Source organism: Mytilus galloprovincialis, chromosome 13, assembly GCF_965363235.1.
Source record: "Mytilus galloprovincialis chromosome 13, xbMytGall1.hap1.1, whole genome shotgun sequence".
Lineage (NCBI taxonomy): Eukaryota > Metazoa > Mollusca > Bivalvia > Mytilida > Mytilidae > Mytilus > Mytilus galloprovincialis.
In genome coordinates, this window is record NC_134850.1 from 55,445,866 (window position 1) to 55,517,954 (window position 72,089).

General features: G+C 32.0%; 1 protein-coding gene across 1 annotated transcript; it reads left to right on the forward strand.

Annotated features, from left to right (window-relative positions):
- The first annotated feature begins 27,211 nt into the window (after positions 1 to 27,211).
- Positions 27,212 to 47,952, forward strand: LOC143057176 (long-chain fatty acid transport protein 2-like). The gene is made up of 10 exons (XM_076230433.1): positions 27,212 to 27,631; positions 28,958 to 29,068; positions 29,703 to 29,912; positions 30,778 to 30,933; positions 34,319 to 34,443; positions 39,256 to 39,447; positions 40,590 to 40,689; positions 40,944 to 41,148; positions 46,187 to 46,284; positions 47,248 to 47,952. The coding sequence occupies exons 1-10, from the start codon at positions 27,226 to 27,228 to the stop codon at positions 47,556 to 47,558; spliced, it is 1,914 nt and encodes a 637-aa protein (XP_076086548.1). The 5' UTR covers positions 27,212 to 27,225; the 3' UTR covers positions 47,559 to 47,952.
- Positions 47,953 to 72,089: the final 24,137 nt, after the last annotated feature.

Here is a 72,089-nt window from a genome sequence, read left to right on the forward strand (position 1 = left end):
GACTTATAAAGGTCATTATTGTATGCCTTGGAGCATATTTCATTGAAACATGGTATCGTCCGGGTTGATTCTGAAAAAGAATGACATATGGTTCTGAAAGAAAATAACTCCACATATGTATATAAGACGACATGAACCTAAACTCCTAACCGGAAGGATTGTGTTTAATTTTCATATAACAAAGACATAATCTGTCGAGTTTTTTGTTCCTTGTTTTGATTGTTTTGGCTTTTTGGGGTTGTGTGTTATTGACGTACCATGATGTCAGATTATTTTGTGTTGTTTTGGTTGTTTGTTCTTTGACGTATTTTTGTGTTGCTCGATATCTCATTTTTTCGGGTTTTATGTGCTATTTACGTATATTGTGACTGGAATTCTTTTAATTTGAATATTTTATCACTAGCACCCATATTGCTATATGTTGATTTGTATATATTCTGGGCGAGCATGGTTTGAATTGTAAACGGTCGTAAAAACTGTGTTTATAGCTGTGAATAGTTTTTCAATTTAAAAAAAAAACCATCAGTTTCATTAAACAATGTAAACCACAAGCGCTCATATTATATGCGTGTATACATGTATGTCACTTGAAATATAAACAGCACAATTGTGGGTGCGCCTAAAACTGGTGTAAACCAGCGATGTGTTCACATAACCTATATAAAAATCCAGTTATAGCAGTCAACTGCTAGATCTTATTATATGAGAGGCTACACTCTCTTTTTTGAATTTTCACTGCATTGATTACATATTTGATTTGTACCCCACATAAATCATATGTTAAAACGAAAGGTTTACCTCACCGTAAAACATGATTTTATCCGCCTTAATCCTTTATTCGTGCTTATGTAGATTTATACGACTTCTTACAAGTTTGATTATTGAAATATTCATACAAAGAAAAATATTTTGAGGTTGAGTTCTTTAGAAACAATAAATTACGTTATATACAATATTCTGAAAAGATGCCTTCTTGATATTATATTATATAATGGCAATTATTTCAATAAACACACCTGCTAATTTTTAACTGATATGTATATATGTACCACACTGTAACAGTGTTTGCTTTAGATTAGATGAATTGTTTTTACAAAACAGATTAGATCCTACACCAAAATATCTTTTGAAATATGACTTTACTATAGTAACACAATTACGTTATAGATCAGGACGCTGTATTGAGATTAGAATAGGTATGTTTTCGTGGAATAAGACAATAACATAATTGCAACACCTTATGTACTGACGTTATGCAAAAGGCAACAAGGATGCACACGATAATCATTTCCGCTAAATCATTTTTAATTTAGTTGTTATCCTCTTTTAATCTATATTGTTTTTTGTTTTTTTGTATTAATTTCCTAGTCAGACTTAAGCTTGTATTATGCAAAACCAATTACAACATGTCTTATATATATGTTATACTACAGACATTTTAATGACGTCATAAAATGCAAAATAACCACATTTTTTACGATTTCGAAAAAAAAAAAGAACTTACCTTTCAAATACTGGTTATTCCTTCTCTTTATATGTACTCAATCTAACAGAGCAAGCGATTATTGAACACACTAAATCCTTTTTTTCCCATTAGATTGCATGATTACAAGTTTGACGTTTTCTAAAATCATACATATGAACATGTTTATAGTCATTCTGACTTTTCACTGAATGTCTATCGATTAAAAAGTCTGAATTTCCAGTAAAACTCGAGTGTATAATCAACTCCAATGTTGACATTCCAATCATGCACACTTATATCAAGAACATGACGTGACGTCATCTTTTAAAACGTGTGTACACAGAAGAGGCCACCCAAATTAATCAATAGCCGAGTCGAAAGTAAAAAAAAGTAAGCCCTTCATGACTACTTTCTTATACAAACATAATGTATATATAAATAAGAATACATGTATGTGGTATGAGTGCCAATGAGACAACTCTCCATCCAAGTCACAATGTTTTTAAAAAATAACAATTATAAGTCTAAGTACGGCTTTCAACATGAGCATTATAGATGTTTTATGACAATAAAATTGACTGATTGATTGCTTATATAAAAATCTGTTAAGTTTTAAGATCAGATGCATCTTTTTCTTTTTTATTGTTTTCACGTTGTATGAGACAATAAATTAATACAAATAAAGCTTTCGTCACAACACAAATTTCTTTTGCATCGCCTCGGAACAGGGACAACCGTGGGGCAACCCAAGGGTAACTATGACCATAAGGGTGTGGATGGGGGTTTACAGAAAAGAGAATAATTGGCAAGAATGAATCACAGAAAGAATACGGAGAGAAATGGGCAAAATATTTAAAACAGAGAATAATGGGGAATAAGAAAAAAAGAATAACTGCAAAAAAAAAAAAAAAAAAAAAAAAAAATTGGGTAATTTAATATACAAAAAAACACAATGAATACATTTCGAATTAAACAGTACTTCAGCAAGTAATTACAGAATAGCCAGCATTTGAGGCTTAATTAATCAGGGCTATGCAACATAAGCAGAGTTATAAACCAAAATCGACGAAAACAGACCTTTAAGAGAGCAACCATTTGAAATTCATGGGAAGGGGGCGTTGGTGGGGGGGGGGGGGGGGGGGAGGATATGCGAGTGTTCGAGTTGGGATGGGATGGGAGGGGTTGGGTGGGTGGATTTTTGTGAAAACAAAATAGTTTGCTTCTACGATTTTAGAAAAATTTCCGAAATTAAAAAAAAAATGTTTTTCCATCATAGTTTACTTGCTTCAAAGGTATAATTGAAATAAAAAAATTGTTTTTGCCTTGTTGCAAAAGAAAATACTTGTTTTTCGCCAAATGTGTCGCGGGGGTAAATCCATGTACCCCCCCCCCCCCCTCCCTTCTAGAAAATCAAATGGTTGCTCCCTAAAATCCACAACTCAGGCATCGTTACTTGTGCTACCTATCTCTTATAATTGTTAAGATAATAGCCAAATAAACTCGGGGTGGGGGGCGGGGGGGGGGGGGGGACTAAACGGTGCCTGACTCAATTAATTTATCATATATACAATATATCATACCATATTTCTTTTAATATACCACTTTTTACATTCGCTTGACTGTTTTTGCAGTTGGTCTGGTAGAGAAAGCTAAAAATATGCATGCAGAGATTCAGAGCTACTTAGAAAATTATACTGAAAGGTACAATTTACCCAGAGCAAATGATGTTCACCTTATATCTTTCTTGGAACCCTCAGTTGAGTCTAGTTACTCCGAAAACCAGATAGATGAGCTTGTGAACTTTCTTTGCTCAAAATATCCAAGCCTGCAAGATATTTCGTCAAGGGATATTTCATCTCTAATACATAACATTGTACAGTTCATAGTTAATTACAGACAATGAGGTAATATCCTTGTTAATGCGATCAATATTATAGACTCGTAAAAACCGCGGTTTGCTTGTTGTTGAAATTAAAGCTTTTGGTGTATACAAAGAGGAATAACTCTTGCTGAGGTATACGTAGATTGGGTTAAAGCATTAACTTTTACTTCATGTCGTTATTCACCGGCTGGTGATGCCTGAAGGCCCACTGCACACACGGGAGAGGGGTGGGGGTACAGGTGAACGCTTAAATTTGAACACCCCCTAATAATATTGCTCGAGACCAAAAATCCGATCCATTCATGTATTTTTGCATATAAATTATGACCCGTTCATATAATGGGGGTCTCGTCCCGATTTCCCGGTTTTAAAATTAGAAAATCCCGGAATCCAGGATATATTTTGTGAAAAATCCCGATCCCGATTAATGTTTCGAAAATTTGGGAGTGAAGGTTCAATGTGTGTGATTTAAACTTCTCAGGTATGACCGAGCATTGACGTCAAGCTGCATATAGGCATTTTTGTTCTAAAATATCGCAGCCAGTCAGGGAATTGGTCAAAATTCAGTTCAATATAAATATATATCAATATTCAACCACTGAATTACAGGCTCCTGATTTGGGACAGGCACATACATACATAATGTGGGGTTAAACATGTAAGCGGGATCCCAATCCTCCCCTAACCTGTGACAGTGGGTAACAGTACAACATAAGAACTAACTATAAAAATCAAACCAATACAAGAACATATAAGACAAGAATTGGAATCGTTTTGTAACGGGGATGAATTTGACATGAAAAGAACTACAAATGTCACTAGAAAGAATTATAAAGTAGTCGAAATGCTGGTTTACATTACCAAAATAAATTAAAATAATCCCGATTTAAAGGCAGAATAAATGTAAAGAATGATTACGAGTACAGCCGTGTGCAACCTTTCGTTTTAAAACATCATATCGAGCACGGCAACTGAGTCGATACGAGAATAAAAAAATCCTTTTCCAGTAAGCCTGTTAATGACAACAATTGTTTCAGAAAAAAGGTTAAATAAATAGTGTTCATAAAAAAACTCTTGTCAAAAGACACACAAATAAACATAAACTAAAGATATAATGCAAGTTGTCAATGTACTATTACAATAAAACAGGTATAAATAGTAAATTTAACTTGACAACCCTTACGATGTAAAATTTTAAAAATAGCTGACATCAATTTCGTCGACTGCATGAGAGATCGTAATGTGGCAAAAAATGGCATGCAACGGTTAACAAGACAATAACAATCAAAACCAAGGAGTAAACAAAGACTCATAAAACCAAAAGACATTTACAACAACAGAAAAAATAAATAAATAAGAAACAACAGGAACTCCACTAAAAACCGGGAGTGAAATCAGGTGCTCTGGAAAGGTAATCATTTCCTGCACCGAATACGTTACCCGTTGTGTTATTTCTTTGTTAAGTCCGGTAATGATGGAAGGTTATTATAATGACTCAGTAGAAGTAGTCCTCGCTTAACAAAATCAACAAAATCAAGGTAAGTTGAGCTAGCTCTAGAGTAATGTATTAATTGAGACACATATTTCCATATGCTGGAGCCGCTGGGATGTTGCTACATATAAATGGAAATTTGACTATAGGAAAATTAAAATCATTGCGTTTGTCATAAATGATCATAAATTTGGTATTCAACCTACCATTGGTAGTAATTTCGAGATAAAAAGTCTGACCCTGTGAAAATCAATAATGGGTCAAATTTTCTAGTGGTGATTGACAGGTATGAATTAATGTTGATCGAGGCTCTTGTGGGGAAAGAATTTAGAAAAGTAGAAAAGTTATAAAGCTTATTTTCAATTGAATTGCAAAAATCGGAAACTTACAACCTTTTCAGATAAACGTAATTAATTGTATTTGAGCTTTTGTTTAATAGAAATAACGTTCTTGCTTTTTTTATTGTCGACCCGAACGGCCTTGATTAAAAACATTTTCAGTGATTCCTGGTATTTAAAATAAGTCGTGATCGTTAAATTCTCTCCATCATTCATACATCTTAATTATTAAATTTCAATTCAACATTAAATATAATAGTGCATATAAACTGGGAACAGTATAACTAACAATATATATATGTTCCCGATATAATGTACCAGTTTATCTGCATTTAATTATTAATTATTAATAATTATTAATTTCTATCCATGTCTGTCACGGAATACAGAAAAACTAAATAGATATGTAAATCAAACGGAGTATAGGAACCACGCAAGTTTATATTTTCCCACTATTACTGTGGATTCCTTTATTTTCGTGGGTATCAATTTTCGTGGATAGCGAAAAAAAGACGTTTCGTGGTATACGTAAATTCGTGGATCGCTGATTACAACAACAAAAAATAGATACGTAATTCATGGATTTCTTTTTGATTTAGGAGATCATATAACATCCTTGGTTCGATCAATAATAAAACAAAACAAAAAAGAAGGAATTCATTGAAAAAGTTTTAAATTGTCAAAATCCTCGCTTAATTGGTCATTCTAGGTTAAAGTGTTCATTGATAACTTCGATTACAATAATGGGCAGAGACAACTAATTATTTGTTTGTTTTACAATTTATAAATTCTTGTCTGAATTCTATAAGGCATTCAAAACTTTATGTTTGAAAGCTAATTTCCCTAATCACGATATAATAAACAGTGATATAAGTATAAGTTGTGAAAATAAATGTTCCTGTCATAAACAATATTACCTACGGGCAATAATATCCCCGTACTTAATCCTATTGATTTTTAATCACAGGTAAACCAAACTATGACACGGTTATTAACAACTTGCAGTTATTTTCCATGAACAGTTTTAATCAATTTTAAAAAGTAAATTATCCCTGATATTCGATATATTTATTATAGATTTAATCAAAATACTTGTATCTTCTTTCAATCAAAATCACGTGTTATGTTACAATGTTTATCGCTAGTCAACACTATACTAAACTGCATAACATAACCGGAAATAAACATCCAACTCCGTACACATTTCTCGGAGTTATTCTTCGTTGAGTTCTTAAATTCGTGGTTCGCTGTGACACACGAAACCCACGAAAATTGGTATACCACGAATAAAAATGAATCCACAGTATTCCGATTTTCCGCGCAAACTTATAAAGAAATCATAAGTTTACTGTAAACTGTTTTTCATTTAATTTTTAAATTCCTAAGGATTTGCCGGAATTGTAAGTTTTTCCAAATTACAGGATATAGTTAAAAACAGTTACTTTTTTGTCAATCCCGTTAAATATTAGCATACAAATCCCCATTCCCCGTGCCTAAAAACATGCTTTTCCCATTTCCCAATGTATATCTATCCCAAATTCCCGACCTTTAAACAAGGCAATCCCGATTTCCCTGTGTTAAAATCGGCCAAGAAAGGTTTATTCCAATTATGGTCTCACAAGAAGCAAATTACAATTTTCAATCATAATTTAATATATATTTACAAGTTACACAGAACATTCACTGATACAACAAACAAACACCAATCACATAAATAGCCCCCCCCCCCCCCGACCCCTCTTTGCCTGCACACAGGCACAGTGTCCACTATTCTAACCACGTTTCGGTATTACATTATCTACATTTGTTTCGGCCAAGATTTGTGAACGATTAAATACTCAAAATTCGTTTAATGATAAATAAATATATAAATGATGTATTATGATGTGTAAACATGTCCTTTTGATATACAACTCTTGTTTTGTAGGCACTCCAAATGGATCTTTTGTAGAAAGTGAACTAGACAACAGTCAACAGCCGTGTTTTAGCGCACGTGTTGGAGATGGCCAGACAGGCAGTGTTTCATCAATGTTTCCTGAAAGGTAAAGAACACTAGTTATTAAGCGCGGTCCTCGTTGAAGCAACAATTTGCTAATTGCTTTCAAAAATATAACACGCACAACAATAATACTGTATGTACATTTAGATTTTCAAAGAATGAATGTAAAACACTTCTCGGTATTTGAAATGATTTTTGATAATTTTATGAAAACGTCAAAAAACATTTGTCTCAATATAGAATTATAAAACAGATTAACGATGAGTGATTTTTTTAGTAGCTTCACATCAATACCAAGATCAAGCACAGACTCTACGTCCTCCATAGCACTTATTAGTTTGACAGAAGAATTTGCAGTCGAAGAAGATACCAGTTCTTCCAGTATCGCTACAAAGCCAGACGGGAAAAGGAAAAGGGTTTCTCTTGGTGATTTGCAATTGCAAACGATGCAGTATGAGGTAATTTTTTTTAGCTTTCTTTTCAAAAGGTAATCTTTTAATCTATAATTCCGATATATTATATATTATTATATTCGAAAAAATATTTTATATATACATATATATATACTGTATACTCTATATGAGCCCCGAACACTATATTTAAATACAACAAATAACGATGGGGGCCTCGGTGGCAGAGGGGTCTATGTAGTTCGTCATGACTACTAATGATCACTAGCCTGTCAACACTGAGGTTGTGAGTTCAAATGTCACTGTGGCGGGGTGTGTATTACTCCCATCTTAATTGACAAGGATTGAGAAATAGAAAAAATGTGCTGAAAACGTCGTAAAACCCCAACCAAACAAACAGACAAACAACGATGTTTAATTTGATGTGAGCTGCCCGTAGCGTAATCTAATTGAGCTGGCTTGATTATTATTATTAACATACAGTGAAACCTGTATTAAGAGACCACCTAAGGGAGAGCAAAAAAGTGGTCTCATAAAACAGGTGGTCTTTAAATACAGGTTCAATTTAAATGAAATGCACTACTTGAGTATCTATAAATAGTGGCCACACAGGTGATTGCTTAATAAAGGTGGTCTCTTGAGCAGGTTTCACATATATATGATTGAAAAATAAAAAAATACTTTCATACTTCAGAAATATGATATGATTATAAAGTTTCTTATTGTCCTGTCATCCATCCTGGACCATTGTAGTTCATATGACCAACATCTTCTTGATTTTCACCAGATTCATCATCTTCCATTGGCTCCCGGAGCATGATAGCTATGTTATGTAGGATAGCACAAGCACCAATTATTCTACAAACTTTGGCGGGCTTCATGCAAACTTCTCCATGTAACACATGAAACCTTCGCTTCCACCAACCAAACACCCTTTCTATAGTGCAACGCGTGCGGGTATGTGCTCTATTATATGCCTCTTGGGAAGGTGTAGCCGGATGTAGATATGGTGTAAGTAGGAACTTTAAGCATGAATAGCCACTGTCACCAAGTAAAAAACCGTCATCTATGGAACGGTGTCTAGTTTGTAAATAGGTACTGACATCAGAGGCTCTGAACATGTGGCTGTCATGGGTACTTCCTGGTCACTGTGCATCAACGTTTATAAATTTTCCTGTTAAGATTAATTCAAAGGAGGCTTTTAATTATTTGCAATTCCATGATGGCGCATTACATAAGTTTAAGTTAATCAAACCACTACAATGAAACAGAATAAAAAAAGCGCGACATAGATGTAATGTCACGCCATAGGAATGAACCAATATACAAAACTATTATCAAAAGGAACTACTTTACTGGTCTGACACTTAAGGCTGACAAGGGATTTTTTTTCACTTCAATGTTTGTCTGCCAGAATAAAAAAGGGGGAGATAACAGGGTCTTTTCATTTTTTGTTATTTTTACATGCTGAGATTAAATCATGAAAGTGTCCGATATATTGTGATAAATTGTTAATCTCCTGTGACGCTGTTTCATCTCATATTGAACGCAAAAGAAAGGCATGATAAAGTTGGCATTTCAATGTTTCTTCACATTCCTATGTTAAGTTAGAATTTGCCTTTAAACATTTGACTTGACACATTTGTGGCTCTAGATAAGCGTATATTCAGATATTTGTTTTTTTTTTACATTTACCTTCATGGTCACATACGCCTTGCACATTGATGGAGTGCCAACCTTTTCTATTAACGTAGGCAGGTTCATCTTCCGATGGGGCTTGTATCTTTACGTGTGTCCCATCGATACACCCAATCACTCCTCGAAATAAACCTCCACGGAAGAAACCCTGCTTATTTCGATCCCCTTTTTCTTGACGTGCTGGCCATTTAATAAACTGGTCCTTCTTTGAGAGGAGAGCATTTGTTACATCATTTACTGCTCTACAGGCTGTGGCTTTATCCATACTCATCGTGTCTCCTATAACTTCCAAAAAGCTTCCAGAATCGTAAAATCGTAGTGCTAGCATTACCTTAATAAAAAAATGAACATTATATTTAAGTACAGTATTCATTTATACATATACATACAAATGTTAAAATATTTGCTTTCCCCCGTCACCATGAGTTTGAATCAGCAAATTTTGTGGAGTTATGGGACAATTTTTCAACATTTACCAAAGATGGGTCTTGTGGTTGCAACTCCTCTAAAGATTTCTTTGATATTTGGTAGGAGTCTGATATGTAGAGGTGCATATATACAACACTTTCATTCTGAATCAGCGAATTGTGTAGTCCTGAGAAATGCATGGGTTTAGAACCATTTTCATTATTTGTTCAAACTGCTTGGACATGTAGCTACTGGTATTCTGTATATTGTTCGGCAAGACAATGTAGCTTATCAGTACTAGTCATTCAGGAACGAGATACTCCATATATAAGACCAATACAGTGGCGGATCTAGAACATCGCTGCAGTGACTGGGTGAGGAGGAGGGGGCTGACAACCAAAACTTTTCAAGACTTTTTGAAGCATTTTTTCACATAAAACTTATTATAATTAATCTTTCATAAAAGGTTGATGTTGGTGGTGGTGGTGGGGGGGGGGGGGTGTAACAGCTGCAATTTATTATTACACATGTGTATTATACTTAAGCTCTAGGTCATTTTGAAATATATATAACATATTTGCCTTTGGTAAATAAAATTATCAAACTGAGAGACAAGTGCTTGTGGGTAGAAATTGAAAGATAAACTGAAAAGAATAAATAATTTGGGTAAACAACTTCTGATTACAAAAAAGGCAATGTGCATAATACCTTAAAACCATAAAAAAGTAGCCATTATGTTAAAAAAAAATAATAATGAGCGAAAAAAAAAGAATACAGAAATGAGAGCCCTATACATCATCATACATCCATACCCTTAAATGTGTCGGTTATTACATTTATTTAACAAGGCAGGCAGGCATATAAAACATAATTTTTATTTTAATGACATGTTGATAGATTTTGTTCTACATTATCAATATTTATGTATATAACATTTAGTGCATCAGGATCTTTTTCCCTTGCTTAGAAGGAACTGTACAATAAGGCATTGAAAGCATACTACAAGCTACGAAAAGACTTCTTGTCACTGAATCCGAATATTAAAAACAGCCTCCACGTATTTGATCGTACAATTAAACCCATTCTTTTATATAATTCGGAAATTTGGGTTTTTTTTTAATCCCTTCGAAACAATTAAATTCTCAGACTTCTACAGTTGATTAAGCTCTAGGTCACAGTGACAACAGTATAGTTTTCCGAAATATATAAGGCAGTGTAATATCATTGGGATAATAACTAAATTCAGAAACGAAACCACTTCGTTTCTCCTTAAATAAGTTTCATTTTCATTTCCTCCAAAAAAAATTAACGACCTATTAAATGACCCAGCTTGCGGACGTGATAGCAAGCATTGTTGTTTTTAAAAAAGGCACACATACATATCTAAACTGCTAGATGGAAACTTGGAAAAATATGAAACTGCTACAAGATTTTGTTTTATAATTACGCCGGAGTTGGATTATATATTTATAACTTCCATCGGGGAAAACATAATATCAAACTCGTGTGTCTTGTGTGACAATTGAGCTAGAAAAAATGGGGGTGATACATCCGCATTTTCATTGACGATCGAAGCCCATGAAACAGCTATTGTGATCTATTGTGTGTTGGTCTGTGGAATTATATTCTCGGATAGATTGTGGTGGGGGAGATGATTAAATCCATGTTTGTAGTCATTTTTCAATTATTTTTTGTAATGTTTACGTTTGAATGGAGACTTTCCTTACCCTCAAACTGAACGGTACACATATATAGAGAGAGATTTTCTTTGTTACTAAAAAAAAATTAATCTTTGTCTAACTCTTACAAAAAGATAATATTCTAAAGAGTATACCTGCATTTCAACTGAAATTGGCTGACTCCTTCTTGTGGTGTGGAACAAATCATTCCATAGCAAATCTGATATAAACTGGATTGATTCTCTTTTGAATCGAAACCTTGATCGTATCTGTCTATCACTAAGGGTGGCCAGCTCTATCCTATCGCGATATACTCGCTGTTTTCGCAGTGCAAAAACATTACCAAATAATAACTGGTTTGCCATCTTTGATTTAAACTGACTGTTAAATATTTAATGTTACCCCTCGGTCTTAGTTAAATCTGTAACTTAACTGGGGGAACTAACTGTCAGTTTACTGCTTGTTAACTTTTGTGCAACGCTTTTAATCCCTCGTTAAATTTAACGTCGCGTTAAAGCCGAGATAACGGTTAGTTAAATTTAATTAACGTTCGTGCAACCGGGTCCTGGTATTGTATTTCCTCTAACACATAAACTTGAAAAAGAATTCTTGGTTATGACAGAGAAACTATTCTCTAAAAAAGGGAGACTCCTTGTGTGTAGACAAACATTCCTTCGCATATTTTTACGATAGAGTTTTAGACTCTTTCAGGTTAAGGTTTTCTACAGGTAAGTTCATTATACCGTTCACAACTCCATGAGTGTTTAATCTATGGTCTTTTTTCGACACAGCAGTAAATAGTTATCAAATGTACCAGGCTTACAATTAATATTCCAGGAGCGCGTTTTGTCTACATAAAACTCATCAGTGACGCTCAGATCTGAAAAGTTAGAATGCAAAACAAGTACAAAGATGTAGAGCATTGATGAACCAAAATTCCAAACCAGTTGTGCCAAATACGTTTAAGGTTATCTATGACTGATCCTTAATATTTCGAATAATTTATACTTTTGCAAACAGTAAATTTATAAAAAAAATGACCATGTAATTGATATTCATGTCATCATCGAAGTGCTGACTGCTGCTGGGCTGGTGATACCCTGGGAGACGAAACTTTAACGAGCAGAGCATCGAATCAGTGTTGTAAATAGTTTTCAAATGTACCAGGCTTGTAATTTAATACGTGAGAGGCGTGTAAAAAACCTTTTCCAAAAAAGTGTGTTCATTTCCCTGTGTGTGATATTTAAATTGACAGTAGCGTCCAGTCAGAATTGGAACATTGAATCAATTGATGGCTTACGTCACGCTCTCTAAACCTGAAGAATCTTTGCAACAAGTTTTTGACAGCTCCGTAAGAGACATGTAAAAAAGGAAAAGTTTTATTCTTATCAAATATACCGGAATTTACCAGTGGCATTTACAAGTTCCAGCCTATCATCCAGATCGATGCAGGACCTGCTAACATGTATATATTGAGTAAATGGTTTTGTTTATCACACCATGATGAAAAAATGACACTTCAAAAAAATCTTTTAATGACTTAATAACAAAATAACAATACAAATTTGTAGTCATCTTCCATGCTATAACAATCACTTTAGGAATAATGGGCATGACTTTTCACAACAGCACGTAAATCTGCTTATAATGGACAACTAAAACAAACATGCTTCACTTGTTCAATGCAATATATTCCGATTATGTGTTATACTCGTTCACGCTCCACATATGTATTTCTGTTGAAAAGTGGAATCAAACATGAAGCTTACACAAGTTTACAGTAACAACTATTTATAAAAAATATTCAATTATTTATCGAAACCAATGAAAAGTAAATGTTTTTGAAAGAAATTATAAAATTCATACCGTTACATTTTTATATGAAAGGTGAAAACTTCAGACGTGGTAAAAGAGTTGAAAATACCGTGAGGAAAATAAAGTGCCACAAATCGTTGAAAAAAGGCAACGAACATTTACACAATAAAGAACTAGCAATTCGATCCCAACCGAAACTAGTGGTTGAACGCATGTGGAACGGTAGTCGACAAGTTACCTCTCCACTAGTAGCACGTGTTAGCCTAGTAATATCAGTTCGAATATCATACTTCCTATTGTCCAGTTTGTCACAAAGCGGTGACGTGTTATGAATTTACAGCCATATAACGAGACAATATCTTAAAGACTGCAGCAGTGATGTAATGAATAAAGTATTGAAGCGTGTTTAATTATATCATACGATGATGCTTTTATTCAAATCAGCTAGGATAAAGATCATTTACGCTTATCACAGATTTCATCCTATGGTATTTACGACAGATTATTATCTTTTCTTATACGTACTTTTAAATTTGGGATAAATGTCAACTACTGTTTTTGATATCCGATAATTTCATGTGGTAAAGTTTGTACTTGTTTGATTTCCTGCCTGCCAGACTTTATTAACTACTATATGTTTGCTCACCTTGTCGTTACCAATATGTCATATCTTACATACATACAATAAAAAAACAATATGATTATTTACAAGTTCAAATACCTTAATTATTTTTTAAAATAATTAGTTGAATGGAAATTTTAACATAATGTATTTCATTGGCAACACATTGCGACAAGATATTTGGATCTGAATTCAAAAGAGATTAAACGTACATCATACATCGCTCCAGATATGTATTTCTGTTGGAAAATTTGAATTAAACATGAAGCTTTCACAGGTTTACAGTTACAATTTTTTATAGAAATATACAATTATTTATTAAAACCATTGACAAGTAAATGATTTGGAAGAAGATCATCAAATTTAGATACAGTTACAATTGTGTTTATGAAAAGTGAAAAAAATCAGACGTCGTTAAAGAGGGCAAAACTACCGTGCCACACGTTTTTGGAAATAAGGAGGGGGGAACAACTACAAGAGGAAAACCAAAGAACATTTACACAACAAATAATTAGCAAATGAAACTAGAAGTACATGTAAGCTTAGTAATATCAGTTCGAATATCATATTTCCTGATGGCAGTCCTATTTGTCACAAAGCGGCGACGTGTTATAAATTTGCAACAATGTAAGGAGACAGTATCTTATGGCTTTCTTCTCTTAAAGACTGCAGGCAGCGGTGATGTAATGGATAAAGTATTGAAGCGTGTATAATTAAATCATACGATGATACTTTTATTCAAATCAGCTAGAATAAAGATAATTTACGGTTATCACAGCTTTTATTCTATGGTATTTTTGTCAGATTATTATCTTTTCTTATACGTACTTTGCGTCCGGGGATAAATGTAAACTACTGTTTTTGATATCCGATAATGTCATGTGGTACATTGTGTATTTGTTTGATTTTCTGCCTGTCAGACTATAATAACTACTATACATGCCATGTCGTTATCAAAATGGTTGTCTTATATTATATAGACAAAATAAAAGAACGATGATTATTTTAAAAGTGCAAATACCTTACATAACATTAAAAAGAACCGTTTGGATGGAAATCATTATAAAAAGTATTTCATTGGCAATCAACTTCGACAAGATATTTGGATCCAAATCCAGTAGAGATTTATTGTACAAAATGTCAGTCATTGGTGCAATTGAAGGTATTGCTATAATGTGCTTTGTTCAAAAAATGTCCTTAAAGCAGTATTCGGGTGAACACATAAGAAACATGTACACAGAGAAAGGAGGAAACATTTATGTATCATGGTTTTGGACTTTTTTGTTATTTTGAATTGTTTGTTCTTACACGTACCGTGGTTTCGATTTTTGTTTGCTAATTTTGGTTGTGTGTTTTTTGACGTGCTATGGTTTCGGACTTTTTGTTTTATTTTGAGTCTTTTTTTTTATTACGTACAATGGTTTCGGATTTTTTGTGTCATTTTGGGTTGGTTATTCTTTGACGTGATTTTTTCTGATATTTTGTGTTTTTGTATCTCAATGTCTCATGCTTTAGGATTTTATGTGCTCTTTAATATCTTGTTTCTGGACCTTTCATTTTTTTTATGTTGGAACTTAAGTCTCTAGCACCAATTACAAGAAATACATTTTACAAACATGCATGCAGTGCTTTCAATTGATATATTCTATCTGTTAATGTGGATTCATTTATTGTCGTGGGCACCAATTATCATGGATTAATGAAAACTTGCATATCCGTGGATATTTGATTTCGTGGTTTTGCCGAGCTCTTCGTACTGTCCTCTAGAAAATATGTCACTCGTTGAACATTTAATTTCGTGGATACCCTGTACCCACGAAATCCACGAAAATTAGTATCCACCGATTAATAATGAATCCACAGTAACTTGAATGTATGCCGGAAGAACATTGTATGGCTTGTAAATAGTCGTACAAACTGTTTTTATAGTGACGAATATTTGTTTTTTTAAACAAAATCAGTTTCATTATTCAGTGTTTAAACCAAAAGATTTCATATCATATGCGTATCAATACTATATATTAAAAGGAAGATAAGGTATAATTGACAATGAGACAACTCTTTACCAGATTCGAAATGACACAGAAATTATAATAACCATACGTACGGCCTACAACAATGAACAAAGCCCATACCGCATAGTTAGCTATAAAGGACACTGAAATGACAAATGTAAAAAATAAATCAAACGAGAAACCTAACGGCCTCATTTATGTACAAAAAATGAACGAAAAACAAATATGTAACACATCAACAAAAGACAACCACAAAATTACTAAAATCGCTTTCAATACCAACAGCCCATTTGTGAGTGCGCTTTAAACCAGGGAAAATGATGTGTCTACATAACCAAGTAAAAATTACCGTTATTACACTGCTAGATCCTATTATACAGGAAGTTGTACTCACTTTCTTTCCTTTTTGTATTCTCACTTTATTGCTCTCTTATGTAATTTTAAACTAACAAATCATATTTAAAACAACAGTTTTATCACACAATAAAACACAATTATACCCACCTAAACATTTCCCGGTACTTATGTATACGTAGGAGTATGGAAGTGTTTTCACCTTAAAATTTGTTCCTGTTATAATTTGTTGCAGAAATTTTCTCATAGTTGGAAAGTATTCATGGATTCTCTAAGACCGCTCTTGTCGCTCTCCTCAGACGGAGGCGTATACATATCTGTCATTGAAGGAATGCTTTGTGTTTTGAGATAAGTCTTATTTTTGTTCCAGATTTATACGAAGTTTTAACAGTTTGAATAATGCAATATTCATACACCGAATGATATTTTATAAATACATTCCAACCATGAGAAAATGTCTGCAACAAATTATAATACGAACAATGGTGACAAACTTTCATACTCCTAAATAAGTACCGGCAAATGTTTAGGTGGACATAATTGTGTTTTATGGCGTGATAAATAAACTCATAATAGATACCAGGACTCTCGTTTGAAAATATGAATTTTTTTGTTGAAAATTACATTAGAAATCAATTAGAAATCAATGTGCATAACAAATGAACTCCATATCCTGACTTATAAGGAAACAGAAGAAACAAAGCTTACGAATTCATGTTTATCTTCACCAGATGCGCATTTGACAAGTAAAGTCTGTTACGTGATGCTCGAAGCACAATATTCGAATTAGAGCTGTGCTCAAGGTAGCTACAGTCCTTTATTTATGAAAAATCCGACATTTATAAAGGAAAACTTCAATGACATTATATTAATTTGTATCTTTATTTAAATAAATCACAGTGACATTTTGTGTAGTTAGTGCAAAGTCTGAAGATTCTATATTAAAGAAAAACTCTTGATTAGCACACACACTTAATTGGATGTAATAAAACCAATATGGTCTCAAAAAATATGCACAAGGTCATTTAAGCGTATAATGCGTTGTAGCTAAAATCATATTTTATAATGAATTGCGTAAGTTGATTTTCCAGTTATTTACGAGATTTGACATCATTAGTAGACTCTCGTTTGAAAATATGATTTTTTTTTGGTTCAAAATTACATTAAAAATCAATGCAGTGAAGATTTTAAAACAAAACGTACATCCTCTAGTAAAATAGGATGTAGCAGTTGAGTATTATAATGGTATTATTTATTTGGTTATTTAAACACATCGCTGGTTTTCTCCTGTAGAAACGCGTGGAGACTACTGGAAATGTTAATAGTGATAAACAGCTTGGATGTGTGGTTCTCAAACTGTTGTTAAACAATGATGCATTATATTGATAGGTTTTATTCGTTTGTCAGTTATTCTTTGATAGGAGTTAGAGTGTCCAATAAGTAGAGTTTAAAATATGTACGTTTATGTTCTCATTAAATAATAAATACATTAAAAGATACTGAAGTTATTTGACACGTAGCAATGATGTATATTACTAGTAGTAAAACCTTTTTTCATTTTGTTTTGTAGCATATTTTGTTTTATTAATTGTTATCCTCAATTTATTTGCCATGGTTTATTAATTTCCTAGCCAGACTTGTATCTTGAATAACCAATTAAGATACTTTGTCTAATAATATGTTATACAATAGATGTGTACATAACAAATGAACTCCATATCCTGACTTATAAGGAAACAGAAGAAACAAAGTGAACATAAAAGATGAGAGAAGTTTCCGGTATTGATTGATATTCATGATATTGAAAATTTTAGAATTATTGAAGACACTAAAATATTTTAAATATGTAAACGGAGTTGTTCTCAGTTTCATAGATACAATGATCAATGACATTCAAATCGTATCTTAACTTTTATATTCCATAGAATCTGGATTAGTAAATTGTGGAATTCCTCCCTCATATAAACTTGAAAAAGTTTTACTCACAGGTAACGTGGAGATGATAAGGGACAACCTGTACATAACATACTCAAACAAGAAGATGACTCTTTGTATCTTGATAAATATTACGTCGCTTATTGTCATGATCATGAGTTACAGAGCCATACAGGTTAATTTTTTCTACCAGTTATTTTATTTCACCCTTTCACACCCAAAGGTGACTGGGGTAGACATTTTGTTCATTAGTGGTCTTCGCCATTGGCATTTCTGTGTTATTTGGTCTCTTGTGGAGAGTTGTCTCATTGGCAATCATATCACTTCATTTTGCTTTTTTATAATCAAAACGAAACTAAAGATTGCATATGAATAATACCATAATACTAATTCTATCAAATTGGATGAGATGAAATGCTTACGAAAAAACCTCCTCTCCCATTCATGTTTATCTTCACCAGATTCGCATTTGACAAGTTAAGTCTCTTACGTGATGCTCGAAGCACAATATTTGAATTAGAACTGTGTTCAAGGTAGCTACAGTCCTTAATTTATGAAAAATCCGACATTTATAAAGGAAAACTTCAATGACATTATATTAATTTGTATCTTTATTTAAATAAATCACAGTGACATTTTGTGTAGTTAGTGCAAAGTCTGAAGATTATATATTGAAGAAAAACTCTTGATTAGCACACACACATTTAATTGGATGTAATAAAACCAATATGGTCTCAAAAAATATGCACAAGGTCATTTAAGCGTATAATGCGTTGTAGCTAAAATCGTATTTTATAATGAATTGCGTAAGTTGATTTTCCAGTTATTTGCGAGATTTGACATCATTAGTAAAGAGTAGACTGACTAACTCCTAATGCGATAAGAGAAAATTCCTATATCTATACTGATTATTCCTGTGTGTATGTTTGAAGTTCTGCATACAGGTATATACATGTAAGGTTGTTCGATATGTTTGTAATAAAATATGTATTGGATTCAATGACTATTTGACTTTTTCATTTTTGAAACAAGCAATACACCAAACAATCAAAGGAAGGTAGAAAAGACAAAGTCACTAATAAACATATATTCTGCTGAACTGATTTTGAAAAAAGGTAAGACATGTACCAACAACGGGTAGCTTAATATCAAAAGGATGATTTGTCATTTCATGTTGTTAAATATCCATTTGTTGATGGTGACGTTCCACAATCATAATATTAGGGTGTTCATATACGTACCAACTTCTTCGATTCGCTTGTGTCACAGCGTTTGTAACGAAAGAATTCCCTATATTTCTACAAAAGTATTACATCAGGGTTTCGATAACACAAATAGTTAAAACATTAACTAAACGTTATCATCGGTAAATGGACATCATTCATAAATATAAATCAACATTCAGACATCTTATACCTTCATGTGTTTCACATCCAATCTTTTTATATACAAAGCATAAACATGTCGCCATTCACCTGGAAAGCTCATCGAACCTTTACGTAGACTTATTTACTAGGGATATAGTTACACCACTGATATCAGGTAATTAAAATTGGCATTTTTGGAATTACTATTGATTCACTTATAAGATAATGTTCTTCTCTATTTTATGATGGTATGATACTAAACCCCTAACGAGAGTGATTGTGCTTGATTTGCATATGATGAAGACATAATCTTTTGAAGTTTGAATGAAGATTGAGGTGGCATGTAAGTAGCTGATAGAAGTCATTTGTTAATACATTTACATGTATCATTTATCATTGTCATTCGTGTGCTTAGTTTCGTTTGTAACCTGTTCTCAAATCGGATTCAGATTGCTTAAAATAAGTTTTACTGTGCGTATTTTTGTTCTACACTGTCTAGAAGTATAGGTATATGGCGATGGTTTAGATCTTAGAAAATATGTTTAACCTAACCGTATTTGTTTACCTGTCCTAAGTCAGGGGCATCTGGCCTTTGTTAGTCTTTGATATTTTTTTTACAGTTATAGTTCATTTATGTTTCGTAGTTAAGTAGTCAAGAAAGAAAACCCGGAAGGCCAAAGAAAAACTGACCAGTGGAAAAAGTAAATGCAATCTACCGTATTTGTTTGCAAAAATTATGGCAGCCTATTAGTTTAACATCAGGAAAAGGAATTGTGAACAGCAGGGACATTCAAACAATGTTTAGTTGCTCTAACGGAATAACGATTTAATCCAACGTCTATGTATCAACAAATGCAAACACATATACCCCACTAAAGCCACCTTAATTTCCTGCCGTTGTCTGGAAAAAAAGCCCAACAACATTCATTTCGAACAGTATTTGAAAATTCTTACTGTGCAAGTCTACAGTGATGATCCTCCTTAAACATAATTTTGTGGAAACGTTTTGAAACGTAATAGAACAAAACAACCATGAGCTAGGTAGTTTTAGAAACTGTTCCCTACAACTAAAACCTGTTTTTTTTATCAGGAAAAGGATAATGGTTGTGTGAGGAATGCAATTTGTTTGAAGAACAAGATCGTGCAAATCAATTTATAACGAAATTTTGTGAAAATAGTCTGCAGAAAGCATGGCATTGATCAACACGTGCAATGCCAAAATATAAGTAATAACAAGATATATGAACATAAGTGCGTTCCGCACTAAAGCGATATACACTTAGATATGTTATGGTTTAATAAGTATCCATTAATAACTGTTAGTGTCACTTATAATTCTAATCGCGCGTTGTGCTAATAAAAACAACATTATATAAGAAATTAGTTATATATGAAAAAATATTGAAGACCAACATGTTTCACTGAATATACTCGATAAATCACTCAAAGTCACGTATTTTTATTATCAAATCAGTTCAACTTGCTAAAAAAGATAATCAAGCTTTTCTATGGAATGGGAATTTATTCATTGCATTGACAATGGTTACAGAATGTCAAAGTTATATAAAACAAAGTAAATAATAGAGGGATTAATGTACATGTAGCCATAACGTTATTGAGGTACACATGTACTAGAGAGACAAAGTGAACAGCTAATATAGCTAGTTTAAGTCGTATTTGAAAGTGTCTTGACAGTGCCGCATGTATAAAGCAGTTAATGATAAACAGGTAGTTTTTGTTCGCTGCACACATATCGAAGTCTTTACGTATGGACATTTGTCCTGTATAATGATTTCTTATCTGTTGTCTATAACCGTTGATCATATTTCTTATGGACATGATTGTCTGTTTGTCCTATATAATCATATTGGAATTCACAACATTTAATAACATAAATCAGGATTCCTTAGACATGAAAAATTGAAGTTTACAAGACATGTTTGTCACGAAAAGAAAACACATTTTGAGTTGTAAAGTGCAATTAACAACTATATCATAAATTATAGTTCAAGGAACCGACTATCAAGTTTAAGTTTTTTGTTATATGTAAGCCTTTTCAACCTATTTTTATAGTTTTTGTATGTTTTACTGTAACACTTGTGTCCATTGTTAGTGGATGAGTATGAGGCAGTTCCAGTTTGTAAATATGTAATTTCGAAATTCATTGCCATATTTTTTGAAGCACATTTATCATAAATACAATGTAGTTCCCATATAGCAAGCCATTAAGGATTTTATCCCTCTGAGGAGCCAAATATTTCTAGAATTTAACTTTTTCTTAACCTAATTTTTAAATTAATATGACTGTAAGTAAATAATTAGGTGAAGAAAAAATCATATGGTTGTGCACTTCTTTTTTTTTTTTTGTTACAGCCCTTTGCAAATACCTAATTTTGATGATTTTACCATTTTTCATCAAGTTTTACCTATCTTTGGACTATCATCGTGAAAAAAATCACAGTTCCACAATAAAACTTTTGTTTATACTTTCAATATAAAAGATGAAGTTGAGCAATCTGAAAAAAATCACAGTTCCACAATAAAACTTTTGTTTATACTTTCAATATAAAAGATGAAGTTGAGCAATCTGAAAAAAAACTTTCTAAAACTATAGGTAGGTGTTAATATAAGAAAGTGTCATATTTTGATGCCTTTTAGTGTCAAAATTTTGTAAATTTGTAATTTTTCTCAGTTTTAAGAACAAAATGCATATCATTTAATCTTTTTTTTTTTATATAAAAAGGATTGAAAAAATACATATCTAAGAAATTTGAAAAGACAAAAAATTATATGGGATGTACATGATTCTTGTAAAATCATATTTTACCCCTCAACCATTTTATCAAAAGTTTTGCTAAAAAAACTGACTTGATACTCCGTAAAATTTGAAAACTGGATTACTTAAAAATTATTCATTGTAAATGCACAATTTTTTCAGAGATATGTTTGATTATAAAATTTTTAAAATTCATTAATATATTCCGTTTGTAACACATGTTTTGGATGTTATTTCAAAACGAGATTGCAAGGAAACTGAAATGTCAGAAGAATAAATCCTCAACATATTTCAAAGTGTTAAAACGGAAGATAAGAAAAAGAGGAATAACCACAGTTGTCGAGTCTATCTTTTTTGATTGTTGGTTATTGGTTGGTAGCTTAACGTCCAACGGCAAATATTTGATGCATATTTTTATAATCGAGAACAAATTACACATACAAACCTGTAGTAAAGGTGGACTTGGATGAATGACTGGGGCATTTTAACATCCTGAAGAAAATAATAGTTCATTATTAAAACACTACCCGAAAAAGCACAAGTATAATACCGCCACATTTGTACTATCTGTACAGTGGATGAATTATACCTCATTATTATCTAGAACGCCTATCCAAACTACACACCTTTTTACATTCATTTCATATTTTGAGCAAAAATTAGAATTTTACTTATTAATGCAACTTTTTTTTGGTATCATTTGACATCAATAGTATGCACTATATGACCCATATTTAATACACGATTGATTGATGCATTAAAATGGATTTGTACTAAATATTATTTTCCTAAAATCAAACTTGAGGCTGTAAAGAGGCTGTGTCGCTCACCTTGGTCTATGTGAATATTAAACAAAGGACACAGATGGATTCATGACGAAAATGAGTTTTGGTGATGGTGATGTGTTTGTAGATCTCACTTTACTGAACATTCTTGCTGCTTACAATTATCTCATCTATAATAAACTTGGCCCAGTAGTTACTGTGTCAGTGGAAACAGTAAGAAAAAATTTACAAATTTTTTGAAAATTGTTAAAAATTTACTTTAAAGGGCAATTACTCCTTAGGGGATCAATTGACCATTTTGTTCATGTTGACTTATTTTTGGTCGTACTTTGCTGTACATTATTGCTGTTGACAGTTTATCTCTATCTATAATAATATTCAAGATATTAACCAAAAACGGCAAAATTTCCTTAAAATTGCCATTTCAGGGACAGCAATCTAATAACGGGTTTACCGAATCATCTACAAATTTAAGGGCAGATAGATCGTGACCTGATTAACAATTTTACCCCTGTCAGATTTGCTCTAAATGCTTCGGTTTTTGAGATATAAGCCAAAAAAGGGCATTTTGCCCCTATGTTCTATTTTATGCCATGGCGGCCACTGGACACAATTTGTTAACTAAATACCTGAAGGATGATTTTTACCAAGTTTGGTTAAATTTAACCCCTTAGTTTTAGAAGAGAACATTTTTGTAAAAGATTACTAAGATTTACGAAAAATGGTTAAAAATGGACTGTAAACGGCAATAACTCCTTAAAGGGTCAACTGACCATTTTGGTCATGTTGACTATTTCTAGGTCTTACTTTGCTGTACATTATTGCTGTTTACAATTTATCTCTATCTATAATAATATTTAAGATAATAACCAAAAACAGCAAAATTTCCTTAAGATAACCAATTCAGGGGCAGCAACCTAACAACGGGTTGTCCGATTCATCTGAAAATTTCAGGGAAGATAGATCTTGACCTGAAAAACAATTGTACTCCATGTCAGATTTGCTCTAAATGCTTTGGTTTTTGAGATATAACCCCAACACTGCATTTTACCCCTATGTTCTATTTTTAGCCACGGCGGCCATCGTGGTTTGTTGACCGGGTCACAAGAGACATTTTTTAAACTAGATACCCCAATGATGATTTTGGCTAAGTTGGTTTAATTTGGCTCAGTAGTTTCAGAGGAGAATATTTTTGTAAAAGTTAACGACGACGGACGACGACGACAACGACGACGACGACGACGGACGATGGACGATGCACGATGGACGCAAAGTGATGAGAAGGCTCACTTGGCGCTTCGGACCAGGTGAGCTAAAAAGGGTTTTTCATACCGTGTGTCTGTACAGAGTTGTTGTTGTTAAAAATTAGCTAGAAAGAACGAACGGACGCACAGACCAGAAAACATAATGCCCATAAATGCGGCCTTGAAGAAAGGTTTCAACAAAATATTCAGGATGTGCGGTCCCGCGATAACTAAAACAGTAAAAGAAGTAACATTTTGTTGATACATGTGAATGATTTAATGTAAACGACCGAATGCACAAATGAATACATTATCTGTTTACATAGGGTAAATGTTTCAAAGGTCAATGACAAGTAATGTGTTACATCAGGTATGGATAGTATGTAATGTTTAAGTGCAGGTTTACTTTATTAAATACATATGATAATGTTAAGATTGATCTAGAATCGTGTTTTTATTACTTGGTTAGTTTGTGTATTCACTAGTTTAATTCATAAAATGTAGTGAAAACAAGAAGCAAAAACTAGTAAAAAGAACGTCTTATTTGCTATCATTTACAACAGACAAACTTAAGCGTCATTTAAAAACAAGATAACACTTGATTGTGTGTCAATCAAATCCGAGGATCATATTAATTGAACAAGAATGAAATGCATTCGTACAATACTTAACCCAAATTGTCATCACGACAGTAATATTCACCACTGTAACATACTTCCGTGTTCATGTATTAATGATAATCCTTTAAATGTCAGTTTATTAACCCCAATCCACTATGTATTGTCAATGTTTACGGTTTTAACTTAAACTTCCAATGTTTCTGTCAAATTTATTATTCTGACAATTGCACTGAGAAAGGAGAAAGTTGGATACGGATCATATTCAAAATATAAATAACATTGTTCAGACAAAAGATTAGTTTTTTTTTCGGCATATCACTTTACGATCTTAAAAGCTTCCAGTTCCAAATCCAATGGAATGATTACTTGAGTTTCGTTAAATGCAGAATTTGTATAAAAGACTATGTTGACATTTTTCAAAAAAAGTAAAATCACAAAAATACTGAACTCAGAGGAAAATTCAAATCGGAAAGTCCGTAATCACATGGCAAAATCAAATGACAAAACACAACAAACACGAATGGACATGGACTGTCATATTCCTGACTTGGTTCAGGCATTTTCAAATGTAGAAATTGGTGGATTAAACCTGGTTTTATAGGGCTAGAAGATCAAGCCAAGGACAAACCCTGTTTTATGTGGTTCATAAGTGGTTCTTGCTTCTCGTTTTTTTAATGTAGATTAGACAGTTGGTTTTCTCGTTTGAATGGTTTTACACTAGTAATTTTTGGGGTCCTTTATAGCTTACTGTTTGGTGTGAGCCAAGGCTCCATGTTGAAGGCATTACCTTGACCTATAATGATTTACGTTTATAAATTGTTGCTTGGAAGGAGAGTTGTCTCATTGGCATTCATACCACATCTTCCTATATCTATATAATAGTCTTAATGTACATTTAAAAGGTACAACTAATAAAAAATAAACAGAGGACAAAGAATGCTAATCATGCGTAGATAACGTATGTTTAGCATGCGTTGTCCTTTGTTTAGATAATGAGAGAAAAATAAAGATTTTGTTTGATTGAAATTAGCAGTTATAAAGTTTTGAAAATCAATATAAATTAATCAATATATTTCCCTCCTGTACAACTTAAATTATTTGCACGGTGTTGGTTGTACTTTATGTCTCTTTTATTTTGATTAGCTCGAAACGATTATAATTAGATATTCGATTTACATGTATTATGGCCTTCAGCATCATCAAAGATACATTAATTGCCGTCATGCGCATCAAGTGGCAATACCATTGGTACTGTTTATCTGATCAAAATACAATATTAATATTTAAAACACAAAAGAATTTGTAAACTTAATCATTTTATTACGGGCCGGCACTAAGCTGGCTATATATGATATTGGTTTGAGATTGTTACATGAGTTTCTGCGGATCTTTTTTTGTTATTTTCTGCGGTATATGAGAATTAAAGATATTAGGTTATTGAAATAAATACTTTTTTTTATTTAGTGATATAATAAAAGAAGATGTCAAATATTCATTTTAAACAATGAATATTCACTGTTTTATTATACACAGAATGCGTGACCCGTATTTGGGGATTTCTCAAAGCAGGTTTTTTTCAAAAATGTAAACTAGGTACCAAATTCTTACATGTGCAACCAATAGTCGTCGGATCATGGGAAATGAATTATTATAGTTTGCGTTTTTTTTCTTCTCTCAAAATAATTCTTTTATATTCTATTTTGATTATTATATACAGTATTCATCATTTCGAAAAATAATCATGATAAAGATATTTTCACTTTCAACGTAAATTGTCATGGGAGTTTTCCTATATGTTACATGCATGTTTCAGTAACTAAAAATGATTTTCAAACCTCTGAAATAACCATCTGGTGTTTGTTAATACTTTGCAATATTACTGCAACCAATTGCAAACAGATGCGTCTATAATAGTCAGAATCGAGGGTCCTAAAGATATGTCATCATGACATAAAATTCATGGATGCGGTGAAAGGCTGCGTTTAAGTCCATATAAGAGATAAGTAATACAAATAGTTTGTCAGTCGATGCAACTTTGATAGTCACGAGTTTCAAATTCAAGTCTTGAAAATATATTAGATCATATCCCATTTCATCAACTGCACTTAAAAGATATTCAATATCATTACCTGTACAATTAAGTTATATTTTATAGCATTATCATAACAAATTGGTTTAGACCAGTTCCGCCAATTGAAGATTAAAGTTATCTCAATGTATTTATTCAATACTTTGCACTTTTGTTCTGCAAAAACTTCCATAATTCCGCCCCAAATATTTGGTGTTTACACACATTAAGTGTCTTTTTATTATTCTTTAATATGCTTCTCCCAGATGGTGAATATACTGTCCGAATAATGTCGACATTTAGAGATGGAGCGTTGTTAGCGGCTGGAGGGACAGCTGGTTTATCCTTCCTAGCATGGAAAACCATGTTTCCGTGGATAAAGTATGATATACAGACATTGAAAAAATTGAAGAACGTAGGACAACAGACAAACGACGATATCATGACCAATCGTTTACTGATTGACCACTTTGAAGCTTCCGTCAAAAGATTTCCACAGCGAACCTACGTTATATATGAAGATAGATGTTACTCATATGAATATATAAACACTCAGGCATGCAGAGTAGCAAATATAGTTAGCCAATGGGGTTTAAAACAAGAGGATTCAGTTTCAATTCTGATTCACAACAGTCCAGATTTTATTTGGACATTTCTTGGTAAGATCAATGTAAATATATGTTACATATTTCCAAGTAAATAAACTCATCATAGACACTAAAATTTGAAATGTTATGTGTTGCGCCAAAGTGAGTTTCGTCTATAAAAGACTCATCAGTGACGCTCGAATAAAAAAAGTTAAAAAGGACACATAAAGTAGGAAGTTATACTTCTGTTATATTTTCTATGATAAGTGTGGTATTCCTTATGACTACAATTACAACATTTAATCTTGCTTCAAACTATAAATGATTGAATTAATGGTTTTTCTAAAAGAAAACGAATGAAAGAAACAAGTAATGAACAATTTAAGGTATAAACTTTACAAATATGTCCTTTTAATGAACAATTTATATGTATAATCTTCAGGATATTATCAATGTAAAAATTCAGAACAAAATGACAGATTATTTGTAAAATGTCTCAAAATTGTTTTAGCGATCTATTCAATGAACAAAACGTGCGTTTTGTCAAGGAGGATAAAAAAGACATTCCTGGTAAAAAAAATCTCCTTTTTGGAAATAGTCGTGAATAATTCTCATATTTCGTTTGCATTATTGTTTGCAATTAGAATAAGAGTGAGTAAATGAATCTTCAAAATAAAATTAACAAGAATATTTCTATAGTATACGGATGTCCAACACGCACTATCATATTCAATGTTCAGTGGACTGTACAATTCGGGTTAAAATTCTTTTTGGCATTAAAATTAGAAACATCATATCATAGGGAAGATGTGTACTAAGTTGCAAGTTGATTGGACTTTAACCTCATTTAAATCTACCTTGGCCAAAAACCTTAACATGAAGCTGGACAGACGGCCGGATGGATGAACGAACGGAAACATAATACCCCTAAATAATATTGACAATAAATTTACTTGAAAACAGACAAATATAAAAACATTAAGACATAACTAAAGGCAATACCGCTGTTCAAAAGTAATAAATCGACTGAGAGAAAACAAGCCTGGGTTACAAACAAAACCTGAGAGAAACACATCAACCATATACACACACATGGAAAGATCATACTATAAAATTAAATTAAACTTTACATATAAAATCGTTATATTCAAGTACCGCAGTTCAAAAGTAACAAATCGACTGAAAGAAAACAAACCTGGGTTACAAACAAAAACTGAGAGAAACACATCAACCATATACACACACATGGAAAGATCAAACTATAAAATTAAATTGAACTTTACATATAGAATCGGTATAGTCAAGTAGTATGAGTACTATGCGTACTTTAACGTGTAACCTACCCCCTGCATTGCTTGCTTTACATTCAAAGGCAGTGAATATATTCAATATTTTCAGGTTTATCAAAATTGGGTATAATAGCAACGTTATTAAACACGAACGTTCGAGGAGAAACATTGATAAAGGCTATCGATGTTACTGATACAAAAGCTGTCATTGTAGGTCAAGGTAGGTAACAACATCGAATTCATAGAAACAAATAAAAAATAGAAAACATTGAATTAGACGTTGTCCTTAATTTCTAAACGAATGTGATCGTTTTCACATTTGATATTTCAAATATGTTGTTAGTTCATTATCTTAGATGTATATAATTTTGAAACCTGACTGTCAATAACAGGATTCAAGTATAAAGTGAAGATAATAGATCGTTTAAACATATTTCTTTTATATATTTTATATGTAAATAGTACAGTAACCAGTGTAGATGTTCGCCACACACGTCAAATAAAACTGGTCAATCATGTCATTACACTTTTGACGACTCTGTAAATGACCCATCTAAATATTTTTATATGGACAGTTATTTAGCAAATTCAACAAAAACGTGATCAATGTCATAAATATTGACAACAATCGCAGTGGTATTTACATGTTATAAACGAAGAGTATGGCAATTTTGTATTACTTCATTCAGAAAATGAGTGAAAAAATTAATGTGATAGACATGTGAGGCCATCATGTAAAGTACATTCGAAAGACTAAATAATAGTTCAATGTTGAGTTTATATTATCAAAAAACTATTAAAATCAATGTTAACAACTTTCCTTTTGTAATTAACCCATGAATTATATAATTAAGGGGATGATCTTTATGATGCCGTCGATGAGATAGTGGATACAATTGGTGTACCAGTATATCTCATTGGACAATCTCCGAGTGCTGATAGTCGTTTCCAGTCGTGGGACAATCTAATGAGGCAGTCATCACCGGCAGATGTATGCTCAGCTGTTCGAAATCATATTGATTTTTCTAGTCCTGCTTGTTATATATTCACATCTGGAACAACAGGTACTAACAATATTTTGTGAATCATTCTAATATAAAGCTTATATTCTGATATATAAACAAGACTAACTGCAATACCAGCTAAAGCGTCCATACGGGGACACAGTTGAATTCAAAGTTAAAATCAAAATCAAAATTTCTGTTGTTGCTTCTTGGTCATTATCCTTTATCTGCCTTCCCTTTATTTTTTTTAACTTTTTGATCCAAAGTCTATCTATTTACAAAAAAATTGCACTATTCATTTCTATATCTTTAAACAATAATGTGTGGTATTGGTACCATATTATTCTGTTTAGACATTGAAGTCACATAGTATCGTTGCCATGTGAACGGAGCTTTTTTTATGGTATCCATAAATTTCGTCCCTTAATCTACATATTTTTTTTTTAAATAGGGAAGCCTCTCCATATACATCTCAAGCATATATTTCAATGGATCAACATTTATATTGTAAAATTGCACACTGTAGTTATGTACTGATGAATACATAAACAATATATATCTTTACTTCCAACCACCGCGCTCCTATGTTGACTTGCGAATTAATACACGTTGGTTACACGAATGTACATAAAACTGGCAAATGTAACATAACTTTTTCACTTTTGAGAACATATTTCATTTTCATTTCACGTGAACATATATTGTAAATTTTGAATATATCTGTTTTTCTCATTTAGGTGAAAAAGTTTTTTTTATAGTGTCATATTTTCCTGCCTTCAAAAAAAAACCAAAAAAACAATGAAGATGTATTTTGTTTTCTCAGAGAACGTGTTACATGTATATCATGAAAAAATAAACCTCGACTTGAGTATTGTTTCAAAGTCTTATTTCAAATGAAAATGATTGCGACCTTTTTATATGACAGGGCTACCAAAGGCAGCAATTGCCAGGCAAGGAAAACTAACTATGTGGGCTACATTATTTGTATTAATGGGCGTAACCCCAGATGACGTCATTTATGACGTTCTACCATTTTATCATGGAGTAGGACTGTCTGGAATGTTGGGTGCAGCTAAGGAAGGTATTTGTAATGCTATTATCTCATTTATACATTTCTGGAAATAATATTGGTTAAAAGTTAAAGAGCATAGACAACGTGTAATTAATACAGAGTTAAAGAAGTGATGTTGCTCTCCTTTATAAAAACAACACAACGCTGAGGAAAATATTCTGTAACGTTACATTTTGATAACAGGTAAATAATTTCAAAAACTGCAAAAAAACACACATTAAATGCTAACACGTTGTTATTGCTGTCAACTGTGTTTGCATAGACCAACAGAAGGAGTTTTGTATAATGATAACTTGATCACTTTTATATGCCAATATTTCTTGTGTTAAGATTGCCGGTAAGATAAACTAGTTACGTAGTGTCCTAGTGACTTAATACGATATGTATGGAATTTTCTGACCCCGTAAATATCGTATGTATCCTATGTAACAAATATATCTCCGTAAACCATGACTGTCCTTGTTAATATAACACAATGTGCACGTGACTAACGGCGGCAACAACTAACCAAATTAATGTAGAAATATACAATGAAACATGCTTTTTGGGGTAAACCATATGTATGATATCTCTTCGGACTAAGATGAAAGAATCATGATCAAATGTGTAAGCCACTAACACTGCGACAAATGCCTACGCAACATTGCATGATTTTGTTCAAAGTAATATTTATACTTTTACGATATTAACATAAATCACAAAAACTGTTATCCAAAAGTAAAAAAATCAAAGAAGATCGAATTTCATTTATTCTTAACTTTCCGAAGCTGATAATCTATAGCTAATAGGCAGCTTTGAAGTTGGTACACAGAATGAAATATTGTTTTCTTATCATATCCTAGGGGTCTTAAGGGCATACGATACAGTTTTGATCCCGTATTTACAGTTTGATGAAAATTTCCATAAAGGCTATTTTTTGCCTGATTAAATCAAATATGTAATAAAAAAATACCTTCATGTGCTACTTTTTGAGTTGAATGAGGTCGAAATTTTGTATATTTCCTCAAAATTTGGATTTGTGGCCGTATTTTTACTTTCGAAAGAAAGACATAACTGTTTTTGTTTTAAAAGATAAACACAAATTGTTTTTTGTTAAATAATTTGTAATTTCTGTATTTTATTAGTATCCTAAAAATTTATGCTTTTTTTATTAGGAAATAACTCATATTTATCAAATGGTCATGAATTGAGAAAGAAACGTAATGTTTTGCTGTATATTTATCAAAATAAAAAAAAATTGACTATTTACAGTTTTATAAAATTTGGTCCACATAATCTCCCTGCAAAATGAAACAAAATGTCATTTTAAAAAATAGAGGTCCGTGCATTCGTTTTCAAATTAAATCAGTTTGAATGATAAAAATCAGTTGAAAAAGGCATCTTTTCCCGATATGTCACAGTTTGACGTCGCGAAAATAACATTTTACGTTAGCAACGTCATTACCTTCCCTCTAACTGTATCGTATGCCCTTAAGCGGCAAAAGCATTGCTTCATTATATGAAGTTATTGTTCTTTTAAAAATGGCTGTTGTGTATATTTAACTATTGATAGATTGCACAGATAAAATTATTATAAACCACATACACTTATCTAGTCATTATTTCTCTAAGCTGCCTAAGTAGGATTCAAAGACGAATACAAGTTTCATTTACATGAGTATATTTTTGGTGAAAATCAGCCATCTGTTTTACAGCAAATATAGTTTTATAATTGATAATACAGCAAACATGCCTATCAAGCAGCCATACAAATTATAAATGACAAGTATTTGTTAGGATGTTTTTGCATTGTATATTGTGCCAAGAGAATCTTCTTCGAGGATTACCCTGATTAATAATCGTTTTTCTAGATGATGATTTTGTCAGAGAAAGGCTGAAGTATTGCATTAGGTTCATTTTCAAACTGACATATAATATGCAATTAATATGACATTGGTTTTATTACGTTTGATGCTGTCAACACCTCTCTTCCCTAACTTATTACCAAATATGTTTTTGCTGATCTATGGTGACTGTTGTAATTTCTGCTTTTTGCTATGTTTTCGTATAGTTTTGAGCAAATATATACGACGGAAACTATTTAAATTGATTAACTACAGTGAATAATTAAATGAATAATTCGGAGTAAAATAATATATTGATTCAATTCAACAATGTACATAATAAACTATTGTAATATATTTACATGTAATTCTCAACGTATTCTCAAGATACTTGTCTTATAAACAATTTGTCATGTACATTTGCATAAATAGGCGGAGCTGATCTCAATAATAATATTTCGCATGTGTTTTTGGAACTGGGATAAGGAATTGCCATACGATATGTGTATAGTAAATAATTTAGACCATGCGAGGCATACAGCTAATGCGCTTCTTCTTACCTCTAAAGGAACCACCTGGAATCTTTGCAATTGCTAAAATGTAAACAGCAAAGACTGCTGAACGTGACGTTGCACTGGTATTTATTTCAAATTACCGGAAGTAAATATTCTAAGCAGGAAGAAAAACATAACGTAAAACGCTTACATAAGATATAGGAGTCCTCGACTAAAATGCTTATAATACAACAATCTTATGAATAAACAAATCTAGACATACTAATTTTTCCAGTTAATTACTCTTTTACTTTTGTTTAGGAGGTTCGCGGGTACAAAAAATTCGGCAAAAATTAAACATTTGTTTTTTTTCATTACAAAGTTTATTTATTACAGTAATAGTTATTACTTTATGATTGGTACAAAAATCAACAAAACAAATCGGTTCGGTTTGGCCCCAGATGACTTTTAAAATGTTTATATCATTGCAAATGCTCCAAATTATCTCCCTTTGTTGCAAAAATGCCATGTATTGGCTTTACAATTGAAATATCTTCTTTAACTCATTGGTGACCTGTATTTTTTATTATTGTCTTCAAATAAGCTTTATATAAACTAAATAATTGTAAAATTTTAGCGATTTCTGTAATTAAGTTCTTTTTTTTTATTTCGATATTACCTTTATTTCTCCTATTAGTTCAACAGAAAAAAAGGTTATTAACAAAAATGTATGCTTCTTTCGGCGGCAGATTAGAGCTTAAATGAACGGTGACCCCATTTTTTATTTCATTTTTCTATTACGTATATGAGTTCATTTATGAAAAAATATAGAGAAATCCTATATAAGAAAAAATTTGATTTAGACCCGCGAGTCCCCTTAACAGTCTTAAAATAAGTTTTGCTTTAGTTTTGCTTTGTTTTTTTCAAGATTTCTTCTATGAGCATGTTAGTTGTGTGATGTGATTATCTTATATAATTAACACATTATACAATACTAAACTTAAGTTCCCAAATCTATAACGTTTTCAATTCTTTATTGGTGAAAAAAATATTTATAAAATCACATTTATTTTGCAGGTTGTTCACTACTCACTCGCAAAAAGTTTTCTGCGCATAAATTTTGGGCAGATTGTAGAAGACATAAAGTGACTATTGTTCAGTATATCGGAGAATTGTGTAGATATGTGTTAGCCGTACCGGAGGTAAATTAATGTAATCTTGAAAATTATAACACAAAGTTACATGTACTATGACACTCAAATATTATAGACAAAACAGAATCATTATGTATTTGAAAAAATGAAAGAATTTAATTTATTATCTGACAACAAGGAAATTCTTCTCATAGATAATTACTGGAATCATCTGTTTCTTTTTAAAAATTCGTTGTGACTTGATTTGTTATTGCTTGTTAAAGACCTCACGTTGTCTAATACACATGATAGTTTATTGAATTCATAACAGAATTACCAAATATGATCGACAGCCATAATTGACAAGTTGTGCTCTAGAAAAAAGAACTCTAATGAGTTGACAATAGTTCAACCCACTAAGAAGACCGTAATTGTATTCAGTACATTTAATTACATTATGTTTTGTATCCAATATTTTTAAAGTTAGCAACCCTGCAGTAGAATGATATTAATGACATGTCTATCTTAAATACATATCGGGTATAATATAATTTACAGCAGTAATTTGACGAACAACTGTTATCCTTTCCACATTTTACGATGATAATAAACATCGGAAATAAAAATACAGAGGACGAATTTCTGGCAGTTTTGTAAATTGAGATTTAGTAAACAATTTTCATATGAAAATAATGAGATATTGTATTATAAAAAATGAGTAAACAATGAAACAAGGTACAATTTAAGGGTTTAGATTAATTTAAAAAACAAAAAAGAGAAGCAATTATGGCAAGAAGCAAACAAAGATAGTCACAAAAGCACAAAATCTTGACTAGAAAGAGGTAAATACATAATCTGACATTGTTAATCAACTCCTTGATAGGTCATCGTTCGTTAAACTTAAATCAGTATTGACCTGTACAGCAGAAAAAAAATTCCGGTGCAAACAAAAAAGAGATGGAAATAATCCTTAGATGAATTTGTATGCCAAGAAAACATTAAAGTATATGTTCCAGACCGTATGAGTATTTGGACCGTACGCGTACGGTCTGGACCGTATGCGTACTTTTTCAAAATATTCATACGGTCAAACCATACGCGTACAATTTGACTAATATTAAGAAGTTGGTCAAGATTATTAGATACAAATGCATATAACAGATGAACATAACTCTCAAATTAATAAAATAAAGTTCAATTGTAATTGAAATAAAATCTTTATATTTTAACTATTCATTTTTTTTTTAAATTCACGCTAATTAAATCTGTTAATCTATTGTATTTAGTATGTCGATAAGTAATACATTAATTGAATTATGATCACTGAAATTGATGATATTCAGTGTATATAAAGTGCGAATCCAGTTAGTTCATTTTCACTGTCATATGCGGGTATGTCTATTGTAGAATAAAGGATCATGGGAAAACTGTATTTGTTTACGTTTTGAAAATACCAAATTAATTGATTTGAAGGAAAGTTTTTACATATTTTCATTGTGATATGTCTTTATTATGTACAAACATAGCATTAAAGTTCAAATAAGTGTTATAAAAGCAACATAATATAGCATATCGATTTTTGAAAGCGATCCATTTTAACTATAGATGCGATGAATTATCACTGTTAGTGCAGTCATTTCTGATGTGGAATTTTCGAAGATGCGAGGAATTTTTATTGTAGAATTATGTGATAAATGCACTTGAAACAAATGAAAAAACTTAGTTGATGACTTTAGAATTTATGATAAATGTATTTTCAAATTGAAATACAAACTCTTCATTCATTCTTTACCAAATATATAGCTTTTCAAACTTGTAACAAAAACGCTTCTCAAAATGTCATATTGTATTCTTCAAATTACGTTTTTCCTTGATTTAAAAAAAAAAATAAAAGATATTTCTGTATTTTTTTGAAGTCAAAGATTGATATTGCGGAGTTTAAGTGCAGTCTGTGTTAAATAGAGACGAGTACATTTGAGGACGTTATCTTCCACGCAATAAATACACTTGCGAACAGAGAATTATGCATCTTGAAACGCAATGGTGACAGAAAAGCTTATAAAAGATTAACTTTCCCCAGTTGTACCCTCAACTGCTTCAATTTCCATATTCTGAAAAGACAGTTTTGGTAGAACAAATGTTCTTGACTCGATTGTTGCTTGCATGATTTTAACTGCATAAGGTGAAACGGTATGTGACATAAATTATCCACAGTCATTAAGACATGAAATGTAAGGTGTGGGCGAACTTTTTTGTTTGCATTGGTACGTGAAGTAGAGCACCCTTGATACAAAAAAAATTATCCGTAATGAACAGCTCGATACCAGAGGAGGATTTAGGGGGACAGGGGGTTGCCCCCTTTTTGGAAAACATTTGGTTACTTTTATATGAAATCACTGGAGCGGGCCCCCTCTTAGGTAGCCATTGGACCCCTACTAATAAAAATTCCTAGATCCGCGAGTGGATACTACCACAGAGGTCAAACAATGCACATTTGGGTAATTGTACAAAACATGCATGCTACAATTCATGTTTGATGATCTTAGACCCTTTGGACCTCTATGTGGGCTATTTCGGTAACTTGGTAAAAATCCCCAAACTGGATACAAGGTTAGATTCAGCATGTCAAAGAACCCCAAATGTCCATAAGGTCTTTTGTCGATAAAAATGCATGCATGTATTACATTTGTTATTGAAGGCATGACTGTAACAATAGGATGAAGATAAAAAAAAATATCTTATTCTGGGGTCTCATTTAGATCCCGTTTACTGCTTTATCAGATTCCCGTATCCTGCTTATACTATGCAGTTCTCATTTTTTTAAATTTTCCGTGTCCCGCTATACTTTATTTCTCGTTTTCACGACACAATCATTTGACTATCACGTGTCACGCTTACAAAACAATCGGCAATTCCGCGTCACGCTTATACCCCAACGCGACCCACTATTCTACTCTTTTCTGACTCATATTAAGCCCATTATAAATATATTAAAAAAGTGTGTTTTTTATCCCTTTGTATCTCGTCTCGTTTCGGGTTGAGCCACAGATAGATAAGATGTCATATGTGACAATGAGACAACTCGCAAAACTAGTCACAATTTATAAAAGTATACCTTTATACGTCAAAATACGGGCTTCAACATGGAGTCTTGGCTCACACCGAACAGGAAGTTATAAAGGGCCCCAATGTAAAACCTTTTAAACGGGAATACCAACGATTCAATCTTTATCAAGATGTACGTAATTAGTGGTGAAGTGTCATGGAAATGGATAAAAAAAAACACAAGGATATGGAAATGGATAAAAAAACAAGGATAAAGATCCCTATAGGATTCATAAGAAATTTTAAAAATGGAATACATTTGAAATAAATGTTATTTCTATTGAATTTATTAAGAGTTTTTTAAAACCAAACTTTCCTCCGTAAGTTAAATTTTATCAAATCCGTCTCTTACTTTATCTATTGTTGGAGCAAGTCGACTAAATTAAGGCTTTACAGCTAATTTCCTAATGCATGTAAAGCAAAACTTTGGTTGACTTGATTGCTTAGTTTGTATAATTGTTTATACAAACTTTGTAAATAAGATTGACATCTTTAAACAATATGTATCGGCATAGTTTAACCTGTATTTATATAATTATTATATTTGAATTAAATTGGGTGTTATCATAATGATTGTACACAAAAAACAAAGCAAGCACGCTTACTAAAGTCTTGCTTTACATGCTTAAAAAAATACGCTGTAATAGATAAAAAAATAAATATATCATACAGTGAAAATGCGCCGCATATACAATACTAATGAATCGCTCTACAGTGAAAATGAAAGAATAGTATCATTATTCGACAGTAAACATGACTCGCATAAAGAAAGCATCATAGTGGAATTCAGTTCAATATGAAGAAACTGAATGACAAAACCTATTCTACGTTATACAACTTTAGTAATTGTGTTGAAATGCATATTTTTTCTGCAACAACATCTTACCTGTTAGTTATAAAACACCTGCACGATCTGTTCGTGAAATGTCCTAAATATTCACCTATTTTGGTATATATTTCACAGCTATTTGGATTTAGGCGCGAAAAAAAACCCGTTCGCATCTCTTACTTTGTTTTATTAGTATTATGTGTTTCTTAACATATACTTTTTAACTCATTTTCTTCATTTTCTTCAAAAATAAAAAAAAAGTCGTCTGTTTATTTACCATTCTACATCAAAAATTTCTGGCATATACAGTGAAAATGATATTTTAGGATCAGCACTTTACATACACTGATATTGGAAATAAATATAATGCGGGAGGACACTTCCTTTAGAATTTTTAGCAACTTTACAAAAAAATGCAAATGCAAAGGAACTTGCATGAACTGCAATGCTAACATGTAAATGTAAAAAATAATTCGTTATTTGTGGTAGCAATTGGGCGAGAGTACCAAAATAGGATTCAGATAATTATACAACTAAAACATATCTAAATTCAATTGTTCGTTTGTTCATTTTATTCATTAAATTGTAACGATATCAATTTTTGAAAACTAAAATTAAAGATTGTGATAAATGTTTGTTTAAATTTAACCCATATGATCCAATAGCATGTGTGGTCAGCTCGTATTGGACGTACGCGTATACTCATACGGTCCTACCGTACGCATATATTCTGACCGTACTAGTATATGTATACGGTCCGAACCGTACGCGTACGGTCCAAATCATCATATGGTCTGGAACATATATATATAGTATTACATATTAGAATGTGAAACATATAAATCAAAACAATTTTGATCTTGTGGAATGTTTTAAATAATGAAAACTTGAAAACTACTAATTTGAGCTATTAATACATATCGAGAGCATGGGAATTATTTTTCCAGCATCCAAAAGACGGAATTCACAATGTTCGAAGTTTTATTGGAAATGGATTGCGACAAGATATTTGGACCAAACTGCAGAAACGGTTCAAAATACCTAACATTTCGGAATTCTTTGGTGCAAGTGAGGGCACTAGTGCAGTGGTAAATGTATGCAACAGACCAGGGGCTGTTGGTAGAATATCCCCATTAATGGTAAGAACTATACAGTATATGAATTTCATACTGAAAAAGTCAATTTTGATTGATTAATATTATGTAATATTAATGTATATCAGATTAACGCTGATTTACAAATAAATGGAGGACAATAGAAACGGGATCGATAAATACAATAAACAAAATCGTTTCTTTGTGAAAACACGAAAAGAACAACATAAAGCCAATTTAGAAAAAACCAAAAACGACGAAGAGAAAAACACTATTAACAAATCATTCCACAGTTAACGAAATTAAGGATGTATTCTTCTGACTTTTCAGTCTCGTTCAGTCTCGTTGAAATCTCGTTCTTGAATTATTTCCAAAACATGTGATAGAAGTGGAAAATATAAATGAATTTTAAAAATATTATAAACAAACATAAATTTGTGAAAAAATTGTTCATTTACAATGAATGGTTTTTGAGTAATCCAGTTTTGATATTTTACGACCCTTCAAGTCAGTATTTTTAGCCAAAATTTTTTGAAAATGGGTGAGGGATACAAAAAATTATTTTACAAGAATTATGTACATCCCATATCATTTTGGTCTTTTCAAATTTCTTAGATATGTATTTTTTTCTATCATTAATAACAAAAAATGGAAATAATATGCATTTTGTTCTTAAAATTGTGAAAAATCACAAAAATACAAAATGACAGCATGGTAAATTTTACACAAAAAAGCGTCAAAATATGATAAAACTTTCTTATATTAACACCTACCTTTAGTTTTTGTAAGTAAAATTTATTCAGATTGGTCCACTCTATCTTTATAGAAAGTATGAAAAAAAGTTTAATTGTGGAACTGTCATTTTTTTAACGATAATAGCCCCAAAATAGGTAAAAATCAATGAAAAATGGGAAGATCATCAAAATTTTCTTCACCAATTATTTTCTTACAGTCTTATAAACCCAAAAATCAGCTAAAGAAAAAAAGTTTAATTCTAGAACTTTTGGGCTCCTCAGAGGTGTACATCCTTAAGATAAAATAAAAAATATTAATTGTGAGCCATTTATATTTCGTGTTTACTTTTGAATTAGTTTCAAAATTCCAGAATTTATCTTTTGCGGTATAATATCTTTGACATCGTAAAACGTTGAACATTTTGTGTTTTGAACATAATTTATCTTTATTAGAACAGATTGGATCCTGCCCCTAAGTTCCTGGTGAAATACGATGTTGTGACTGCCACACCGCTACGTGACAAGTCAGGACTATGTATTCAAGTACAAATAGGTATTTACTATCAAACAAAACGTATAGTTTGTGGTGAAATTATTGGGTCAAATGATATTCGTTTTCTTCATAGGTAGAGATGGTAAAAAAAATATATAACACAGAACCCAATTATTTTCATATTTATCTAAAACTATAAACTTTTTGCTTCTTATTCACTTGTTCATTTGATTGAGAGTGTTTAATTTTGTCAGTTTTTATCGACTAATGTTTTTTATGTTGATTGATTTTTGTTTATATTTCTAACTAAACAGGAGAACCCGGATTATTTCTATGTGGAATTACTGCAATGAACAGTATAGAAAAAGGTTTATACAAAGGTAACATGGAGATGACAGAGAAAAAGATTGTACGCAACGTGTTTAAAGAAGGTGATGCTTACTTCAACTTTGGTGACTCTATGATTCTAGATAAAGACTATTTTTTGTATTTCCATGACCGAGTTGGTGACACATTCAGGTAAGTGATTAAAAAATGTTTATTAAAGAACTCAATAGAAAATTCTGAACAAAAGTTTCTTACGATTGGCAAAATCAAAAGCTCAACACACCAATCGAATGGTAAAAAACTTTCATATACCGGATTATGTTTGGAAAATATTGGATTAAACCTGGTTTTTATAGCTAGCTTAACATTTCACTAAAATGACAGTTACGTAAAATCTACTTATATTGAAAGCAATTATGAGCAAAACAAACGGAGATCACAATTCAAAACATAGTGTTATCATCTTAATCACTATAAAAGCAAAAGACCATACAAAGAACAACAACATCGCATATAAACAAAGCACATAAGCAAATAGGAAATAAAAGAATATAAAAAAAAAACACACGGGCATGATATATCAATACCAATACACTCCAAGAGGATATAACCAGAACTGACCTAACTACAGAGGTTAAAAAGAAAATAAAGAAACACGCAAACTATATAGATATAGGAAGATGTGGTGTGAGTGAGACAACCCTCCATCCAATAGATATAGGAAGATGTGGTGTGAGTGCCAATGAGACAACTCTCCATCCAATAGATATATGAAGATGTGGTGTGAGTGCCAATGAGACAACTCTCCATCCAATAGATATAGGAATATGTGGTGTGAGTGCCAATGAGACAACTCTCCATCCAAAAGATATAGGAAGATATAGTGTGAGTGAGACAACTCTCCATCCAATAGATATAGGAAGATGTGGTGTGAGTGCCAATGAGACAACTCTCCATCCAATAGATATAGGAAGATGTGGTGTGAGTGAGACAACTCTCCATCCAATAGATATAGGAAGATGGGGTGTGAGTGCCAATGAGACAACTCTCCATCCAATGGATATAGGAAGATGTGGTGTGAGTGCCAATGAGACAACTTTCTATCCAATAGATATAGGAAGATGTGGTGTGAGTGAGACAACTCTCCATCCAATAGATATAGGAAGATGTGGTGTGAGGGAGACAACTCTCCATCTAATAGATATAGGAAGATGTGGTGTGAGTGAGACAACTCTCCATCCAATAGATATAGGAAGATGTGGTGTGAGTGAGACAACTCTCCATCCAATAAATATAGGAAGATGTGGTGTGAGTGCCAATGAGACAACTCTCCATCCAATAGATATAGGAAGATGTGATGTGAGTGCCAATGAGACCACTCTCCATCAAATAGATATAGGAAGATGTGGTATGAGTGCCAATGAGACAACTCTCCATCCAATAGATATAGGAAGATGTGGTATGAGTGCCAATGGGACAACTCTCCATGCAATAGATATAGGAAGATGTGGTGTGAGTGAGACAACTCTCCATCCAATAGATATAGGAAGATGTGGTGTGAGTGAGACAACTCTCCATCCAATAGATATAGGAAGATGTGGTGTGAGTGAGACAACTCTCCATCCAATAGATATAGGAAGATGTGGTGTGAGTGAGACAACTCTCCATCCAATAGATATAGGAAGATGTGGTGTGAGTGAGACAACTCTCCATCCAATAGATATAGGAAGATGTGGTGTGAGTGCCAATAAGACAACTCTCCACCCAATAGATATAGGAAGATGTGGTGTGAGTGAGACAACTCTCCATCCAATAGATATAGGAAGATGTGGTGTGAGTGAGACAACTGTCCATCCAATAGATATAGGAAGATGTGGTGTGAGTGCCAATAAGACAACTCTCCACCCAATAGATATAGGAAGATGTGGTGTGAGTGCCAATGAGACAACTCTCCATCCAATAGAAATAGGAAGATGTGGTGTGAGTGAGACAACTCTCCATCCAATAGATATAGGAAGATGTGATGTGAGTGAGACAACTCTCCATCCAATAGATATAGGAAGATGTGGTGTGAGTGCAATAAGACAACTCTCCATCCAATAGATATAGGAAGACGTGGTGTGAGTGCCAATGAGACAATTATCTCTCCAATAGATATAGGAAGGTGTGGTGTGAGTGCCAATAAGACAACTCTCCATCCAATAGATATAGGAAGATGTGGTGTGAGTGCCAATGAGACAACTCTCCATCCAAATTTAAAAAAAGTAAACCATTATAGGTCAATGTACGGCCTTCAACACGCAGCCGTGGCTCACTACGAACAACAAGCTATAAAAAGCCCCCAAATTACTAGTGTTAAACCATTCAAACGGGACAACCAACGGTCTAATCTATATAAAATTTAAAAAAAAACGAGAATCAAGTATAAATTACATAAACAAACGACAAGGAATCTGTACATCAGAGTTCTGACTTAGGACAGGTGCAAACATTTGCAGCGGGATTAAACGTAATGGATCCAAACCTTCTCCCTTTGTCTGAAATATAGGTTGATTTGTTCATTTAGTAATAAAGCTACATTAACATAAAACAAAATATGGATACCTCAAGCAAAGAGAAAATGTGTGTCGTCATATGATAATTGGTGCAAAAAGTACTACCATTGAGTAGGCAGAGGCATACATGAAGATTTAAAATTAGTTGACTTGTTAAATATTTTGTTAAATACACGGTCTTTTAAGTTTGATTTTATTTCATCTACTACCATTCTATGTGACCGAATTAAATCAGCTCAAACAGTCTTCTGAGTTAGCAATTAATTTAATATAATCTGTTTCATTTACAAGGCTTTATTTATCTCATAAAACATAAAACACATGATACACACCAAAGTCAATATCTTTAAAAGAAGGACGAAAGATACCAAAGGGACAGTCAAACTCATCAATCTAAATCAAACTGACAACGCCATGGCTAAAAATGAAAAAGACAAACAAACAACAGCACACATTACACAACATAGAAAACTAAAGAATAAACAACACGAACCCCACCACAAAACTAGGGGTGATCTCAGGTGCTCCGGAAGGGTAAGCAGATCCTGCTCCACATGTGGCACCCGTCGTGTAGCTTATGTGATAACAAATCCGGTAAATAGTCTAATTCGGTAGGTCACTTTCATGAAAGGGAAGGGGATTGTAGTTACGACGTAAAGAACATATCCGATATCATTTGTGAAACGGTTATTCCATAACAGTCAACCAACTCGTGATGGCGTCCATAAAATTTCCGAAGGGATGATTTCAACTACACCATTTGGAACTCTTGGTTTAATAGCTTCTTTGTGAGCAGCGACCCTTTATCAAGAAAATCAACCAATATTCGTACATGGTTCAACATTATAAAATAAAGATGTACATGTAATACGAAAAAAAAAGAACATTTTGAAAAAACTGCAAAATTGTAAAGTCTAACCAGCAAAATCTTATTAGTTTCAAACATAACAGATCCAATACTTTTTAAAGTTGACTTTTTTACCCGTTTTTTTTTCTGTGAAAAATATTAAACATTTTAATACAACGTGTGCCGTATACGGTGCAGGAAATGCTTACCCTTCTGGAGCACCTGATTTCACTCCCGGTTTTTAGTGGAGTTCGTGTTGTTTCTTAATTATTATTTATAACAGTTGATGTAAATGTCCTTTGGTTTTGTGAGTCATTGTTTACTCCTTGGATTTGATTGTTATTCTTATTTGAAAGGTTTAAAGCTTGAACGTTGATTGACACGCGGGAGTAAAAGGAATTTGATCTCTCATTTGAATGTCTTTGAATGTATATGAATTATGCATAAGATAGCTACGGAACCAGGTTTATTCCACAATTTTCTACATAAGAAAATGACTTTACTACGTCAGGAACATAAAAGTTGTTATCCATTTGTTTGATGTGTTTCAGCTCTTGATTATGTTGTTCGATAACGGACTTTTCGTTTCGAATTTTCCGCTGATTTAGGTAATATTGTTACTTCACTTTTTTTCAAAACATGCGCATTATAAAAGAATTATTTCAAAAATAAACATGACAAACAGGGTCTTATCTGAGCTGTCTTTTTCGTATTTATTTGGTTTCTATATCTTTTTAAATCTAATTGATTTTAATGTCGAGTTCAACAATGAATTTTTTATGAAAATAATTCATCTGACAAAATACAATGTTCATCGAAAATGTTGCCCTTAAAAGTTATTTTTAGGATTTATAAAGATCATAATTATTAACAAAAAAGGGGAGTTGCCGATCCTCTTAAGTGTAATTACAACTAACTCAGTATATCACTATAATAACTGTCTTCATGTACATGCATTTATTAAGGTAATCAATTACTTTTAAGTTGAGAATTTGTTTATATAGTCAATCATCTTAACAGTTGAATCTCGACCCAAAACTTTTCCTTTGTCTGCTGTTTTTTTCGACAAATACAAATTAGTAGTAATAAACTATTGATTTTTACATAATGTTATGTACGTTCCCTATTGGGATTTTCTTACAAAAAAATAAACTTGTTTGTTCTCTGCTCAGAAGACTTGTTTTCGACCTGTTTCATAGTTGTTTTCACGTTATAGTAGGAGACAATAAGAAGATATTCTTCATTTTTTATATAGTTTAATATAGTTATAGAATAGTTTGGTATAATTTGTTGGTTTCTAGCCCTCAACTTCTTACTATTATAAGTGTTCCTTTGTAGATGTGGTATGATTGCCAATGAAAGACCACATGACACAGAAATAAACAGCTTAATGTCACCGTATGACCTTCAACAATAAACAAAACTAATACCGCATGGTAGGCCATAAAAGACACCAAAATACCAAATGTAAAACAATTCAAACGAAAAAAAAACTACCAGCATAATAAATGAAAAAAAAAATGAAAAATAGTAATGAACGACAACCCCTTAAATTCAGACTCCTGACTTGAAACAGTCCAATTCATACAGAATATGTCAGGGTTAAACATGTAACATGTCCCCTAACTTGGACGGTGGTGTAACAGGGAGTTATAAAAATCAGTTGAAAATTCATAAGATGGATACGCATAGAAATACATCTAACAAAACACAAAGTGGACATTGCCGGGTAGTTGTACGTTACAACAACAAATAGACACTAGGTACATATATGTGTGTACCATTTAATAATAGTTGCATCATCTGATTTTAATTTATTAAATTTCAGATGGAAAGGTGAAAATGTATCCACAACAGAAGTTGCCAATATAATGACCGCCTTACCTTTCATAATAGATGTTAATGTATATGGTATAACCGTCCCTGGTAAGAACTAGATCATTTTCTGTATTTATCCATATAATATTACAAATAAGCAAATCGATGATCGATATTTTCATATATTTTGTCGCTGCTACACCTGTAACTAAATTACAGCTTATTCGCATCTCTTTTTTTCATGATGGTTCAGTGCAGGTCACAACCCAAAATCGTGTAAATCTTAAAACAAAAGGAATTAGAAAACCAAACCTTGGATGAACACAAATAGGTATAAGGATACATGGCCTTAACGTTAATCTAAATTCATTCCAGCGTTACAAGAAATCATCTAAACAGCACTGGCAATCCTACCACATCTTCTTTTTTAATATCAGAAGGACGGAATTTTATAATCTTTACATATATTAAGATGTAATCTACCGTTCTAACGCCATTGTTTTTGTCAGTTCACATCCATGCAACAAGAATGATATCTGTCGTAGCATAAACCACAATTACGTCTCTTGTGAAATACAAAAATGTATAAAAAAAACTACCGGAAGCAAAGGTTAAATTAAAATAGGAGAAGTCAGACATCTTTGAGTCATGGGTTGTCATGTTATTTTTTTATATGAATTTGAATGTCTGTCTTTTAAGTACAAAAAAATATATATGCGAATCGTACGCGGTTTAATTGTAGGTTGCAAAATGAAATATTTTCAAATAATGAAACGTTGGAATAGAGACGCAATACATAAGTAAAGTCAGCAGTAGCATACCGCTGTTCAAAACTCGTAAATCTATGGACAAAAAACAAAATCGGGGTAACAAACTAAAACTGAGGGAAACGCATTAAATATAAGAGAACAACGACACAACATTAAAATGTAACACACACAGCAACGGACTAAGCATTAGACAAAATCCGATGAGAATAACCAATATAACATCAGTCAATTTATTATTGAACGATGTATATATTTTTAAAAAATTCAAGTAATATTATATTATAATTGTTAAAAAAAACAGGTCATGACGGACGGGCTGGGATGGCATCGATTATCTTGAAGGATAAAGAAGAGATGAGTGTCGAAAAGTTAAACGCCATATACAACCACTTGGAACAAAAATTACCAAAATATGCAAGACCTATTGTATTACGGTTTGAAAGAAAAATGAGAACAACGGGAACTTTCAAGAACCAAAAAGGAGACTTGATGAAAGAAGGATTTGATCCAAACATTGTATCGGACACAATGTATTATTTGTCTACAGAAGCCAAATCATATGTGCCTCTTGATAAGGAAAGCTATCATCATATGCTACAGTCCAAACTTTGAATGAACCATTAAAAATATCATTTCTCGTCTATTATCAGCTTTAAAAACAATCATATTGATTGATTTATTTAAACTTTTTCCTTTTTCAATATAAAGCTTGATATGCTGGTTATAGTTGTCAAAATTGCAATCATCTAAGATGTTTCACATTGTCTTATCGGGGCCTTTTATAGCTGAGTATGCTATTTGCTCATTGTGGAAGGCCGTGCAGTGACCTGTAGTTGTTAATATCTGTGTCATTGTGTCGGTGTGGACAGTTGTCTCATTGGCAATCATACCACATCTTTTTTATATATTCATTTTCGTTTTAAGTAATGATTATAGAACATTTGTATTGTTATGCATGTTATTTTATTTTTTATAGAATAATAATAAAAATAAATTCATTATATAAGTTGTGTCAAGTTATGTAAAATTACCAAACTGGGTGCATTGTTTATATTTCATGTCCATTGTTTAATGCCATTTATATAGACAGAAGAGATGTGGTATGAGTGTCAATCAGACAACTATCCATCCCAGTCACAATATGTAAAGATAAACCATTCAATTATAAGCTAAAGTAAGGTCTTCAACACGGAGCCTTACACCTCATATCGAACAGCAAGCTATAGAGAGTCCCAAAATGGCAATTGTAAAGCAATTCAAAAGAGGAAACCAATGGTCTCATCTATATAAAACGAGAAACAATTTCATTATATTGTGTGAACCAAACACAAATATTTCTGTAAAGACGTGGTATGAGTGCCAAATCCTTTCAAGTAACAATATTTAAAAGGAAAACTATTATAGATCAAAGTACAGTCTTCAACATCAACAAACGATAACTTCTAAACATCAGTTTGTCAGGTTGTCTGTCTGTCTGTCTGTTTTTCTTTTATTTATTTTTTAGCAAAGGCGTTGTTTATTTTTGATGTATGAGTTTGAATGCCACTCTGGTATCTTTCGTCCCTCTTTAATGCCATTTTTTCTTTTCTATATATAATAGGTGAAAATATCAAAAATAGGAGTACAGAAGTCAAGATTGTGTTATAATCTTTTAACTATTAAAAGAAGCAAATATGTCAACAAAAATAAACAAAAAGGTAAATATACAAAGCACACTAACAAAATTAAAAGATAAGATTTCACACTTATATCATAGCACAATAACACATTCAAGGGATGAACAAGTACGATTCACGTCAAATTGCTTTTGACTAAATAAGACTAAACAGTTAAAAGTAATAATTTACAAAGACAATTAAAAAAATAATATAACATGTTATTAAGATGAAGAACAACGTCAGTACCTAAAGTCTATACATCAAGACCATCGTGTATTATTTGTGAATGATACAGAATATTTATCAACAAGGTCTTGGTATCTTCCGATGATCTTTTTAAGAAAGAGGATGCGGTATTCTTTGTAATACTATTGGTTCATCAACTTTTTGCTAAGACACTGGCGATGTTTCTCATGTCAACAATAGGGTACAACAGTCAACAGGGTGTTATAATCTTAATCACTATAACTACAAACAAGTGTGGTAACAAAAAAATCAAAAGGCATAGAGACAAGGCATATAAGAAACCACGAAAAACAAGAATACACAAATGTATCATAGCACTATAACACAATGAAGGGGTGTATAAGTACATATCCACTTCAAATTGATAATGACAAAATTAGACTAAACACTTAAAAGTAATAATTTACAAAGACAAATAACCGAATACTATCCCTGCTTCTTCAACTTTCTGTTCAGACACTGGTGACGTTCTACAAAGTCTGAGTAGCAGCTGTAAGCTCTTGAATACCAAATATGTTCAGAAATAAGTACCCCTTATACAGGGGAAGATGATATATTGCTATTAAGGTGGCGGAAACTGATAATGTACAAATTAAAATCGTCTTGTTTGTTATAGGTTCTGGTACTGAGATGACAACTTATGTCTAGTTCGAGGTATTAGTCTAAAAATAAGGCAGAGGAAGCCCTGTCTGTTATTGTCATTTCTAGTTTGGAAGATATATCAATAGAACTCAATTAGATAAGTTCGGATTGTAAATGGTAAGAACATCATCAATACAGCTGAGTCTGAAATCAAATGATGTGGCTTCTTTGATGTTTCTTGTTTTTAAGTGTCTGAAGGAATCCCGACTAATATAAAAATAAGAGGTCGGTAGTGAGAGACTCACAGATCGTTTCTACAGGAATGATGTCAATTTGTTGAAAAAAACTCCCTCTAAATTCAACAAATTTGTGGTGTAAATAAGAACCTTAAGCATACTGATTACTTATACCTCAGTGTAGCATATTTTACCTCTTTGTTTTTTATTTACAAAATATGCCGTTTGACATGCCTAAGTAATGCAATTATAACGTATGCTACCATTTTTATGTTAAAAAGCATTGTGGATTATTTTGTTTTAGACAATTTGTCAATTTTATATTGGGAATGGTGGTATACAGGGTACAAACTATACAAAAAACACGATCATACCAGAATGGCGTTTTGTACACATAATTATACATAGATTAAATCAATTTTTCTATAACCTTATAGATAACTTTGGCCTTTGTCATGTGACGTCTATACATAATACAGTTTATCCTCTTAAACTATTAATGTTAATTGATTATTTTCAGAGGAAACATTTCTATTTTCAACATATTTGTCTATAGTGATTATCTGTAATGTTTGCCTGTGATATTATAATAGAATAATGTTCGTTTTCTGTAAGAAGGATTATTGTAGTTAATCTTATGAAGATAAGACATAATAGAATGTCTCTTTAATGCCTTTAAATTTTTGATGTTGCATAGAAGAAGAGAAAAACAAAACAAGCAAGATCAATCATGTGATTTTCTATTACAATGTGTTAGACCATATAGACGATGGAGATAAACTCATCATAGATACCAGAATCAAAATTTTATATCTACGCCAGACGCGCGTTTCGTCTAAAAAGGAGTCATCAATGACGCTCGAATCAAAAAAATGTTTAAAAGGCCAAATTGAGTACAAGGTTGAAGAGCATTAAGGACCAAACATTCCTCAAAGTTTTGCCAACTACAGCTAAGGTAATCGATTCCTGAGGTAGAAAAACCTTAGTTTTGATATCACTCTCTGACATTGACATTCAATCACTTATATAAAATAATATTTTCAAAGTATATTGCTTTTTTGTTTGTATTTTTGCGTATTGATGGTTAATCCCCGATTTATAACACTGTTAAAACTGACAATGTGTGTCTTCAATAATAATATGGTTTATTTTGCTATATCAGATGGCTTTGAACTTTAATTTACCTTAAAGACTAAAAATCAATCACCATTTAGTGTTCATTTTTCTTTTAGCCCTTTAGTAACGTATTATTAATATGTTGAATTGAGATTGGATGCAAAGGGCAGGAGGTCTACATAATTTATGAATAGCACTTAGTTAAGAAATTTCTAACTTATCACAATAATTCTAAACATGTAATAATATTTCATATTCATTTTATTTTACATATATGTGGCCATAGCTGAAGATTGTAAAAAAAGAATGTACGAGGCAACTAAAATGTAATCGATGAACTTAATCTACAATGCTAGTCCATCAATGCAGTTTTAATGAAGTTTCGTCTACTGACCTTTGTATACAATCGGATACTCTTTTGATGGGAAATATTTCAACTAAGTCTCGAAATTGTAAGGGATAAACATAAGATTCCCACGGTGCTTTCCATGAACCTTCCTAGAATTAATTATGATTGTGTAGGACAAAGTCAGTCAATAGATTTACCACGCTTATATATGATGTTTTATATTTTATGTAATCTTTATATTTAAATTTCAAGTTATAATTATTCGCCATCGGTTTCCTGGATCAAATTTATCTTATATGTAGGACTCAAATCTATGGCGGGTTCCAAATCTATGGCAGATTCCTAATCTATGGCAAATGTGACGTTACAAACGTCAAACAACTCAAATCTATGGCAGATATTTGTTTTCTCCAAATATATTGCAGATCTTTAAATTGCGTCACAATGGAGTAACGCAATATTACATGGTCGCCGCCACAAAGTTACACGATTGCGAAACTCATAGATTTGAACACGATTCCAGATGAGGGTAATATCCTGAACAATAATTTGCGAATGGTTTACAGGACGATGTGACCTATTATTCGGAAGGGGGTCAAAATGTGCTGTACCGGCAAAAACTCCCGATGAACAAGCTTTGGCAGCACTTTTTTCAGTACTGGATTATTAAAAAAGGAGTGATAGTAAATATTTTACTATCTGCAGCTGGCAAAGTTTATTAAGTAAAATATAAAATGAACGGATATCTATTTGATTTAAATTGTCAACAGCAACAAAAAAGAAAGATGTATTAACGATAAAATAAATATTATTTGAAAATTCTTACTGTTTATTTTTTTATTTTTTTTATGGACTTACTAGTTGGTCTAAGAAATGGATTAAATATAGGTACCGTGATGATATATATATATATATATATATATATATATATATATATATATATATATATATATATATATATATATATATATATATATATTACTTTCACGGGGCACAACATTTCAAGCCTGAAGTCTGTATTGAGGAATTCATCATTTACAAAAAAACATTTGGTTACCATAACGATTTTGTTGACCATTATTTTACAAATGTGTATAGACATGTCGTACATTTCCACTGGTTTCAGACAAGTCATTGATCATATCTGTACTGCATTGTTTTCCATTTGCTCAAAATTTAACATAGATTTGGAAACAACAAAAAATCGTAGTGGTCTAAGTAGGCGACTCATTATCTTATGTTTAGGTGGTTCATTAGAACCAGTAAGCCGTAATTATAGAAATAAATTGCCAACCTACCGAATTTAATTATAACAATTCTGTAACTGTCATTTATACGTGGATATGGCTACGACTATATACATTTATCTGTATAATCGATGAGACTATCAATCAAAATGTGTTTAACGCTTTGCTTTGTTTTGTGGACTGTAGAACATTTAATGACTGGATCCGCATATGGAATACGTTTTTTTCTATTTTATTCTGACCTTTATCATTTGTTTCTGTAACTAAAATGCCCTCAATAATTCGATAAGATCTTATCCATCCTTTACACCAATTACTGGCATTTATTTGTTATACAACGCACTGTAATTGTTAACATTTATACTGCACTGCAATAAAACAAACTCTGGGATTAATATTCTGCAAAAACAGGATATAAAAATCCAATAGTTGTCGTAAAGTTTGTTAAAGGATTTACTATTTGACATTATCATTGAAAAAATAAGCCATGATCAATGAAAGAATATGCCATGAGCAATGACAAAATAAGCCATGAGCAATGAAAAAATAAGCCATGAGCAATGAAAAAATAAGCCATGACTAATGAAAAAATAAGCCATGAACAATGAAAGAAAAAGCCATGAGCAATGAAAGAATAAGCCATGAGCAATGAAGGATATGCCATGAGCAATGAAAAAATAAGCCATGAGCAAATGAAAAAATAAGCCATGAGCAATGAAAAAATAAGCCATGAGAAATGAAAGAATAAGCCATGAGCAATGAAAACAAAGACATTCGTTGCAGGAATTATTAATTTCTATAGATATAAAAATAAAAAGATATGGTATGATTGCAAACGAGACAATTATTCACGAGAGACCAAAATGACACATAAATTAACAACTTTAGGTCACCGTATAACCTTCACAAATTAGGATTTTAGGATTATATACTGATGATACTATGTCGAATCTGTTAGTTGTCATTTTTAAATGTCATGTTTCATCTCAAAGTGATCAAATCACTCCAACATTGTAGATTTTCATTTGTAGTGTATTGAGGCTATATGATCTTTTTAACTAAAATAATTTCAATTGTTTAGGACATCGTGTGACTATTGCGAAAAAAATTTTAATTAAACTTCGCAATTGAAACTTATTATACGTTTATAAGAGTTCAAAATTAATAACCAAATACTCAAAATTAAATATTTACCCCTTTTAAAATGCAATATATATAAAATAAAAAGAGCATCAAGTGGATTTTTCTACCATTCATCCAGATTATATGGATGCTTCTACGACTTTTATATTCTTACCTCGTTTAGGCTAGATTTCTTTACTGATTTCTTTTATTTGGTGAAATCTGTTGTAAAGATTTTAGGCGGTTCATGTACTTTTCTGTTTTGTATACATTCTTTAGCTATCTTGCAGCTTGAATGTTTGTGTATTATCAGCTATTATATTAACCCAAAATTGTGTATCACATTATTCTAAATGGATAAGGAATGCACAAACCTAGCTAGAGGTCTACACCTGTTGACGAACGCACTTTTTTAAGTTTTAATTTCTATTGCAAATCTAATTAATTGTTGTGAAAACGCTATATATAATAAAATAGCTATTTAAGACATCACCAGCCCTGTAGTCAACACCTCGGTGTTAACATAAATATCAATAATGTTGTCATTTCTATAAATTTCCGGTTTACAAAACTTTGAATTTTTCGAAAAACAAAGGATTTTCTTGTCCCAGGGATAGATTATGTCGTTATGTGTTATGTCGTTGTTCTCCTCTTATATTTAATGCGTTTCCCTCGGTTTTAGTTTGTTATCCCGATTTTGTTTTTTGTCCATGGATTTATGAGTTTTGAACAGCGGTATACTACTGTTGCCTTTATTTACCTTATCCGTATTTGGCACAACGTTTTGGAATTTTGGATCCTCAATGTTCTTCAACTTTGTACTTGTTTGGATTTATAACTATTTTGATATAAGTGTCACTGATGAGTCCTATGTAGACGAAACGCGCGTCTGGCGTACTAAATTATAATCCTGGTACTTTTGATAACTAATTATATATGCACTATAGAAACAACGCTATCAGATTTAAAGAGGTTTCGTCTGCTGACCTTTATATACAATTCAGATTTTTCTAGGAAATATTTCTACTAAGATTAATTGTAACAAAGACTAAATAGATTATCACCCAGGTGTTTTCCATAAAACTCCCTAGTTTGATCAATAGACTTACCACGCTTTTTCTATCTTGTCCTGTTTTATGTATAGTCTTTAGCATTTCACATTTCAATCAATTATTTTATTATACAACACTGTTATATATCACTAACACAATTCTTTTCTCATTGGTTAAGTAGGAATGTAGGAATTCTCTTTTGTTTGATAAAACATTATATTCAACGATGGAAATATTACGAGAGGTTGGTATATGTTGATACATATGAAACAGCTAACGTGTACATATGAAAACTAAACCAAAAACGTAGGAGTTATTTCATGTAAACTCTTCTTTATTTTCTACTTTTTCGATGATTTTTTTTTTGGTACTACATCAGTGACGCTCAAATAATGTTTTATGAGTAACTTATACATGAAGTGAAAGATTATTGAGGACCCGAAATTCCGAAAGGTAATTTATTCATCGGGTAGAAATTCTTTATTATTTTGAAAAATTCAAAGTTATATAAACAGTTTATTTATAATAAAGTGTATTTGAAACTGATATTCTAAATGTGTTTAAAGTGTCGACATCTCCTACAGCTAACTTTAAACTCAACGAAAAAAAAACCGGATTGTATGATTATTCACGTGAGAATTATATTTTTATGCCGAACAAATGTTTTATAATTGATTGATTTATAATAAAGTTGATTTGAAGCGGGTATTCTCAATATGTTTATTGTACTTGTATCTCCTTGATGCCAGCTTAAGACTCAATACATTTTATGATTTGTGCGATTATCTGGGTTTTTAAACACGAAATTTAGATGTATTCAAAACAAAAGAATTTTAGTATTCCAGAACATAATTTGAAAAAGATAGGCAATTAACTTCATTTATGAGTTCTTTTTTTTTTTTACAGTTAATCGAATAAACAAGTGAGTTATTACTTTTGTATATGAAGTTGTGTTTGAAGTTGTCTAGATAAACCGCATTAAAAATTCTAGAATGTACAATTTTAATCCTTTATTTGATTTTAATGTTTTGTTGTTTTGTTTTCTCGGCGTGTTTTCCTAATAAACTCTACTGTCGTTTTATTGTATTGGATTTCTATTTAATTACCCCTTCTGCATTTTCTGTATATTTGAATGTAAGAGGAACTTTATGATAAAAAAAACAAAATTCAAATAATAGCTTCAGCTTCTTATAAATTACTACGCGCATTTACAGAGAACTACAAAAAGTAAGTTAAATAAAGGAAACAGTAGTAAACCGCTATTCAATAGTCTTAAATTGATTAAGCGAACATCCGGGTCACAATTAAAAACCCAGTGAAAAAAATACATTTCAATAACGACTGTCTATCTGCATTTGTTAGGGTTCATGTATGCCATCAAAATTTGGTAAAACAAAGATCAGTAGGAGTAATTACGAAACGTTGATTGGCTGACAGTAGTCAATCCTTTTATTAAAGGACATACATATTCTCCTTATTTTTCATCAAAGGATTTTATTTGTTTCCTTAAGAATTTTTGACACAACCTCAGCCTATCAGTTTTGTGTTCGTTAGACATGACTAATAACATAACTTCGTATACATTGTATATACTACATTTTGTACTGTAGTTTGTTGATACGACATGCTTAAGAAAAAGCAATATTTTTGTATTTAATCTGGATTTGAACAAGAAACTGATACCATATGTTCCTGGACGCAAATACGATCACATAATACAACGAAATAACCCAGTTCAGATCATGCAATCGTATTGACAGCTTAGAATATAGAAACTCGTTTGATTGAAGTGGAAATGAACGTCATAAGATCTGAAACATCAATCAAATTATATCAAAGTATGTACTTGATAATACACTCAATGTATTATGTTTTATTCTTAAGCTCATTCAAAATAACAGAGTCTACAGGATAAAATATGATACACCTGTAAAGAAAGGCGTTTTAGTGAAGCTTAAATCGAGTTTATGTAAAGAGTTAGCAATATTATAGTTTCGCATTGATGTAATAGTTCAATCTGAAACATCCAGTTTCTGATCAGGATGTTTTCCCCTCTGTTGCAAAATTACTAGCTTTTTAAACAACTGTTATCAATTGAACTTTGAAATATGAAAAGATGAAAGGACAATATCCTTGAGATGAGTTTCTTTGTAATTATCACAAACTTAACATTGCCATTTTTTTCTTTCAACAACGAAAACGTAACAGGTAATTTATTAAATTGTAAAAAAAAAACCAAGAATATAGAACATTCTTTAAAACAAATAACTCGAACAAAGATTTATTTTAACACAATATTGTGGTTAATGTAACCGTAATAAATCCATTTAAAAGATAATTTTCAATACTAGTAAATTCAACTTACACCTATTCATTTCTTTATGTAAATCAAATGAATGATAATGTGTTTAATAGTCGAACTAGATTGCATGCTGATAGCACATCAGTTTTTTATTTTCAGTATTAGCAATTATGCAATAGAAGATGTCGTAGACAGCGATTTAACACAAATGCCAACACGGTTTGAAGACAAAATTGCCCAATTTATTGTATTCCTAATAAGCCGAAGTCTACATTATTCTCCTGTAATACTCTGCATGATGATATCGAAATTAAACTTTAAAATCATGCAGTAGAATTTGTCTTATGTCATTAACACTTATTAAACCATTGTTGTAACGTTAGCTTATTCATTTACCGTGTAATTTTGTATATGTGTTTATATTTGTATAGGGAGACAAATGATGCCATTGCACAAGACCGTTAAATGGAGAGTGAACCAAGCAAACAAAAATGTTATTTGTTAACTTTATAGACAACGCTATCAGATTTGATCGAGCTTTGTCTGCTGACCTTTGTATACAATCAACTTACTCCTTTTAATGGGAATTATTAATCGTTGATACAATGAATAACTATAGTATTCCTCAGGTGGTTTCCATAAACATCCCTTGTTGGACTCTGACATTCTAAACATTAAAATATTTGTGATCGAGTGGGAGAAAGTAAGTTAATAGATTAACCACGCTTTTTATATTTGTTTGTTTAGTTTTGTATATAGTCTTTATATCCACATTTCAAGTTATAATTATAGACAATTGATTCCCTAGATCTATTATACTAATTGTTCATTAAATTAATATAAAAGCTCTATTTTCAAACGCTGAATCGCGTAGGACATCGCCTTTGATCAAATTTTATATTCATCGCAGGAAAAGTTATGAGAGGCTTAACTAAGACCTGGAACAGCTAACATACACCTATTAAATGATTTTTCAAAGGCATCGACAATAAAGTAGGCTAATTATGTCATGTCCATTCTCATTTTTTATTGCAATCATCGATGTCATATTACGCGTTTGGTTCAAATACTCATATGGTTTGGACGATATACAACTTATTGAATATTTGAACTATAAAAGTTATAAAATAAGCTTATTTTCTCTTTTTATATTTTTCTTTGATACATCTTATCAGCTTATGATATGATATTATTACGTAAGTATTTCTGTATTGGCCTTGTTATTGGTCCAAGGCTTGCTGTATTGGCCTGCGGCGAAGCCGAAGGCCAATACAGCTGGCCGAGGACCAATAACAAGGCCAATACAGAAATACACGTAATAGTATCTTTATTAATTAACTACAGTGTTACAATATTTTTTTATATTTCATTTCACAAGAGATAAATATTTATATTTTTACCTTGAAGTGGAACTATCCAAATCTCAGTTTCTTTTTATTAGGAGCAATATATATAATGATCTGGTGCTGTTTCCAGGTGTCTTCAGTATTTTCTCATCTGATGAATTTTTCTACCCTTTCCAGTCACTATAAAGTGTTACAATTTTAATTTAGACGCAACACATAAATAGTAATTGGAAAGGTACTGCCATTAATTTGCACATGTTGCATGTGTTACATGTGTTATGCAAAAAAATGTAGGAGTTGAAAATGATACAACTATCCATAAGCCAAATGACCAAAGAACGAAGATTTGCATAATTACAGAATGCACATGCCTGGTTCGGGTTTAAAAATAAATGACAGCTTACAAAAAAGCGAAAGTAAACAGGTCCGAGGTCGTCAAGAAATGAACTTTGTGATAATCTACTCGTTGCCCAAACCTGAAATAATTCCATCGTTTGCTTTCAAAATGATCCTTAAATTAATGTGACCGTCTTTAGTCTGAAATATATGCCATACTGAACTTTTCAGCATGTTTATGATGACTAAATGAAAACTGCGTCTTCCAAACAACTGTTTACTTTCAGTTTGTGTTTATTGTGACTTTCAATAGAAAAACTAGAGACATTCCGAAATCCTGTATTTGTGTCAACTCGGCCAATATAGAATAACTCGGCCAATACAGAAAAAATCCATATTGGCCGACTTTTTCTGTATTGGCCGAGTTTACACCTTATATTGCATAGGCAGTTTTCATCATATTAATTCCAATAACAGTGTAGTTAATTAATAAAAGAAAGTAATGCCGGTGCAGATTAAACATTAAGTATGAAAATAGAATCTTATCTTGAGACAATACTAAAAATACTAAAAACAAAGTTTTATAACTGACAATTTTTAACTTTGATATCATTGAATACAATTATTTATCAACCCCATACATCAGATATATAACTTCGGTCATTGGCTCGTTGATTAGTTTGACAAATCATTGTATTCACTTCATCAAAAGTCAATAGCTATTCAATTCGCCGGAACATCCACGTACCATTTTAGAAATGGAACACTTATTTTCATTTGTCTTGTCGGTGGATATACAGATGGTTGCGGTCCTAACCTTGACAAAAGTTAGCTTAGAGCAGACTTGTTGACTACTTTCTAAGTTAACTTGAGAATTTTTAACCAGACAAGCAAGTTAACTTCGTCGTTGGTAGACCAGACCTACGGTCTGCTTTTTTATGACCGCTGCAGACCTATCGACAGGTCTGCTCCAGACCAGACCTGTGGACAAGTCTGCTTTTGACCATTCCTGAGGACACGTCTGACCCAGACCAAACCTGTGGACAAGTCTGTTTTTGACCAGTCCTGAAAACAGGTCTTCTCCAGGCCAGACCTGTGGACAGGTCAGCTTCTGACCAGACCTTTGGACAAGTCTGCTATTGAACAGACCTGAGGACATGTCTGCTATGACAGATTATCGTGTTTAAGAGTTTTCATATCAGACTTGAGCTTTAATTAAAATATGTCAGCAACATTCGATTTTTTTCCTCAAAATACAATTTGTTTACTTGCTAGACTCTGCTAGATATTATACATATCAACACAATTCCTTTTTTTATATAATATACTTTTATATACATAAAACAATGGCTGTACCATGTATACAATCACATAGAGCTATCATAAAGGAAATGTGTTTTTTTTATTAGAAGGCGGATAGAAAGGTTATCCAACGCATCGTAAGAATATTCTTATATTCATAGGATATCAACATCATTTTCGACGTTGCTTCGTTCGCCGGATTTTACCTGTCTCTTCCTAAATTTTACTTTATTCATTTATACATGCATGGATATTTCATTGTTATTTAACTTGTTTGCATGGGATTTACTATTCTATTTTCCTCAGAATATTCTAACGAAAATTGTACAGTGTCCGGATACATACGGTGTGTGGTAAAACTCGTCAGATTTGTCGAGATTTTGTCTTTGCCGATAAATTGATGTATGGGACGTCCCAAATTATACCTAATGCACATGTGCACTTGAATGAAATAGTTGCCACTTAACAGTCAACTACAAACAAAATCAGTCAACAGACATAATAGATTAACAGTATACTATTCCAAGAAGAGAATCTTATATACTTTTTATATTAAAAAGTACAAAGAATTCAGACATGTCAGATGATCATGTCAGTGTTGGTACGTGAATGATGCGGCCTTATAGTTTTGTTTTACACACCATGCTGATATACTATAAGTTTTGACTGATCAATATTATGAATACAGAGATGAAATACTGGCACTCTAAATTTATGCAGAAAAAAATTGCACTAACTGTTTTCCAATATTATTGCTTATGTAACCGGAGAGCACGTATCTACTCTACAAATTCATATCGTCACCACCGGGATTCGAACCCCGGTCGTCTGCGTGACAGTCAGTGCGTTAACCCACTGAGCCAAAGAATCGATTCCCTAGCTCAGTTGATTAAGACTGGCTTTATGTGTTCTACCTGTACTGAGGGGAAGAATGCCCGCTACACTACTCCCCCACCACAAGAATCATCATATCTTTATATATGACTCTAAACAACACAAACTCTGGCTATACTCCAGATAACCATCGTGGATTTTTTAGTCGGGCGCCAAATGTAACCGGAGAGCACGTATCTACTCTACAGTTCATATCTTCACCACCGGGATTCGAACCCCGGTCGTCTGTGTGACAGTCAGTGCGTTAACCCACTGAGCCAAAGAATCGATTCCCTAGCTCAGTTGATTAAGACTGGATTTATATGTTCTACCTGTACTGAGGGGAAGCAACCCCGCTACACTTATACATTACCTGTCCTACTAAAATGTGAACAGGAACGCCAGGAAAAGACATAAAGGCGCCAGTTACGTATCAATATTTTGAATAAAAGGAGGACATTTTGGCAACCCAAATTTATGCGAACTATATACATTGAAGTACACATGTGGTCGGTTTTGGTGGACGCGGTCAAATAATTGTGTTGTACAAGTCAGCATGAGGTATCAAAACTACTGAAATTTTGTTACGTATCAATATTTTGAATAAAAGGAGGACATGCTGGCACCCTTAATTTATGTGAACAAAAATTTGTTGTTATTGTATTGCAATATTGCTGTCCATTGTATTATACATTGAGTCCTGACATAAAAAAAATATAGCTGATTTACTATGCGGGTATATAGATTTACAAATTAAAGTACACATGTGGTTAGTTTTGGTGGACGCGGTCAAATAATTTTGTTATACAATTCAACTTGAGATATTCAAACTACTGAAATTTTGTTAGGTATCAATATTTTGAGTAAAAGGAGGACATTCTGGCACCCTAAATGTATGCGAACAAAAATTTGTTGGTATTGTATTGCAATATTGCTGTCTATTGTACAATACAATGTATTATTCATTGAATCCTTACATAAAACTATGGCTGATTTACTATGCGGGTATATAGACATGATAGATTTACAAATTAAAGTGCACATATGGTCAGTTTTAGTCGTTGGGGTCAAATAGTTTTGTTGTACATGTACAATTCAACATGAGGTATCAAAACTACTGACATTTTGTTACGTATCAATATTTTGAACATATGCAAACAAAAATTTGTTGTTATTGTATTGCAATATTGCTGTCCATTGTATTAAACATTGAGTCCTGACATAGAAAAATATTGCTGATTTACTATGCGGGTATATAGATTTACAAATGTACACAGTACAAGTACACATGTGGTTAGTTTTTGGTGGACACGGTCAAATAATTTTGTTATACAATTCAACTTGAGATATTAAAACTACTGAAATTTTGTTACGTAATTTAGGTAAACAAAAATGAGTGTTAATGTATTGCAATATTGCTGTCCATTGTTATATACATTGAATCCTGACATAAAAGATATGACTGATTTACTATGAGGGTATATAGATTTACAAATTAAAGTGCACATATGGTCAATTTTAGCAAATGTTTACTTGATGCAGTCAAATAATTTTGTTGTACAAGTCAGCATGAGGTATAAAAACTACTGAAATATTGTTACGTATCAATATTTTGAATAAAAGGAGGACAAGCTGGCACCCTTAAGTTTTGCGAACAAAAATTTGTTGTTATTGTATTGCAATATTGCTGTCCATTGTATTATACATTGAATCCTGACATAAAAAATATGGCTGATTTACTATAGGGGTATATAGGTTTACAAATTAAAGTGCACATTTGGTCAGTTTTGGTCAACGCTATCAAATAATTTTGTTGCTTTAGTCAGCATGAGGTATCAAAACTACTTAAATTTTGTTACGTATCAACATTTTGAATAAAAGGAGGACATGCTGGCACCTTTAATTTATGCGAACAAAAATTTGAAAAAATGTGGCTGATTTACTATACGGGTATATAGATTTACAAATAAAAGTGCACATTTGATCAGTTTTGGTCTACCCGGTCAAATAATTTTGTTGCACAAGTCAGCAAGAGGTATCAAAACTACTGAAATTTTGTTACGTATCAACATTTTGAATAAAAGGAGAATATGCTGCACCCTAAATTTTATGCGAACAAAAATTTGTTGTTATTGTATTACAATATTGCTGTCCATTGATTTATACATTGAATCCTGACATAACCAATATGGCTGATTTACCATGAGGATATATAGATTTACAAATTAAAGTGCACATATGGTCAGTTTCGGTCAAATAATTTTGTTGTAGAAGTCAGCATGAGGTATCAAAACTACTGAAATATTGTTCCGTATCAATATTTTGAATAAAGGGATGACATGCTGGCACCCTAAATTTATGCGAACAAAAATTTGTAGTCATGTGTTAAAATGATGCTTTCATTTTATGCAGTAAACTCTATCATAAAATTAAAATATTGCTTATTGTGGCTACATAGATCAAGGACATTTAACTAACAAGGACATATTACTAACATCTAAAATACGTCCTTTCATAGATATACATAAAAATAAAGTGCAAATATGGTTGAATTTGATAGGTATTGGAATATATATTCATTGCCCGTTATCATTGTAACCAAGATCGTTTTTTAATTTATAGATTGGCAGATCACAGATAAATTTGTGTTACAAGCAACGTGTTACAAAATATTTATTTTCAAATATTTGTATTAAATTCTGTTTATATAACGGAAGTATTAATTTTACTTTATTTTCGATGTTTATACTACGAAACAAATATATTCAAAATATTTTTAAAAACTTGGTGTAGAGCGGTCCTGGTTACAAGTTAACTTAGTGTTGAGCAAACCAGTCAAAAGTTAACTTGGGAACAGGTCTCGTTTCGATCGGATTTGTCAAAGCAAAAGTTAACTTATGTTAACTTTGTGGCAGGACTGGTTTTGAAGTGAACTGATGTTAACTTTACGGCAGGACTAGTCTCGAAGTTAACTTATGTTAACTTTACGGCAGGACTGGTTCGAAGTTAACTTATATCAATAGCGGACCTGTTTCTAAGTTAATTTTTTGGCAGACAAAAAAACAGTCCTAGGACCAAGTCCGCTTTTAAAGTTAACTATACTTTGGTCTAAGGAATGGTCAGAGAAGTCCTAAATCCGGTCACAGGTTAACTTTGATCAGTCCAAATGACTGGTTATTAAGTTAAATTGCTGTACATGTTAGGACTGCACCCATCTGTAGCTTGGAGTAGAACGTTTGATTTTGTCAGATAATTACCCATTATTGAATTGGAGTTCAGTATTTTTATCATATTTTATTAGAAGTAAATTTGTCTTTATACCTACAACATTGTTACCCCAGACGCGTGTGTCGACTGAAAAAGACTTACTAGTGTCGCTCGAATTAAGAAAAAAATAAAATGGCTATATAAAGTACGATGAGGACCCACAATTCCGAAAGGTCAATTTGTGATATACAGCTGAAGTTGTTTTTTTCTGAGGTAGAAAATCCTTAGAATTCGCGGAATAAAAAAAATTCTACCAGCAGTGGCAACGACCCAGTGGTTGTAAATAAACTCATAAAAGATAGAAGGTGTGATATTTTGTATTTCCGCCATTTGCGCTTTTCGTCTACAATAAACTCACCAGTGATGCTCGAATAAAGAAAATTAAAAAGACAAGTTTTTGTTAATTTATTTTATTAAGTTCAACAATAATATTTTGAAGAGTTCATTAACAGAAAATTTATTACTATGTGTACATAATGTAAAACAGCACTATAGGTATAATAAGATGTGGTATGAGTGCTAACTAGACAACGCTCCATCCAAGTCACAATTTGTAAAAGTATGATATTTTGTACAAAACACTTTCCTTTAGTATTACTGTTTTAGCTTTTATTTGTACTAGAAGACACCCGTGACTGAATTAAAGTATATAACTATGCGCAAGCCTTATTTTAGTATTAGTATTGTCATCTGATAAAGTCATGCCGATTATAAGATACACAGTTTTCTCTGCTTTCAAATCTTTCTGTTTGAACCCGTCGAACTGGAACTTATCAATGATTGATAATATTAATTATTTGGAAAACAAAAGGTCCTGGAATGGAGTATTTTTTAATCAACAGTATTGTCCTATATTAGTTATAAATAAAGTTGAATTCTTTGATTCGCTGTTTTACGTCATGCCCGCTAACAAATTGAAAACTGTACCTATACGCCTTATTTTAGTCCAGATTTTTATATTCGTATTGTTATCTTAGAAAGTCTAACTGATACTACAATAGGTAACAATTTGACAATTAAGTAGTGTCAACCCTGTGATTATGACCCGTGTAATACTATATAGCATATTAATCCTGAATACACCGTTTGGTGGTGCGCCTGTCAGATGCGGAACGTACAGATAAGGTAATCGGTAACAGGTGAATATACTATTAGTATCGGTATCGGACTCGACCCGGAACTTCTTAATTATTGGCAATATTAATTACGTGGAAAACAAAAGGGCCTGGAGTATGTAATTTTTAATCTACACCTTTGTACTATATTAGTTATATATAAAGTTGATTTTCTTTATTCGTCGTTTTTACGTGATGACGGCTGACAAATTGGACCTCGTAATTTTAGTATTATAGATATGCAGTGTCCCAAAAGTCTTTCAAGGATGCGTATTGATCATTTTTTTTGTGATGGTGTTTTGTAATCTTGTTATATATCAATATATGACACCTATTTAAACTATTTAAGTTTATGCTTTATCAACTGATTTTTTAGTTCCTTTTCAAAATATTTCTATCAAAGCCTGCGTATCAGTTTTGTAGCCGTAATATTTTGCTAATAACATAGACTCATATAAGTACTACATTACCAGTTGTGTAGCAGATGGCCTTGTCGATTTTGGTACGACACGCATAGGAATAAACATTATTTGTATTTAATTTTGGTTGGAAAAAGCAACTAATAACATTTGTTCCTGAAAACGCAAACGATAAAATAATACAACGACATATACCAGTTCAGATCATGCAATCTTTTTGACAGCTTAGAAAATGGAAAATGAAATCAAATAAAAACGTTTCGACAAATGAGGAAATGAACTTCCTTTGACGTTCGTGATCATAAAGCTTGAAACATCAAACAAATCAACTCAAAGTATATACTTGAAATTACACTGTCTTGATACTGTTACTTTTTTCCGCTCATTCCACATAACAGAGCGTAAAGGATAAAACAAAATACTTAACCTTTACAGAAAGGTTTTTTAGTTTCCGTTGGAGTCATATTTTAAACTGAAACATTCAGGGGCAATTAATGTATTTGCTCCTCTATTTTAAACACTAGATTTGATAAGAAGGATATCAATTGATAGAATTTGAATAACGGAACTTAAAAGATGAAAAGATGAGTGGTTAGTGTCTTGTTTTAATAAAAACAAGCAAACACAGCTTAACTGGAAATATTTCTCTATTTCAACAACTTCGAAAAAGTAAGAAGGATTTTATAAAATGTTCGAAAATGGCGTATTTAACTGTTTGTAATACAATTATCAAAAACAAAGGGTGTGTCCTCAAACGCGCGATTATACATCAAAGTTAATGTTAATCTAATCATGTGTCTGTCAAGGTAAGGATTCGGTCCCATAAATTAAAATCTTTCAATTCGTTATTGGCGGATTTTACATATATAAATCAAAATGATATAATACAAAGGCAAAATTAGGTTGTTAAATTTGATGCATGCCTTTTTGTACTTTGTTACATTTGTTTGTTTTATCGTGATTAAGATAATAAAACAATTTTCATTGCTGTACCCGTTTTTTTAACATTTTTACCAATTGTTTGTTTTGTTCACGCATCGTTGTCAATACAATGGAATTTGATGCGACTGTAATACAAGTGATAGGTTAAGCTAACTTTACAACCAGGTGCAATCCACCATTTTCTACACAAGAATATGCCTGTATTAAGTCAGGAATATGACAGTTGTTAAAAATTCGTTTGATTTGTTTGAGCTTTTGATTTTGAAATGCGATTAGAAACTTCCCTTTTCGAATTTTGCTCGGAGTTCGATATTTTCTGATTTTACTTTTTAGCGGTAAAAATCTTTAATTGCACTAAAATGAATAAATTTAGGAGATTCCGATTATCTGACAAAACAATAAAAAAATTAAATGCATCATCTCTAAACAACTCGAACAAAAACTAAAACTAGCAAAATATTTAGGTATTCGTATTAATCCCATCTCTATGTATAATGAATATTAATAGCAATCATCTTACATCTATTCCTTATTTATGTAATAACATGAATGCTAGTTTTCCCCCCAAATCTTTAATGATGACTCTCCTCAACTGCTTATTCAATAGGCGTTTCGTTCATTTACCTGATGTCCGAAATATCGCCATCGACCAAATATACTGAATGTCTATATATTCACGTATACTACGAAAGAAAATAAACAATTTCTGCAATAAACCGTTCCTACTGTATAGTGACGCAATGACTAGGATCATACTTACGTTGCAAGAAACATATAGCTACTGGCAGCGTTTTACTGCGAATATAACGATGCAGCAAAAGCTAAATAGGAATAATAAGAATCATTAAATGGTCGCTGCAGTATTTTAAATCATTTGAACGCTATTCATCAAGCACCTGATGTCTTAATGCGAGTTGTTTTCTGTTTGATGTAATTTTGTGTTCTAGACATTTTGCATTTTATTGTAAGGACATGCATATCATTTCCATATCATTTCCATATGTAAGTTTCTGTTGTATAAACAGAATAAATGCCATATCCCCTAGAGACGCATTACTTGAAATTATATTACGAACTATACAAGTCTGGGCCATACGACAGCTTAAAAAATAAAAGAAAACAAATTGACTCAGAAGGTTTTGTGGAATCTAACTCACATCCTTTTTGAAGGAAAAAGTTGTAATACAAAGAAGATATACACTTCCTTTAACGTTCGTGATCATGAGTTCGGAAACATCAAAATAGTTACACCAAAGAATGTGCATGATAAGAAATTGTCATTACAGAGTTTCTGTCTCACGCTTATTCAAGAAAGATAACAACAATGCATAATGCTTGTCCCTTCTATTTTATTAACTCTGTATTTGCATTCAGGTATCGTAGATCAAATTTATTCGTTTTTTTTTCGAAGTTATTTGCTTACTAAATTTTATTAAATATTTCAACTTATAAGAAGTAAAATAACAAAAATATCGAGCTCTGAGGAAATTTCAAAACTGAAAGATTCCTTTCAAATTGCGAAAATCAAAGGCTCAAACACTTCAAACGGATGGAAAACAATTATCACATTCCCGACTAGACACAGGCCTTCCACATACTGAAAACTTTGAACCAAACTTAAGTGTGCAGGTGCCAAAATACATTAAGTTTACAAAGAGCTACTTATAAGCTTGGGACTAAATTGCCAGAAATTGGAGATGAATAAAACTTTACACAATTTGAATAAGTTATGTAACATAACAATTGTTCATATTCAATACAATGATTTATCAACTCCATAGATCAAACATTCACCCTCAATCATATGCCTCGTTGAATATTTTTTTTTATTGATATATCATTGTATCAACTTCTTCGAAAGTCAATGACTATATAATACACCTGGAATATTCATGTACTTATTTAAGTATATGACTCTTAAGTTGTTTAAGTCTTGTTGGTTGCTATTAATGCTTGTAGAGCATTTTATTTTCCCATATTGCCCCCTTTTTATAATGACATTTTAGTTCAATGTTTTATTTTATTATTTGTACCCTAATAACAAATCTAGCATTTCGATGTTGAATGACAGAATCAACAAAGTAACAAAGGCGTTATAAAGTACGATGTTCAAGATTATGGAGGGACCACAATTCCGAAAGATTTGTCAAATGAAGCTAAGTAAATATCTTCCTAAGTAGAAAAGCCTTAGCATTTCGAATCACTAAAATCAGTTAATTTAAAATGAAGTAGATTTGAAACTGACTTTTTGAATGTGTTTATTGTATTGGTATCTCCTACATTGAAACTTTATACTCCATGAATTTAGGGTTAACGAATTTTCCTTTTATATAGGTAAAACGAAATAAATACCAACAAATACCAAATTAAGGATTTACGAAACTGTATTCATAAACATTTTTCGACAAGTCAAACAATTACTTTAAGTTTGTGAAATATTGTATAGTAAATCTGATAAACAGTTGAAATAATAATTGTTTGAGAAGATGCGTTGACTCTTCCCTCCGGCTGTTTCTTTAATTTAAAAGCAGAAAACCAAATGTTTGAAACTAATGATGTATTTTCTCAATCTTATTGCTGTTGTTTTATATTTTTGTTGATTAATTTTCTTTTTGACAACGATGTCGTCCGATTTAATTGGACTTCAAAATTTTATTACCTCTTAGCCTCTTCTGTTTGTTATACACTTAAATGTAAGAGAAACTGCATTGTATATAACAAAACTTTAAATAACAAAAATATGTAACTCCGAGAAAAATTCTAAACGGAAAGTATCTAGGCTAATGGAAAATTCAAAAGCTGCAGCATATCAAACGAATGGATAACAACTTCCTGATTTGGTAAATAAAAGGGATTTATAGAAAAGCTAATTCAATCAAAGATGAAATATGCTTGAGGTAGTTTTAAAAATTTTCAGTTTATCAGCCGAGAAAAAAAGGAAGTAACGTTAAAAAGCATTCAATACTAACAAAACAAATACGTGGTTGTTTGTTTCTAGCAGTCTACCGGCAATATTAAAGATGCATGTATGTCATTAAAATTTTATGCGGAAAGTTACATAGCCGACAGCATTTTTTTTTGTTACACGACAGACCTCTTCATGTAAGGACTTTATCAACTGATTTTCTGTCCTTACTCATAATATTTCTAACAAAGCCAGTGTATCAGTTGTGGAGTCGGTATATTTGCAATTTGTTGACAACAGAAAAGCATGTCAGTACTACACAATACAATATAATAAACACATCATAGATAACTGAATTGCAATTTGATATTTGCGCAAGGCAAGAGTTTCGTCTACAAAAGATTCGTCAGTGACGCTCGAATAAAAAAATGTTTAAGAGCATTGAGGAACAACAGCTCCTAAACCTTTTGCCAAATACAGCTAAGGTAATTTATTTCTGAGGTAGAAATAAGGTACTGTAGCTGATGCATATTCTAATTTGTATTTTGTTCGTATACCACTATGCATAAAATTTCATCTCGTATCTTTTGTTAAAAGCGTCGATACATTGTGTATCTGAATATAAACAAGATCAAATAATTCAACGAAATATACTAGTTCAGGTCATGCTATCGTTATGACAGCTTAGAAAATTGAAAATAAGATGAAATGAAAAAGTTTAGATAAATGAGGAACTTCCTTTGACGTTCGTGATCATTAGATCTGAAACATCAAACAAATTATATCAAAGTATGCACTTGATACCACACGGTTTTTATTATGTTTCCTTTTACCGCTTATTCCAAATAACAGAGTGAAAGGATGAAACAAAATATTAAGTCTATAAGAAAGGCTATATTTTACTTGCGAGCTAAAAATTGAGTTTTAAGGAGGTTCGGTAGTCAGTTTAGTACATGCAAATGATGTATAAAAAGAAAAATGGGGTCAATTGGCAAAATATTTTAAGGCATTCCCAGAGGATTCCAAATCTCTGTCAAAAATTCCAAAACATGACAAGCGAACATCCTTAATTAAAGTTTGAAGAACATGTTTGATTCATATTAAGTTATGGTTCAATCTGAATCATACAGTGTCTAACTCTGTTAGGGATTTTTTTCATATATTAAGTTTTTATCAATCGATAGTAAATGTAGGATTGAACTATTTAACAAGCTGACAAGATAAAAGATCAATGACTTTGTTATAAGAATATAAGCCATTCAAAAATTGGCGGAAAGTTTCTCTCTTTCAGTGAATTTAACATTGTCACCTTTATTCTTTCAATAACGTTGAAAAGGTAACATGGCTTTTATAAGATATTCGAAAATGGCTTTATAAACGAAGGGCAAAAGATACCAGAGAGACAGACAAACTTATAGATCGAAAATAAACTGATAACGCCATAGCTAAAAAGACAAACAGACAAATAACAGTACACAAGACACAACATCAAAAAATAGAGACTAAGCAACACGAACCCCACCGAAAAATTGGAGCTGATCTCAGGGGCTCCATCTTTGGGGGTGACTGACCTCAACTGCATATTCAATACACGTTTCGTTAGTTTTTCTTATGTCCGAAATATCGTCATCAACCAAATACACTAGATGTCTATAGATTCATGTATATTAAATCTGAAAGGAAAACAATCATTTCTGCAACAATGGTTTATACTGTACAAATAACCAAACATTTTCTACAACACAAGTTAAATATAGTAAATTTCAATATTTAATTTGTTTTGCACATAAGACAAACAGACACAAAGAAAAAGTGAGATGTTACACTTAATCTAAATTGGTTTGGATAGGATGGACAATTAACTAAGACGTTTTTTATTACATTTTTTTTTAGATTTACGAGTAATCCTAGCCTTCTGACTTCAATATGTAATAGAGATCATCCTGTTATTTCTAAAACAAAAGTCATTAATTTTCAAAAGTTGACACAAGATGTGAACTCTGCAATGTCTTAATATTTTTTCAATTACATTTAAAACTTACGAAACGTAACAAGACCGATTAATTGAGTATGATTGTTTCTTATAATTTTGTATCAGACGACAAGGAAATTTGATGTGATCTTGACACACAACAATGCTTTATATTATATATGATTTCCGGTTGACTTTCACCTATGAATTAAGATTTGGATATATTCCTCAATTGACTTGGTCTTGTACGAAAAATTTGATGACCTCTGTTTATGAATGTTTTTAACACTATTTATAGCTACATTCAATTCTTTTAGCTTTGGTGTGTGGTAACTTAGAGTGATTGAATCTATTGAGTAAACCTTAGCAAGAATAACCTCCTATTTAATAACACTTCGTCTGATGTATTCTGTAAATAATTGGGCTACCAATTTCATGTGAAATATTTAATGAAAGGCCTTTAAACTGCGTTCATTGAACTTATGTATAATGTGGTCATTTTTATAAATTTCCTGTTTACAAAACTTTGAATTTTTCGAAAAACTAAAAAATTTCTTATCCCAGGCATAGATTACCTTAGCCGTATTTGGCACAACTTTTTGGAATTTTGTATACTCCTTAACAGGGTTGCCCTTGAAATCTACTGGTAGCGTAATTAAGGGAATCCTGGTCACAAAAATAAATAAATGGATCCTTGTGTAGTCTGAACGAAGACTTGTAAGTGAACATAAACACGAAGTCGAACAAAAGTTCAAT

What these genes read in the sequence shown, in the direction of transcription:
- LOC143057176 (XM_076230433.1), top strand. Translation starts at nt 27,226, where the DNA reads ATGCTTCTCCCAGATGGTGAATATACTGTCCGAATAATGTCGACATTT. An exon ending in ATGTATTCAAGTACAAATAG is followed by an intron (nt 40,690 to 40,943) that starts GTATTTACTATC and finishes CTAACTAAACAG; the next exon opens with GAGAACCCGGATTATTTCTA. An exon ending in CGAGTTGGTGACACATTCAG is followed by an intron (nt 41,149 to 46,186) that starts GTAAGTGATTAA and finishes ATTAAATTTCAG; the next exon opens with ATGGAAAGGTGAAAATGTAT.